Genomic DNA, 60,948 nt, shown 5'->3' with positions numbered 1-60,948 from the left:
TCCGTGCCTCGGGTGGCAGGGTGGGGTCGGCAAGGGTTAATCCACAAACCAAACAGAACAAACCCAAACCTTCTTACCATGGTCTGCACAACGTAGCAACGACAAATATTGTAAAACTCATACGAAACTGTAGTAAAGAAAACCGATAAATGAAGTGGGTTCGATTTTTGTAGAAAGTATGTGTATGGCTTTATTACTAAACCGTATCAAAAAAAGTTTCCTAAAGGGGATTTCAGTCAGCTGAGCAAACACATACTTTTATTTACAACAACTTGTATTCCATGCCATACGTATCGTCAGTCACCCCACGGTGGTCGGGTTGGAACGAAGGATGTAAAGCACTAAATGCAACATGGCTACAAATGCGTCGAATCTTTGTACTCGATATCAGCGTTAGCGGAAGGCCCACGTTTTGCAAACGTTGCATAGTCGGAATGTTACCCGAATTGCAGTTGGGGTTTTTGCTAGATCCGCCGCGAAACCTTCTAAATAATATCACCAAACTTCTAGGATAATCAAAACAGTGGAAAAACACAAAAAAAATAACGTAAGTTTTGGAATGATACTCAGAGCCGTTCAACAAAAATATTAACTAGCACCTGTCCGCGAAAGCCCTTAACAGAACAGACTTAATTCTAACATTCAGACTACGGTGGAGGACACTTGTTTGCCAACGCGCCACCGTTCTAAACAAAGTAGTGTCATACTTGTCCCATCGATCTCCGAGCAAACATGGCATGGCTTCTAAAAGGTGATTAGAGAAAAGGCTAAACTGGGTCTATGCAACCTTTTTTTAACAGCATACGAAACGTAACGGTAAAGGGTAATTAAATCAGATGGGAAATTACATCAAAACAAGTGACAAACTTGACATAACTTGATCAGCACATGGGAGCACTTTAGTAGAACTTCTCGATAATGTCCTTGTTCGCTTCCACCACCACATTACGTTTAATCTTCAACGTAGGGCCTGTAGAATAGAGGAAAGATGGTAAAATTAAAATTCTAAACGTACGATAACGCGAGGCCAATATTTCGTTACCCAGCTCTCCACCCGGAACGGAAAAGTCTTTTTTAAGTAGAGCGAATTTTTGAATTTTTTGCGCATTCGAAGCGGCTTTCAGGTTCGCACGATCAATTCCTGCCTGGATGGCTTTGAGAACCTACAAAAAAAGCGAATGAAAAACAAATATGTAACGAAATGCACTTTGCTTGCCAAACTGTCCCGGAAGAGACAACTAACCTTCGGGCATGGGCCGGCTGCGTGAATTTCACTAAGTGTGCTGTACTCGGCGCCCAACTCCTTCAGCGCGGCGATCGTTTCCGGTGTCAGCTCATCCTTCGGTTCCCCGGTGTCCAGGTCCATATGCGTCTTCAGTGTGATCAGCATCGTGAGGAACTTGCGTTTATCACCAACCAGGAACGCGTTGCTTACGTACGGAAGCTCATTCTTAACGAGATTCTCCACGTTGACCGGTGGAATGTTTTCACCACCGGCCGTGATAATCAGTTCCTATCGAATTAGAAGCAGAACATTAAATCGGGATCACACATAGTACTGACGCGTATGGCGTACCTTGATGCGGCCAGTAATGTAAATGAAACCGGCCTCGTCAATGTAGCCCACATCACCGGAATGGAACCATCCGTCCTCGTCGATAGCATCGTGGGTTTTGCCCTCTTCCCCGATGTAGCCCATCAGCACGTGACGTCCCCGCATACAGATCTCGCCATGGCCCCGCTCGTCCTGTTGATCAATCTTCGTCTCGCGACCACCGAGCTGTTTGCCGATCGTATCGAAGTTGTAACTATCCGGAGCGGTCAACGAATGTGCCCCGGACGTTTCCGACAGCCCGAACGCTTCGTTGATCGGCAAGTCCAGGCTCATGAAGTACTTCTTAGTCTCACGGTCCATCGGAGCGGCCGCCGTGGCCAGTGTAACGCAGCGCGTCAGTCCCAGCGCGTCCTTTACCTTCGACAGCAGATAGTTCCGTACCAAGCGATACTGCCACGTGTTGGTGGGTTTTCTGCGCGTACAGAGCACCGGAATGGAGATTGGTAAAAACGTAACTACACACCAACAGTCAGCCAAACGTACCCTTCCATCGTGTCGAGATGGTGCTGCAGCGCAACGCTTTTGGCCCACCCGGCGATCAGCTTCCGGGCGGAGCTGCTTTGCGCACCAACCGCCAGCATCTTCTCCTGAATCTTCTCGTAAACCCGCGGCACTCCCAACATGCGAGTGGGTTTGGCCTCCTGCAGCGTGCTCAGCAGCGTACCCTTCATGGCGTCCTTGTCGGCGAAGTAAACGGTGCAGGCGAACTGAAGGGTCAAGAATATGTCCACCATCTGGGCGGCCACGTGACTGAGCGGAAGGAACGACACCAGCACTTCCTCGGCGTGCCGGATCTGATGAAGTCGCTTGCCGATCGTGTACGAGTCCCAGGTGAGACTGTCGTGACTCAGCATCACACCCTTCGGATTACCGACCGTTCCGGACTGCCGGGGAGAGCGTGGGGAAAAAGAGCGAGATCACTGTAATGGAATTAGAATCACCATCTGGCGAAATGTTTCTTACCGTGTACACCAGACAGCAGCACTGATTGATGGCAATATTGGCTAAGCGATTGTTGAACTCTTCCTCGACGTCTCCGACATCCATCTCCTCCAGTTCCGACCACTACGGAGCAGCACGGATGTTAGTGGGATTCCCATCGATCACCGGTGATTATCGGCGGCGGTAGCATGTAGAAGGGAGATATTATATGGAAAGTATTAAACCCATTTTGTCACGCCTCTTATTGAGACATAAAGTTTACGTCCCAGCTTCAACATGAAGCAGAGAAACGTGAACGCCCCAGCCGTCGTATCATTTGCCTTCATCACACGTCCCACCAAATGATGGCGATGATTGTAATGCAAATGACAAAAACCATAACAATTGTCCCCGGACCGTTGGGATGCTGTGGTCAAAAGCTCGAAACTTCAACCCGTTCGCTGGGTACCAATACAGCGAAATAAAATGAGCGGCAGTATTTTCATTAAACGAATTGAATAAATTGCGTGAAAACCTTTTGCCGGCCCCACCGAGGGATTCGCCTTGGGAGGAACCCGAACCCAACATCGAATCGACGGCGAAAAATCAACGAAACGCAAAGCTAAAAACCGGAAAGAAGTCGGCCCACAGTTATTGGTCGTTGGACTGCAGTCAGGTCACGAACTGGTACGAATTCATTCCGCGTTCCGTGACGGCGTGACGATTCCCGCTCGAGTGAGCTCCGACAGTGTCTGCGTGGTGTCCTACTGCTGCTAGCTGTGGTTCTGCAACTATTGCGAACTATGCGAATTGAGGTCGGGACTAGGACAAAGGAACACGTGGTCCATTTCCGGCGGTTGACGGCCAGCCTACGCGGGTTGAATGAAACTACGGAACGGACCGTTTTCGCACGGACACCCTACTTCCGGTCGTAAGTCTATAAACTGCTTCGACGAATTCAGTCAACGAATGGACCACTCCTTATAACGTTCCGTCACAACACTCGCCGAGATTCAGCTGCTGTCTGGACCGGCCTCTAAAAAGACACAAGAAGCTGGGCGAGGACTGGATAAATGTGGCCACCACCAAGTCGTGCAAGTCGTTCGTAGAAAGCAACCGGCCAACCGGCTGGACGATACAGTGCAATAAATCAAACTTATCAACCGTCGAGCTGAGCTGCGGGATGCGGCGAAAGTAATATTCCTCAAAGACAAGCGCTCCGTAAGGATACTTTAGTTAGTGGCCCAAGTACACTTGTTGTCCGTTCGGTCGGCCAGCAGAGCGTCATGGTAACCGTAATTTCATCGGAGCAGTCCGGCAACGGTGCGATACGCCACTCAAGCGAATATCAATCATGTGCAAAGAAAAATTGACTATTTGTAGCCGCGTCGTTGCCTGGCAACGGCGTGCCCGGGAGGGTTTTGGGCGGACCGCGTGCAGACGTCGGGACGAAATGTGAACTTGATTGGATTGCCACGGCCACAGTACACCCACTTGAACCGTGCGTCTCCATCTCGGAGGGCGGAAACGAAGACGGAATCGAAGCGACAAGTACGTGTGGAGTTTCTGCAATGCCAACACCGGGAACAACGGGCCGCACTGTGTCTGCTGCTACTGCTGCTATGAATCGCTAACAATTTGCCTGCCAGTGCTCTCGCTCGGGGCCCCGGAAGCAGGGCGGAACCATGCCATCGGGATGCGATGATTTATTTTGCACGATTATTTATGATATACTATAAGCGCTTTGTGGGAATTTCCCGAAAAACCAGTTCCGCGCGCTCCTAAACGGATTCTTGGTCGCCCGGGTTCGCCCGGGTCGCAGTAAACCCAACCGCCAGAAAGCGGCGTGAAAATGTATGAAAAATGTCACAAACGTAGCCGGAGCCGGGAGTCGTGAGGACATTTTTTTTTTCTCGGTTTTTCGCCAACAAAACGGGCACACGGAGTTCGTACTTTAACACTGTAACCGTTACGATGATGATGGCGGCGATGTTGTTGTTGCTGGTCCTGGTGATGATGATGATGCTGCGTGCCATCGAACAATATCGACCTCCGCAGCCCGATGCCAAGCGGCAAAGGTGTTCGTGGCAGGAAGCGGATGGAACCCTTGGAACCCACCCACCCGACGGCATCCCACGGAGTGTCGGAGTGTGCGGAGCATAATGTTACGTGTACCTTTTTTTATTATTTCATATCCCGAACCTAGGAGCGTGTGTAAGGAAAACTTTACACCGCAGGAATTTGTTGCTTCTTCTTTTCACCCGGCTGGGGCCAGAGGTCTGTGAACCGGGTGTACCGGTTTACCGGCATGACGCCATGTCGATGGCACTGCGGATAGTAAAAATGCGTCAACATCGCACAGTAGCAGCTGTTATCATCGTTAATGTTGTGACCTGCAGCTGCCATTTCGTTACCACCCACCGGGTGTCGGTGGGGCAGACAAAAACCGGAACCATCATAAATGGCCCATGAATGGCTGCCTCCCCCAGTACCGTGTCTAGCGGCAGATGTTGCCACCAGCCTTCGGTTAAACCAGTTTGCTTAGGTCATGTCGCGTGATTAATGATGCTGTGCTTTTATTGGTCCCCCCGTGTGTCGCAATCTTCGGCATCGTGGACCTACAAACTAATTGTTGCTCGATTTCCGTCAATATGCATATCGTGGCCCCGTGGCCAGCCCACTATCTGCCCTTATGGATAACATTGTTGCATCGAACGGGCCTGTTAGTTTATTTACATGCAACGACAGCGAACGCACAACAGAAGGTAACGAAGCAGAAGGTAATTCCTGACTAATAGCTGGCCACAATAGGACCGTGAAGGTGCCAAAACCAAAACACGAAAGTGCCGATCAGTTTAGAACTCCGGTCCATTTCGGAGATCCTTCGCAAAGCTACCGTTGGCAGCCTGCCTAGTTTTGCAGTGTCAACGCTTAGCTTTCGCGTGCTTTCTGACAGATCTCTTTTACTAATTCTAAAGACAGGAAATCTAACCCCCATCGTGTGAACAGCACGTGGCAATTTGCAAATTAATGCTCCGCAGCCTTCGGTACGGGCTGAATGAACCGCCGGTACAGCACAGGTCTGAAAAACTGGTTGTCTGACTGGCGACGGGCCCATGCACTATGGCAAAAAAGGTGATTTCAATGCTTAAGGATTTTAGTTGAATGTCCTTAAAATTAGTCAACTATGACTAGTTTTTGCCACTTGCGTTACGTAGATTCCGAGAATTGATCTTTCGTTTGTACGGTCTTCAAACGATAATGTACCTTTATTGTACATCATGGTAATAGATTTGTCTTTGATTAGAAAAAAATGAATGATACAAAAAAACTGAGCTTTTGCCGGGAATTAGTATAGAATTCTAGACTCGTAAGGGTCAAAAGCCACGCATAAAGATATACACATAGTTTATGGAAGAAGTGACGGAATTGGCAAAGAAAATGACGTGAAAAAGCCACTGATGAGGCCTAACTTTGTTAGGATGCTTAGGACGTTAGGAAGTAGACAATATCGATATGAGCTTGGATTATTTACATATTTACATGCATAAGATTACATCATAAGATTTCCATCCTAATTTCCTTATTTGCAGATCATTATCGATTAGCTATGATATTCGAGCAGTTGTCATGCTTATTACATAACTTCGTCCTTTCAAAAATCTTAAATTATTGAAAAATGGCTAATTTAATATTCCCAATCGCGTGTATTAGAGGTCACATGCAAATGCAAATCGAGGGTCGCAAACCACATGCAAATCAAACAAACAAGTTTAGGAAAATCCGTAGATTCTTGCCTGCCTGCCCCATACCAATTCCCCATAGTGGCCATTGTTTCAGAGTTTTTTTTTTCTTCGATCCTATTCCGATTCTGGAGTCCGATCGAAGCGTGTCGGGCCTTGTTGACTTTTCAACTATTTCTAAAGATATCGTTCATCGCTCAGCACAGTCTTAACTCCCACTTTCGCATTTTGCAACTCGACCGTCTCAAGCTTTCGCTGATAATTTCCTTATGTTTCTAATTGAATTGAAAGCTGCCTGTTGAATGTCTAGCTATAATTCTGTCTAGTTCCAATTCAACCTTAAAAACAATGCGTTACGCGACGTTGAAACACTGCCTCAAATTTGGCGTTTTCGCTGCGTTTAACGTTCACCTCGTTCGTTTTCCGTGTCGGCTGACTATCGGAGAACGTGGGCCGCCTCGCCGAGGCGTGTAAAAGGCAGTGAATAATTTTTCTGACCCATTTCCGTGGCCTGTCACGCAGCAGCCGCCACCGAGTCATCAACACCTATCTACGAAATCCGACACGGCCGAAATGTTTACCACGAAATTCCGTCCTGCCGTGCCGGCCGACCCCACCACGACGAAAACAGCTTCACAGGGTGCACCAAACGGAACACAACAATCAAGAAATAAAAGATGAAACGGGAAACTACCCCCTGAAATGGGGACGGCGACACCGTCGCCTTTCCGAGGAACGCGTACGGGTGGGAAAACGGTGTCATTTGGTCACACCTGGGTGATGAAAAATTTAAATGAAAAAAATGCAAATAAGGACCCAGAAACCCATGAAGCCCAAAGAATAGGGTTGCTGGTAAGGACGAAACAATTCCTTCGCGTTGCCCAATCGTTTGAAAGGTTGGAAAATGAGCATTTAAAAACAGAGTCCAATTGGACCGTTGGACCACAAAATTTGTTAAAAATACTGAATAAAATTTTAAAAAATGTAACAAATACAGACTCCTTGAACCTCTTCAACCTCTGTAAAAAGGGCAATGTGACATGCAATAATTGGCAACTTATGCCCACTAAATGCTGTCCATTACTGTCCACGCGTTACCACAAAGAACCGCACCGGATAGTGGCGAACAACATGTGCCCAACAACCCCTCAAGCGTGCCAGTGTAAGGGCCGATAGCCCGAACTGAAACCGCGGGTCCACTGCAATGTACCAAATAAAAACTGCCAACTGGCGTCGCTGCGGGTACTAGCTGGTGGCACTTACGCGATAGTAACCGTCCTGCCGTTGGACGTATGGTGCGTACGGTGCCCTCGTTTGAATGACGGTCTTCAGATTCGGTAAATTCTGGCGGATCGAGTAAATTTTCTCCATTTGCTTCGCATCGTCCACCACGACGATCTGGGCCCGGGAGCTCTCCAGGACGTGCTGCACTGCTTCTGCCGTGTTCGTCGTATACACGCCGGTGATGATGCCCCTGAAATTGGCAACGCAACATAAGCGCAATGCCCAGGCCTTGCGACTTGTACAGGACCGCCCGCACCAACTTACCCAGAATGGATCGCCGACAGTTCCGACACGAACCACTCGGGGCTGTTGAAAGCCAGCACCGCGACCGTGTGGTGCGGTTCCAGCCCGAGCTTAATAAACACCTTCGACATATGGTGGACACGCTCACGGTACTCGCGGTACGTGATGGTTTGCCACTTTTTCTGCGCATCCTGGTACATCATGGCCGGGTGGTCGGGATGGTCGCGCACAGTGTGGTTCATCAGTTCCGGCACAGAGATGGGATCGCGCGCCGCAAGACCCTCCTTGGCGAGGCGCAGCTTCACCGGGACGGCCGGATCTGTGCTAATGTAGCTGTCGGCAGGTAGCACGCGGCCAATCTTGGCGCTAGGCGCCGATCCTCCTGTCGGCGCTCCGGCCGGTTTGCCATTTGCACTTTCGCTAGACATTCTGAAGCCGTACCGGGCTCAGATGAGCACTGGACCACCTGTTTGCACGTTGGATTTCTGGCTGTTTAAAAGAAACAGAAATTTCATTTAATAAAAACGCAATTTCATTTAATTAATTCAATGTACTGATCAACGGTAAAGAACTGTTTCAATACTTTGAACTCAAATAGGGTAGATTAAGCGACAACAAGTTTCAATCGAAATTTGCCTCTTTTGTAGTGTTACTTCTCAGAGACCTCAACAGGAGTTCAGTAGCTGAAATTTATTTAATGCTTCATATTTTCATGGAACAATAAATTTCATTAGTATTTTGGATGAAAACTTTGGGCTACACGTTCAAGTTATTGAAACTAAACATTAAGTCGTTCTTGTGCCAAATAATTGGGGAAGATTCACCCAGCTGGCATTGTCTATGGAATTGAGTGTATGGGTGATCACATTTACTTTAATTATTCATTTATTTTCCGCATACAACTCGTTGGTGTTTGCCTATACATGGATTTACTTCATATTAGACAAATGTTCAACAATAATTTCCCATGTATAAGCCGATCCTTTTTAGCCAATGCTTATGCAGTACTACTTGAGGGTAAGAACCACACAGTGTCACATCCTCAGCCGTGTCCCATTTCGTCCAAGCTCAGCTAACGAGCGCTCGTGTCTAGAGCCAAGTTTCGTATATTCACCACGAAAAGAAGCTTCAGTGTTTAACGACCCATGACGCAACTGGCTGCATGGTTGATTGATAACATGTAATCAGAATCAGCGCATCTGGCCGCGCTCAGTGCAGCACGCGATATGCAACAGTGCCTGCAGGGTCATAAATTTGGAGCATCAGATCATATGGCCCATGGCCCCCGTTGCAGGGTCACACACGGCTACTTGAAAGTTCCGTCATTGCGATACTTTATCTGAGCCCCCGAACGTGGGCGAAGCACGAAAGGCTGGTCGGCGGGCACGGGAAACGAAAGGCTGATGGAAGACACCCTCGTTACCCGTTTCCGGAACGACTCAATACTTCACACGAAAACTGTGGCACGACAACAACGATGACGCTGACGACGACGATGGTGCATACGCTAGCGCCTGAGCGGCACGTACCCAAGACTAATAGTTTGTTGCGGCTCTCGGCTGTGGAAGGCTATCTTTGCCCGATGCGCCCGATTCAGTGTAGTCCACCCACTCACAGCGTTCCTTCGGGGACCGACAGACAGTTCCGAAAAACTATCGCCCGTTATTGCCCGTGGTCTGGAGTGATCAGCCTCAAGCCCGCTTTTTTGGGACCCTGCTTTAGATGATAAAACAGGATAAAATGCAGCATATGCAAGCAGAAGAGCAGGTCGCTCCGCCACCCACAACGTCGCATACAGCCAAAAACGGCGAACCAGTCAGTCCGAGCAGATTGTATAATCGTAAAATCCCTATTTATGAGCACCAACAGATTCCGCAGGAACCGCATGTATCTCGGGCGCGGACTGGAGAGAGTTCGCAAACTTTCGCCCTTCCCGCCGACCAACCCGCGGCACGGGCATGATCTGCCGAACCAACAGCTGGGGTTGCTTTGCAGCTCCGTTGGGATAACCGTTTTTGGCATGATACAACCATCACCATGGTTAAGGACCACCATGGTTAAGGTTGCAGGGGCGCATAAAAAGGGCAACCGAAACGATGTTTGCCGATCGCACTCTGCAGCACAGCCTGGGCTTCTCGAGGCGATAGATGGCGTTGCAGAGTAGAGTGCGGCCAAAGTAATCCGCATACCACATCTGTTTCCCATGACGTCCGCGTCCCGGTTCCCGAGGATGGCTGAAGAGAAATTTCTTTGCCCGGTTCCTTGGTGTAATCCATTTTGTATGAAGCAGTTTAGTCGGCTTTTTTTCCCAGTGCAGAGAAAGGAACAAAAAACGATACCATACTGTCCCCCTGACTGCCAACTCGTGCCTGTACAGCGGTTTCATAATCACCGATCATTGGCCAGCAACATATTTCGACCAAAGCAATTAAAACTAGCCCAAGCCGAATTTTCGGTGACATTGGGAGGATACTAAAATTGGAACGAAATTGAGAAAGACGGTGTGATAATTGCTAAGTGTCTAGTTGTAAATACTATGGATGTAAAAAGGAATATGATACAAAGTAATGTAAAATACTGGTCCCGGTGGTGCAAATATCTCAATTGAAACTGTCTGCTTTCGGTGATTACGATTCGTCAAACTGGCGAAAAAATCACCCCCAATGACGTCCGTTTCAGGGCATGATAACGTAATCAGCTGACACCTTACACTGCACAAAATTGAAATGGAAAGCGTTAATTCAGAATTAATTTATTGATTTGTTGCGCCAATGAAGGCGCTATCGTTCTCTCACGGAAGATCAGCAGTACCGCAGTGGTCGGGAGCAGCCTGGGCTTTATGAAGGGAGGGTTACCAACGGATAGGCGGAAGGGAAACACACATAATTTCACGTTCAGCCAATTAACGATGCAATTTGAGCGAAGCCTTCACTGTGTGACAATCACGATAATGCGATAAGCGCAACGAAGGGACGGTGAAAATATTCGCACCACTTTCGATAAATCGAAGGCCTACCGTAACCGGCCGGGGCTGGTCATGCACCAAAGGCTCAATTGGAGATAAAGTCCAACCGAAATGGATAGCATTATTTGGCAACGGACCTGAAATTAAACATTTTATTATACATTTGCGTCACAGCGCGAATGACCGGAAAGTACAAGCAACCGGCAACAAGTAAACATTCAATCATCCATCATCAGGCACATTAAATTTGCCTTTTTTATCACTGACCACAGACGATGGTAGGCGCATTGGCCGTCGACACACTTCCGCAAAGATAATAGTAATCCCCCTCAGTAAACCTTGAGCCTTGTTTTAAGCCGGTATTGAGTTATAAAACGGAGGGTCAGAAACGAACGTACGTTCAGGCACAGGGCGATTGTCTTAACATGAAAAGTATTTACACGAGCACTTTCGATAATTCTGAAAATATTTCACATATCCCATTAAAACAAAGAATTAATCAGCAACGAGTATTTTGATACTCATGTCAATAGCACCAGTTGCTGATCCCAACGGAATGCAACAAATCTTGATCTGATTGGGGAAAACCTGGCAAGCAGCGAAATTGCAATCAGAAACAGCATGACTTGCCAAAAACGCAACATACGACACCCCGGCCCGTGCCGATATAATGTAGAAATCCACCATCGATAGCCCATCATAATCTGCCGGCCGAAATCCACTAACCCGATAAGTGGTCGGTTTGGTCGTTACCTTTCCGCAAATCGGCGTGATCGGCGACCGAAACACAACCTGTTGGTTTCGGTAAAAAAATCGTTAAGCAGGGAAAACGAACGATATTTGGGAACGCATAACGCATAACTGGGTGTCAACGCATGTGCTGATAACGCAATCAACAACCTTTTGAGGTTATCAGGTGGTCCGGGCACGTAATTCTCATTCTAGTTTGTTGTTGTTTCGTTTTTGCGTTTGTATTATACTCCACATTGCCACATGTACTATTTTTGGGTTCTCAACAATTCCCCGAATGAAGAGCACCACTTAAAATTAAGTCCAGTAGCTTTGAACCGCAACCAGAGAATGTTCAGTGAAAGACAAAATTGTAAATCTCTTGATCGTCACTTTATACTATCGTTATCAATATAACGCCACCAGATGCACTTTGCCATTTGAGCTCCACTATCAGTGCGATGAACTTTGATCTGAGGATCAGACCATCGAGCGAGATGAAAGTTACGTAACGAAAAAACAGAGGAATACATTTCACTTGCGGCATCTACACATACAACCACAGCAGCAAACCAATCAATTCAACTCGTTAAAACACGCGTGGCGCTAATAATATTAATGAGTGCAAAACTATATGTTTGAAATGAGAACCGGTGTGCGACTGTTAGTAGTAATTGTGATAACAAATCGTCAACCTACCGAGACTCTCAAACTGCCTTCTACTAATGACGGGCAGCTTCCAGCTAAGACCGAGGTACTTCGCAAGGCAACTCTACTGGGAAATTGAGCTAGTTTCCGTTTAGAAAACCAAATCAATCCTAAATGAGTCCAATAAAGGCACGAGCCGGTTCGGCACTCCACAAACACACACCGTCACACACGAGCCAGCTCAGCTGCACGCCTCCGAACGCCACGATACCTTGTAGAGAACTGAGCGTTTAATACGGTTCGATTGCAGCACGAAAAGCAAATCACGATCACGACCCCGGCAAGCGAGGCATGTTCCGGCACCCAGCCGGAATAGAAGTACCTCGAAGCCCTCCCCTCGAATGGGCTAATCTAATCACCAATTGGTGGGCCCTCCGAAACCATTTCCTGATAACGCAAGGCGGCGCTGCCAGTGCATCGCCATCAGAGTTCACATCACTAACCGGAGTACGGAGCGGTGTTCATGTTGATCCTTTTCCTCGTAGCCCGGAGATGGATCGAATCCCTGACAAACCGGACCGTGATCGAGACAACGACCCTCGCTGGAAAGCTAGAGGTTCGATTGCAGTAAGTCTGTCGCCGTACCTGGACTACATACAATCCGGGCGATAGCCAGTCGGAACAGCTGAGTTCGTTGAAAACTAATCCAAGATGTAAATAACTCAACCTGTTACAGCCATACATTACTAATAGACACTCTAAAACGGACGCGGATTACGCTCGCTGATTTAAAAAAAACCGGAACTCCACGGCTGTTTGCTAACCTCGTGCATTTCGCACACATTTATACTTGAAATTCTGCTAGTCATTAAAAAGGTAAACAAAAACCAAAACACACATTTAAAACTTAGTGCGGAGCGAGTGGGTTCAATTAAGTGGCTATTTTTAATCGAGGTCACCTTCAACGGATTTGTCGGAAAGTCTCGGATTCGTTTCATAATATTCCACTAAAAATATTGTATGCAGCCGTAATCTCTCTGTCGATAGGCGCTAAGCCAGAGACGAACCCGAACTGATTGATAAGACAGTATTAAAAGTAGAATGCATCAGCAACTCGATCGAAGGGTTATGATGATCCTGTTGCTGTCGGAGAATGATATCAAAGTTACTTTTCCAAAAAGACTCCACACACGCCACTACACTTCCATACGCGAGCCGGATTCTCGCGGAGAGCTTAACTAATCACTTTCCACTTCCCGGGTTATCAGGAGTACAAGTGGCAAGGGCTAATCGAAACGGCCGCTCCATAACTCAATCCATCGGACGACTGCTTTGACACTTGGAGAAATAATCCTTATCACTTTCGTAGTGAGTCGTACAAGTTAAACCTAAGCAATTACTAAAAAACCGAAAACTATCTAGCGCTATCACTCGTTCGAAGGCTCGGTGTCGGGACCACCGAAAGAAGCTATCGAAGCCAATCGCGACCAGCTTGTAGATAATGAGCGTACCCAGATAATAAATCATAACCTCTGTATCAACTACGCATGCACCTCAGCGTCAAGTAAAAGATAATTCTAATCAGCAGCGCTCTGGGCGCTCGTCCCTTTCGTCCGTCGCCTGTCAATAACGTAACCAATGGCGGGTAGAATTTATGACGATGCCCTTCAACAAACACTATTTTTTTATCGTTTCGTTTATAAGGAGAAGAAATCGTTTATTAACTGGTACGATGGAACTTTATGGGATTCTCAGTGAAATGGCATACGCACTAAATACTTCTCCTAGGTTCTAAATGCTATTCCAAGTGCTAGAAAAAGGTGCACGTTGCAAAGGCAACTCCAGCCGGAAAAAGATGTAAAACTATTACTTAATCCATGTCCATTACCCAGTCTTCATTCGAAGAAAATGAAAGGATTTCGATTAAGGCCATCCCTGCTCATACCTTAGGAGAATGGGGCGCCGTGGGCGCCGATAGCGCTTGCGCACATGGCCTGCGACGGATACTTTCATCTTAGTTCCGATCATTCCAGCTGACGTTAATTTCTGCACCAATAAGAAATTCACCGTGTTAAGGGCCAGCAAGAGTTCCGTATCCAAATATGCATTACGATCAGCTGAAAGTTGAACTAAGAATGAAGGTCATCTGTTCCAGCTCATCGTTTGTCGTTGACGCCGATTTCACGACGCTACACTCATCAGCCTTCATATCCATCGCTGTTTGTGGCATAGTACAGAAAATGCATTGGTTCTCTAAAATCCCAATATTGTAAGGCTAATTCTCAAGGGTTAATTTTTTCGGTTGCATTATTTATCATATTTTTTACGATGAAAAACGGATTTTATTTAAGATTTTGAATGAAAATTCAAAGTTAAATTAGTTCCTCTCGTAGTAAATAGGTTCCTCTCGTAGTAAACAAGTAAAGCCACACATCACTCCTACGCTACCCCGCGAAATTATAACACATTTCGAATTTGTTAAGCCACCGGCGAACAATTGAATAAACGAAATGAAACACATGATTGGAATGAGGTCTTGCAACCCAAACAGCGACCACCAAAACCCATAACCTGCCCTAATACATGCGTTTGCTAAGACCAATGCGCGGTCCGAACTGGGGCAAGAATCGCTCGACAAGCGGGCCACCAAGGCACCGAAAACTGCTGACCAAGCGTTAAGGGTTCAATGCGAGAGAACAACTAGGAAGCGACAAATTTCCCTTACTGGGGGGTCATACGGAGCGTAAATCGGAGCGTAAAAACGCCAGATCGTTTGCGCTTCGTGTGGCAGGTTTAAAATATAAAACCGAGATGTTAAACGTGTTTACATTCGTGTTTTTGATCCGAGAAGATAGAAATCGAATAGGTTAGTTGATTTCAGAATATTGTTTTCTGTTTTTTTAGATATTGATACTGTACCAGAAAATAATAACTTACATTATCCCCTCTTTGTAAACAAAGCGTTTGCAAACGGTTTTTACGTGTCCGCTGATGCATAAACGTTTTTACATAAGCGCAAGAAATTTGGCATTTATCCGAAATGTCACATCGAGTGTTTGCGCTCCGTGTGGCGCTCCCCAGATAGGTGAAGAACATGTTATGTTACTAGTGATTATAGAGATATTGATCTGCAATAGTTGCCATTCATCTGAAAATAATCGGAATGATTTTGCCTCTCCGTGACAGGGTTTTCTTTGCATTTGCGTAGAAACACAGGTTAAGAACAAATTGTAAACCACTATTTAAACTGCGGACAACTGGTAAATAAATGGAAAATATGAATTCAGATCTGGAGCTTGAAGACTCTGTTCATTTACAACATTACACTACCTAAAAACAATCTGTTCATTTTAAGCAACGTAGATTAGTAACATTGTGACCCTCATTGAATTCCGCATTGCCATCTGTAGGTGATCTTGATCTTTCTGGCGAGTGCAAAGGTCGAAAGAGATTAGCGGTCCAATATTTTCTAACCCAACGGTTTCCTTATCACTCCACGTGAAACCGGACCTCACGCGGCATACTGCGACACGTAGAGACCACGAGCCAGACGCTCTGAAGGGCATCTACAATGTTACTGAATTACGATGAAGCAATTATACGTGCGTTGACCGCGATTCACAAGACATAACTGAATTAACCCGAACGGCATTGCCAGTTAAAAAGGAATACATGAGTACATGAAATCTGCATGTCCTAATTATTAACAGCAATCTCACCGTCCGTCACCATCAGGTGCATTAATTTTTTAAAAACAGCCCGACAGTCGTACTGCGTTTGGTCTTCTGCTTATCGCCACGAAACAATGAGTATTGTCTTATCGGGCTGTTGTAGGCTCGTCTTGTTATCTTTTACGAGACGAGTTTTCAGTCTCCTGATGGCGTGATGCCGTGAAAAACAAACTTCAAACCAACCACAGGCATGCGATGAAGAATTTCGTGCTCGGACTGCAACGAATTAGTTGGGAGGTCAATGTATACGTAAGAACTACACGTACGTATGCTGTTTATGCAAATCAATTGCATAACTCTAGATCCGAGTCATACGAGCCAGTTCGGAACAGAGGGACACATCTGTTTAAACATCTGAAACGGCTGAATCTAAGCATGTCGTCTAAACTCAGCAATGTCGCAAGAAATTGCTTGTACCAAGCGATCCTAAAAATATCACATTTATCGCAGTGATAATAATTCAAAACACGCGATCAGCTAAAGCAACAGCTCATACGAAGGCTAAAGAAATGGTGTTAGAAGGTGGTTTGGCAAAACGCCACAATTTTCACGCTTCACCGTGCTACACACCAAACAAATCCATCGAAAACCCAAGCAGAAAGGTAAAAATAGTTGAACATTCATTCCGTTTACTAATGCGCGGGATAAGCAAAAACACGTTGTTGCTCAGGTTTGCCCATTGTTTGTCTAGGCCTTGAGCTTTGAACCTCTTCAGATATTGATTAAACCGAAACGGAACGTGTTGTCAGCCAAACACTGGGCACTCGGACACGCACTTCAACAACTGCTTTGCAGCTTAAGATATTCCATCAAACTTGGCCCTCAAAAGAGCGGAGTACAAAATTGAGAAACACGCGCAATACACATGTTTAATCGTGTGCCTGCGAGAAACGCGATCCGACCGGCACCAAAAATTGGTCCGTACTCACGCACACACCGCTGCGTGATGCTGCACGAACCTCGACCGCGGCGGAAACTCGAGCCTCGCGCGGCCTTTACAGAACGCATGTTAAATGGTAATAAAAAATTCTAAATGCACGTAGTTTTGCTTTTTTCCGAACGATTTAAACAGTCGTTGGGTCACTCCGATCGTCGAACCCGTTCTGGTCATTTGCTCGCAGAGCAATCACTCATACCTCTAAATTAAACGGCACAGACCCAGATCTTCGTGTGGCCTTCGAGATTAGCGGCACACCGGTGGCGACGGATCAAGGTAATCCAAACGGGCACTTGAAGCTAACGGATGGATTTTTTCACAGACGGAAAGACATCTCGACAGAACTGTTTTCTAAGCACTCGCGCACGATTAAAGTAACACCGATTCTGCTTAACACACAAACACGTGCACAACGAGGCAGCGGGACGAATAGTAACTTTCGGAGATTTTCGGACCAACAGCTGACTGTTGCGGACTACCGCGCACGACTACGCGGCGATCGTGGACACCCGAATGCTGGGACCGTTAAGCCTTTTTCGATCACACTCACTAATCGTCCGTTTGTCGTCATCGCCTTCTCTGCTACACATTGCCGCACCACTCATCCCTTCGCTGCCGTAATTGGGCGCTTCGGTGTCCGCAAACACTCGCCGCGGTACACAGCGCACGCAAAAAAAAGACAAGTCACTACTGAGCCACGAGCTTCGCTCATTAGAAGCCAGCTGCGGTGCCCAGGTCTGCAATTACAAAGGGCCCATTGTTACTCGCAGCCTACTAGGCGCCGCCCGACTGCGCACTCAAACACGGCATCGCGAAATATTGTCGAACAAATGTTGCTGCCGCGCAGCAGCGTCAGCATGGCGGACCATTTTGAACTGTGCCATGTTGTGTCTTGCTACCGTTGTGCGGGGACACTAATCACGTTTATCAAGATCGGCCGCGAAAACGCTCCACTCACGCACTGCAACAGTGCAACTAAAATGCATGTGCAACTCAGCCAGCCGATTGCGATTATTGGCAAACCACCTTCCATGACCCCCGCAGTCACCGCTGACCTTTTCTGGTTGAGACACACACGTCGTTCGACCCGTTCTTTTTGTCCCGTTCCTCGTTACGCTGGTTTTCAAGTTTCGCTTTATTTAGCGGCGATTTACAAAAACTGCCCATTAGGCAAATTAATGTTTCAACATCCAATCGACGGGGTTTTAATCGACATTTTTTGGGTAGAAATAAGGTGACGGAGAAGTTCCAGACGAGCCGAAGTGAAACACATTAGTATCAAAAATGATCCGACCGTTCTTGGTAGTTTGTTTGCAGAGTACTCGTTCCTGTGAGATCCTAAGCTTCTGATTGTACAAGATTGCGGTCTACAAATAAATTAACATTGAATAACACTAATTACACCCCTACTCCCGTTTTATTGCCGTAAAGAGTAAGTATCACGATTCGTAACAAATGAGCATTCCTTTTCGGGTTTATTTTCCACATATTGTTCAGTACAATCTCACATTCCCGTTACCGTGTTCACTCTTCATTTGTGTGAATATTTTGCGTATCAAAGGTGCCAGTACTAAGCCCATCTTGGTTTCCGGTTTCTTGACCCGGCATAGCGATTAACGCACTCCACGAAAAAGGATGTAATTCTTAGGTCACGATGCTCTGTCAAGGATCCACCAACTCATTCCACGCCAAGCGCGCCGCCCGTTAAAAGGATACCTTAGACAAGGATAGATTAGCACTGCAGTGAAGGGGCTCAACTACTCTAGTCAGACCTTACAATCTCTTTTCCTTCCGTAATCTCCCTTTAACCACTTTAACGACATTTTTGCATTCTCTTCCACTGTCTTTCGATCTCTCCTTGTATTCGTCATTCGTTCTTTCGGAGCTTGCTACACTTGGCCATGTTGGAGGCTGCTCGAGATGTTCTCCCTCGCTATCTGACCACACCCTTAAGCCATCTTGTTAATAATGGCAGCTTGCACGGAACCGATCTGGTTGGACCACTTTTCAATGGCGCTGTCACGTTCACCACTGCGCGCCTCTTTGTTCAGCTCCAGCACCTGGTTCACTTGATCAATCCGACCTTGAATGGTACTAGTGAATGGATAGAAAAGATTAGGACCTACACAATACGCAGATGGTGATCAATACTTACTTATCCAGAATGCAGGAAACGAGCAAACTTTCCACTTCCGCCGGATCGATGTTGAGCTCGTTGGAGATAAACGGGATGGTGATCTTCGTGTACGGGCGTATCAATTTGATCAGCACCTGCGTGCGAATGTTGCGCAGGAGATCTTCGATATGCTCCCGAATGAACTGGTCCGCCATGATGTTGTTACGGTTGTTGCGCAAAATCGACTCAAACTCCATGATGTCGTTATTCTGGTACGCCGTCACCAGGTTCGTCATGGCGAGAATTTCCGGATCGTTCTTGTACGGTTTCGCTTCCTGCGAGTCGAATGGGTTAATGCCGGATCTCATCAGCATATTTGCGAGCACCAAATACTTAAGGCAGGTGGTACGCCGAGAAGAGCCTGATTCGTCGTAGTTCTTGAACGCCTCGAAAAAGTCCGTGTGCGCCTTCTCGAACTCGTCCTCGCGCAAGTGCATTTTGCCGCCACACTCGCGTATGACGCCCATAATCAGCGGGTGCGGGATAGCTGATTTGATGTGCAGCGACTGTTCGTACAGCGCCTTCAGCTTCTTATTGTTCTTTTGAACTGTGTACATCTGAATCTCGAGAGCGTAGATTTCGAGAAGCTGCGTCCCCTTCTTCAGATCGTCCTCACCGTCGTCTGTCTGGCAGGATTGGTGTAGCTGTTTCAAGATTCGCTGCAGCTTCGCGAAATCATTACGATCAAAGTACAGCTTGCCCAGCTTGGTGTTGGTTTTGAACCACAGTCGATCATTCTTCGCATCTTTCAGCGCTTCTAGTGTTGTTTCATAAAAATTTTGAAGCAATTCCATCTGCGCACGAAAAAGTAACTGATTTAATAAAACATCTTACGACCAGCACTTCGAAAGCACCTACATTCCTAGATGTCGAAATGTAATCCAGTATCGAGTTGATTGATTTTTCCGAGTGGTTCCGGGTAACTGCACTCTTTATGTAGGTTAGTAACTGTTTGTAACGAGACATCATCTCCGGGTAGTTCTGCAGCTTAAAGTTCAGTTTGATCATCTGCTTTAGTGCCTTAAAGCCCCATTCGCCCTTCTCGCCATTTTCCAAGTCCAGCACCTTCTGGAAGGATTTCAACGCCTCTTGCGGTGCCTCTTCTTTCAGTGCTTTGCTATTGTAGTACTGGTTTTCGAGATCGACATCCGGTTCCGAATTGCTGTCTTCCGAATATTCCTGAAAGGAAAAATAGCACATATCCCTTTCCATGTTGACATTTCACCAGGAGCAAACTCAAAATGCCGGCGGTCTTCGAGACTATCGCGTGTCTCGTCTGCTTCATCGGAAGGCACAGATTCCGTTTCCATCATGGGCTACTAGAATATCGTACCGCCAAATAAACCGAAAGTTGCACTGCAAATAACTTACCAATCCATAATCATCATCATCGTCGTCACACATGAAATCATCGTCGATATCCGACATAGCGACGATTGTATTCCTCTTTTCGCAGTTCCTAACCACTAGCTTAATCTTTGGCCCTCGTAAACCAATCTACGACCAACCCAACGCAAAATATAGAGCACAAGCAGCCAAGTCTGCCGAAATTTCGCGATTCCCAACCTTCGGGCGAAAGAATAGCAAAGAATCGCGTTCGTTTTCAGCGGGAGATGTCACCGGTGACAGCGAGAATCATGCTTTGACAACTAAGTGCCGTGACCGGAAAAAAATGCTCCGACAAATTTATTCATGAAGGTTTATTTATTCACAAACAACTAGTTTCTACAGCGCGAAAAATATTGAATCACTGTTCCTACATTTGTGGGAACAGCTAAATAAATCATCAGTATCAGTGCGTAGTGTTTTGCCTAAGCAATGATATTTTGTCACTGTCCTACCCCGCGTGTATTATTTTGTCTGTCCGACAAAGCCGCGAACGTCATCTTTTTACAAAATTTGTCAACAAATGTTTTGTGTTGTTTTCGTTCCCGAATTCATGTACCAAAAACATTCGTACACCGTCTAAAAATGTCCCACGTTCACGACCCCGAATTGCAAGCAAAAGTAAAGAAAAGTAAGCAGACTTCTATATTCACTGCCAGCTACCTCATTCCCCAACGTTACAACTGCTTCTTGTAATTACAGCCACCGAGAAAATATCCGAAAACATGCACATAATAGCCAACGAACCGAGTCTTGCGTTTTATCGCATCCAGGAGCACGTACGGAAAGTTATCCCGCTGATTGTGGACCGTCGGGCGGAAGTTGTTCAACTGCAGCACGATCTGCAGGGCAAATGCTACGACATGGAGTACGCCATAAGGTAGATTCACGTCATTATCTTCACAGCACAGAATCACAGAATCACTTCATTATCTTTGCTTATTCTCTTTTGCAAGTGCGGTGAAGGAAATAGAAACAGCGGATGAGTCTTTAAAAAATGTACAAGAGCTGCTGAAGAATGCCATATTTCTGAAACAACAACTAAAGTACGTAGAATCGAGGCGCCCGAAAAAGGATAGCAACAGTTCGGTGTACAAACGGCTTTCGGCACACATTACGCTAGATTTACCCGATCTCACCGATCTATCCGGAGTGGTGCGCGAAACTACTAACCGCGTAGAACATATGATGTCTCAAGCACGCAACTCAAACAGCAACATCCACAACAATACCACCGGAACCACGAATGTTGCGACCAGTGGACCGCAGGAATTGCAAAGATCGTACACCACACTCCACTGATGAGAAGTCGTTTGACTATTCCATTCGGAATGCTGTTCAGTTCCATTTATTTATCAAGCTGTGATTGTTCGTTCTTAGCATAAGCTCCATTACTCATTAAAACACGAATTATAATTATGTTCAAATGAAGCATTACAATCATTTATTCATCTCTATTTGAGGGTTAACGTAGCAAATTACTCGTACTTAATTTTCTTCAGCTGCTTCCGATCGCTTATGTGCGTAATCTTCAAGTTGTCACGCTTGTTCTTGTTGAAGTCCTTGAAATGTCCCATGCCACGATTGCCCGCTCGTCGTTCGGAGCTAATGCTTTTGAAACTTTTGCCGAAGTCTACGTAGGGTGGTTGCGTGAAGCCAAAGTTTTTCGCCACCTGTACCAGGTCCATGTTACCAAGATTAAACACATCCTTCATGTGGTGTCCTTCATACGATCGCACGTACGACTTGAACGCTAGTTTGCCCGACTGATTGAGGAAATAGTTCTTCGAAAGCAAATTTTCCAACTGCAGCTGAATGTCGGCAATCTTGTTCCAGGAAAACTCGAACTCGTTCAACGGTACTTTCGCTTGCTTTAAATACTTGAGAAAGCCAAGCTCCTGTGGCCGTAAAATCAGTAGCGCGTGGCCACACAAATTTTCGCCTCGAGCTGTGCGACCGACACGGTGAATGTACTCCTTCGTATCGTTTGGTGGATCGTACTGGACAATCCAGTCAACAGCCGGTATGTCCAAGCCGCGGGCAGCTACGTCCGTGCAAAGCAAAATTCCGGATTCTGCGTTGCAGAACTGGAAAAACACCGAAGTACGCTTCGCCTGCTTTTGCTTACCCTATCAAGGAATAGAAGAGAAAAGTGGATGCGTCAAGATATAGTCTAATCCTAACTACAGCGACTACCGTTTCTTACATGAATCGATTGAACCGGAAGATCGATGTAGTTGAACAGCTCGTGATGGAACTTCACAGAAAGACAGGATGAGAAGAAAACCATAACCTTCTTCTTGCGGTTTTTCTTCAGGAAAGTAAAAAGAACGAGCAGCCGCTTCTCGGAGGGGCACACAATGTAGCCCTGCTCCAGGCCAGTGACGGTAGCTTCGGTCTTGTGATCATCCACCCCGACATAAATCGGTTCCGATTTGAGGGCTAAACGCCCCAGCTCATCCATACGAGAGGATTGCGTGGCCGAGAAGAGTAGTGTTTGACGTTTTTCTAATGGGAAGATAAACGATTGTTGAAATTGGGCGAATTCTACTTGCCACAGTGCTTCCACAAATACTTACTCGGCAAAATGCTTATGATTTGCTTTAAATCCTCCTCGAATCCAATCTCCAAAATTCGATCACACTCGTCGATGATCAAGCACTGCAAGTTCTTGAACAGAAAGTTTGGCGTGGATTTCAGATGATCAAGCAGCCGACCCGGTGTGGCCACAATAATGTTTAACCCTTTCCCGAGCTTCTCGTTCTCAGTATGTCGACTGGCACCACCCATCAGAAGCCCGTAAGTCTGATGGTGATGTGCCATCAACTCTTTCAACACACCAAATATCTGCATTGCAAGTTCTCGCGTTGGTGAGATAATGATGGCGCCGGCACCGTTACGTGGTTTAAAACGTAACTTGTGGATCAACTCGACGACCGGAATGAGAAAAGCTAACGTTTTGCCGCTGCCTGTTTTGGCGGACCCGACAAGATCCCTTCCCTCCAGTAACGGTGGAATCGCCTTGGCTTGGATTTCGGTCATCTTCGTGAAGCCCATCTCCGCAATCGCTCGCAGTGTATTGTCCGAGACTTTACCCTCCAGCGATGTGAACTCTTGATTTCCGAGCAGAACTTCGTACGCTGTGCTCGACATTGGCATTTGTTGCTCCATTGTACCCTCCGTCTGATCCTCGTTGTCGGAATCATCGAGACCGTCCTCATTATCTTCATCCTCATCGTCACTATCCTTAGGACGCTTAACTCCTAAGACCAAATGATACACCTTCCGATAATCTCTAGCGTCCTTTGCAAACTTCATCGGTCAGGCTTACCTCGACCCACCACCACAGGTTGATCTTCCGGTACTTGCTCGGCACGTTTCACCTTCTTTTTCTGGGTACGTTTTCCCGCACCAGTTCGAGACTCCTCCAATTCGTAGTTCTCTTCTAACCCTTCCACCGACACTGGAAAATTGAATCAAAACCAAAAGTAGCATAAATGAGACACGCGTTAAAGAAATGTACCTGCCACAACTGCAACTGCATCAAGCATCAAGAGGTCCCATTCGCGCACTTACCTTGACCCTTTTTCACGCTTCCATTCACGATAGGCGAAGGTTTTACTTTAGTTTTCTTTCCCATCGTGAGAAACAAATCAATTCACAGAACAAATCAATTAACAATGAGTGAAAAGTAGGAAATTTCTCGGTTCTAGAAACTACACTATGCCGTACACGTGCGATTGTGTTGATTCATGTTTGACAGAAACAAAACCTGAAATTAGACATTTACGTTTTGACGTTTAAGGAAGGTTTAAAAAAAAGTTGAACGTTTGTCTTTATGTTTCTTCATAAAATAAATGTATTGTGAAAGTTAATTTTTTTTCATATGCTTTATTCAATATTCATTAATTACGGCTAACGGCAAACATGTAAATAAATAGTAATGCTTCGCGTTCTCCAAATATATTTCGTTTGGCGAACCGAGTAATTCGTTTGAACACAGACCACTAGGCACCTTCGTAGAATCGCGTGATCAGTTGCATTGTAAACAAATGTTGACCACCACATAACTGAGACTGCACTAACTATGTATTCATTTACATTTCTTCATTAAAATGCTAATCGGGCTGAATTTAACGAAACTACGTTGCTCGTTCATTGCGATAAAAGTGATTTCTTGCGGACAACGATACAAGTTTGATAAGCAGCCATGTCCATGTTCAACAGGTTTCTAGCAGGTGCGTTAATCATATCATATGATAAAAACTCTTGTGATAAGACGTTTTTTATTTTCATAGCGCCATGCAACCGCAGGATACTTTTCCGGCAGTTCAGCATTGTGGAGCTTTCCAGCGAGCATCGAGACCTTCAACAAAAATGCCGTCAGTTTAGTGATCGCGAACTGAAACCGGCGGCTAGCAGTATCGATCGCACCGGAATGTTTCCCGCCCAGCACATTGCCAAACTGGCCGAAATGGGGTTAATGCGTGTCACTGTAAGCCCCTCTTACGGCGGTTCTGGCATGGACATGCTTGCACTTTCGCTAGTCGTCGAAGAACTTTCGCGCGGATGCGGAAGCACGGGTGCAATTGTGTCCATCCATAACAGTCTTTACGCCAATCTGTTGGATCGTCTTGGATCCGACGATCAACGAGAGCGGTTTTTCAACAAATATTCCACGCAAACAATAGGCGCTTTTGCTCTTAGCGAGTCCGAGGCGGGCTCGGATGTTGCGGCAATGACAACACGCGCCACGCAGACATCCGATTGTAGTTGGCTACTGAATGGCACCAAAGCCTGGGTCACGTCGGGTGTGCAAGCGGTAGCCGGAATAGTTTTCGCCACCGTCGATCCGACGCAAAAGTACAAAGGAATTACCGCTTTTTTGGTGGACTTTGACGAAGGTAAGTTGAAAGGACTGACTCGCGGACGGCCTGAAGATAAGCTGGGAATACGAGGTTCCTCCACCTGTAACCTTCAGATGGAAAACGTAAGAGTTTCAGACCGCGATGTGCTTGGTGCGGTGGGTAGCGGAATGCGTATTGCAATGGAGCAATTGGACCGAGCTCGCATCGGTGTAGCCTCGCATGCGGTCGGTATTGGCCAAGCGGCATTAGAAGCGGCCGTAGCATACGCAAAGCAGCGGAAAGCTTTCGGTGGAACGCTAGTCGATTTGCCTGCTGTGCGAACGAGAATCGCCGAAATGGCCACACGGATTGAAGTCGCTCGCTTGTTAGTTAGAAAGGCGGCCGCAGAGGTGGACCGAGGGCAACGGGCAACAAAGTCTTGCTCCATGGCCAAATGGGTAGCTGGGGAGACGGCCACGTTTGCTGCGCATTGCGGACAGCAAATTATGGGTGGGATGGGATGCGTTAAGGATCTGCCAGCGGAACGATTTTATCGGGACGCTCGTATTACAGAAATTATGGGGGGAGTTACCGATGTTCAAAAAACGATTGTTGCGGATGCAATCATTAAGGAACTTTAGTGATAATTCAGAAACGAGGTAACGAAATAACTTTGCGAATGGGTATATAGGAAACATAATTTGATTATGTTCACAAAATAAGTGTTATTACGGCTGACGGTGAAAACCTTAAAGGTAACAGTCATACTTTCTAGGCTTTTTTACAATAAAAATATTTACACCAGAAATACATCATTCCATATCTACTAACTTTGACGAACCATGCAACACGTTTATAGTTGATATTTTTCGTCGATCTACCTTCTTTCCCTTAAAAATTATCTGAAAATCATCTTTCAAGTAGCTTTACGTTTTGTAATTGAGTTCAATTTTTTTAATTTGAATTATTGCTTCAGTAATATTTATCGTAGTTTATGTTTATGTACGTATTGAAACATCTGTTTTAACGCATCCCATATTGTCTAGTGGTTAGGATATCCGGCTCTCACCCGGAAGGCCCGGGTTCGATTCCCGGTATGGGAAATAATCTTTTATTTTTCTGCAAATCTCCTTTTTGTCAACTTTAGGCGTTGTCATTAAATTTAGTTTCGTAAAGTAAAAAGTTTAGTAAGTTTAGTAAAAAATCATAATACTAGACACCCGAATTATTTTACCAGCAAGATTCGAATAACTTTATTGTGGTGCTTTAAATGCAAATAAAAACCACATTCGCAGAAACAGTGTAAGCGTTCCGAAACAGACAGTACAGATAAAACGCAATCCGAAGTTAACAATGCATTTTAAAAAGAAAACATTGCGGTCATTCAATGTAATCGTACAGGTCTTTTGGAAGCCAATCTCGGCACTACTTGGCAGACGATTCCTGCTGCTCGAAGCGTGGATATTTCGCATCTATCTGAGCCCAGCTGGTGCGTCCAATAGCTAGATCGCGAACGGTGTCAGCTACTTCGTCCAACTGAAACAAAGTTCAAAGTTAGCACGCATTTCGTGAATATGTTAACGTTGGCCACTTACCGAAATCCGAACTTGCTTCATCGAATCACGCTCCCGAAGTGTAACGGAGTGCGGTTCCTTCAGTGTATCGAAATCGATCGTTATGCCATACGGGACAGCGAGTTCGTCCGTGCGAGCGTAGCGCCGACCGATCGATCCGCTGGAATCGTCCACTTTGTGTGAAACATCGACGGAAGTTAGGGCCATCGCTGAAGATGTACGGAAATAGTAATTATTAAGTGTGTTCCTATCAACAGAAACGGTAGTTTTTTCGAATCAACCTACAGATCTTTTTAACAAACGGTGCAAATTCTGAATTGTTGCTAAGAGGCAGTACCGAACATTTTAGTGGCGCCACAACCGGGGGTAGCGAAAAGAAGCTCCGTTGCTCGTCCCCTTCGCGCATCCGGAAACTATGCTCCAACAGAGAATACATGATGCGTCCAATACCAAACGATGGCTCAATGACGCTCGGAGTGATTTCTTCCACGTGCACTGTTTTCGCGATCGTCTTGACAGCGACCAGGTCGCCGGTTAGCTTCACATCGGCGCCATTCACGCTCAAGACATGTTCTCCGGAAGAGGCAAGACTCGTTCCCATAGTATGGACCTCCTGAAGACTGAGTTTAGCCAGTGCATCGGTGATGCTCTTTGCTTCCTTCTTGAACGCCTTTCCGATGGCCGCCTTGTTCAGCACTACCTCCGTCACTTCGACCGTCTTCGGCGCCGGCAGCTTCTTTTCAGCCACCAGCTTTACACCGGTAGCCTGCGTGTGCTGTGTCAAATCGTAAGCGGACCGATCGGCACACCCGACGCACTCGATCCATCCGTAGCTAGTTAGGCACTCGGCATCCCAGCAGTCACACGCATAATGCGCCATCTCGTTGCTCATATGCTGCCGGAACCGGAGACGATCGGGCAGAATACCGATCCGGTGCATAAACTGCTGAATGCGTGCCATAAAGTAGCCGAGTGTTTCATTCGCTACCAGTCCAGTGGCCACCGCGTCACCGATGCGCACTGGTTCCGCACTCTTTCCGTCCATCTGGTTGCAAGCCGAATAGAGCGTCATGACCGTATCGGCCACGTTTTCAAACTTCGGGTGATTCTTCGCCTGAGGGTCGCAGAAATGCTCGATCTCGCACATTGTAAACTCGCGCACTCGTATCAGCCCTGAACGGGGCGAGATTTCATTTCGAAAACTGTTGCCAATCTGCGCCGCAGCAAACGGTAGCCGTCCCTGATTGAACTCGAGCAATCGTTTAAAGTTTACGAAAATACCCTGCGCCGTTTCTGGGCGTAAGAAGCCCTTCACCAGTCCAGTGGGACCGATCTGCGTACCGAACATCAGGTTAAACTCGATCGGTTCCGTTAACTCGTTGCCGGTGATCGGTGACTTCATGTCGTACTTTCGCAGAATCGCCGCCATTTCAGGCTCCGTCATTCCGTCCAGTTTGATGACAATATCGGCACACTCCTCTTTCAACTGCGCGCTGGCATCCTTTCCGGCGGCGAGCTTTTCGAGATGGTTCTTAATTAAATGGTCCAACCGGAAACATTCCCCAGTTTTCATGTCCTTTGTCATAAGATCGGCGAAGCGGTCCACGTGCCCGGAAGCTTTCAGGACTGGCTCCGGAGTCAAGATGGAGCAATCCACTTCGAGCATCTGCTCCTCGAGTACGAAAAACTGGCGCCACAGGTTGATCATATTGGACTTTAGGGCGCAGCCCATCGGTCCGAAATCGTACTGTCCCGTGATACCACCGTAGATGGAGAAACTTTGGTCGTAAAAGAAGCGCCGCTTTAGCAAATCCTCCATCCGAGCGCGATCGAAGCTGGCCACCTGCGGCACGAGACTAAGCTCGCGATCTTCCAGCACCTTTTTTCGCGCCTTCAGTTCATTGACCGCCTTTTTCAGGTCGATTTCGGGTGCACCATCGGCCTTTAACTTCCGAACCAAGTCGCCCTACGGGGAAAAGAGAATGTGGTCATTTCTGCGACACATCGAATTGTGTCGTGTTGCTGTACCTGTTCCTTAACTGCTTCCCGCAACGGGGCCAGCACGGCTTCAATCTTCGGGTCGGCCATCTCTAGTAACTGAAATCGGAGTCGCACGTCACGGTGCTTCTTTTGGGAGCCCCAATTGAATGGCTTTCTCGCTGGAACACTGCTGTGCTGTCGCCGATGGCGCAATCGATCTGTCACCGAATGGTTTGGGGCTTTCGGATGATGAAATGAGGATAACTTTTGCACCAGCGCACTGGCAAAACAACGAACGGTCTGGCAGGGAACAAGGGCGGCACTCGGCGTTCCTCGGCACGATCCGCCACGCACTAGTCTACTGAGGGAATAGCAAAAAAGCTGAGTGGACATTAAGGATAATCCGCCACCGCTCGTCGGAATGATCGTCACCAGCTAAAGGAGTGGGTCGAAAGTCTGGACGGCTACGAATTAGTTAAGCTACGATTTCACATTTACCGGTACGTTCCTGAACAGCTACGCCAGCAGAACGTGTTTTCGCGACGTTTTTGACAGTTAATGAAAGTGAGTGAGAAGTGAGTTAAATGTCTCGCAAAGAGCAAATGGTTTTGAGAGCAAAGTTTTGACAGCGATACTGGGGCGCCAGACGAAGCGCAAATCAGACCGCAAAAGAGTCATTTCTTTTGCGCTTCGTGTGGCCCCAGCTTAAGGAAAATGTGTAACGGATTCTTGTTGCAGCCTAGAGACCTTCCACCTAACTGCCCGGCTAGCTCAGTCGGTAGAGCATGAGACTCTTAATCTCAGGGTCGTGGGTTCGAGCCCCACGTTGGGCGTCTCAAACAGTATTTTGCTTGTACCGAAACATAGTTTTAAGATTTGGAGCTAGTGTTTTGACGGAAACATTTTACTCCTTTTTCGAAACTAATAACATTCTTATGCGCATGATCTTTGGCACGGTGGGCGTTGGGATTCGACCATTGAGCTATATTTACCACTTTCCCGCTCTTGAGAGCTCTATTAGCACTTCGCTCTATTGATCAGTCGATCAGCAACATTTCTCGTCGACGGCGCCCAAAAGTGTGTGCTGTGAATTGCTGCGAAGATGAATCAACTGTGACAATCAAAATGATGGCGAAAGCAAAGAAGTGTTGGACAATGCCCGCGAGACGAAGAAACACGAAATCGATCTGGTTGATCGTAATATCTAATTAATGTAATTATTGAAAGCAATAAAATGTGACGAGGAATCACATTCCGGCCCCTCCGGCTCCAGCCCTTGGCACAGAGACCTGTGCCGGTTGCGGGCACCAGCTGGTTCTTCGGTAACGAGAGCAAAATTTAAAACATTTTTTTTCTGTTACAAAAACGCAGCTTTTCAGGACGGTTCAATTTATTGATCTGATTCAGGCTGTTACGGCATGAGAATTTGTCAATTTGTCTTCTCACCGCTATGCTTCCTACTGTGATTCTTTAGCTCACGTATCGTCGCGAACCTTTTTGGACACTGCGGACACTGTTGATCCTTGTTGTGAATTTTCGTATGTTGATTCAGGTTGTCTTTCGTATGAAACGCCTTGTCACAGACCTCACACTGGAATGGCTTCTCACCGGTGTGCGTCCTTATGTGAATCTTTAGATGATGTATACTCGCCAGCCTTTTTGGACACTGCGGACACTGTTGATCTTTGTTGTGAATTTTCAAATGGGCAGACAAGTTGCGTGCCGTATGGAACGCTCTGCCACAGCTCTCACACTGGAATGGCTTCTCACCAGTGTGTGTCCTTACGTGATTCTTTAGCTCACGTATCGTCGCGAACCTTTTTGGACACTGCGGACACTGAAGCTCCTTGCTGTGAATTTTCGTATGTTGATTCAGGTTATATTTCATACGAAACGCCTTGTCACAGACCTCACACTGGAATGGCTTCTCACCGGTGTGTGTCCTTCTGTGATTCTTTCGTTCACATGCCCTCGCGAACCTTTGTGGACACTGCGGACACTGAAGGAGTTGATCCTTGTTGTGATTTTTTATATGCTTTCCCAAAGTGCTTTTCGCGTGAAACGTTTTGTCACAGATTTTACACTGGAATGGCCTCTCACCTGTGTGCGTCTTTATGTGATTCTTTAGTTGAGTTAATTGTGCGCACCTTTTTGGACACTGCGGACACTGATATTGTCGATCCTTGTTGTGAATTTTCGAATGGGTAGACAAGTAGTGTCCCGTATAGAACGTTCTGCCACAGACCTCACACAGGAATGGCTTCTCACCGGTGTGCGTCCTTATGTGATACTTCAGTTCAAAAGACCTAGTGAACTTTTGTGGACACTGTGGACACTGATGATGTTGATCCTTGTTGTGAATTTTCGTATGTCGATTCAGGTTATCTTTCGTATGAAACGCCTTGTCACACACTTTACACTGGAATGGCTTCTCAGCGGTGTGCGTCCTTATATGATTTTTTAGTTCACGTGTCCTCGCGAACCTTTGTGGACACTGAGGACACTGTTGATCCTTGTTATGAATGTGCATATGTTTTTGCAGGAGGGTTTTGGCATGGAACGCTTTGTCACATATTTCACACTGAAATGACTTCTTCCTGGCGTGAGTGCGGAGATGAGTTTTTGATTGGAGTTTTGGAGATTGGAGTTTTTGTTTGATTCTATGGAAATCAGTATTAATTTTTGAATCATGCTTTGGCGACTTTGGGGACTCTACTACGGTGATATCTTGCCGGGGACTTCGGTGTTCATTCGACGGCAACAGTTGCTGCTCGTCAACTGTCGAGAAAGATGTGTAACAAGTATATCCTGAATCTTCCTCAGCATTACGTTCCAGTTGAATCGATGTAGATCCGTCGGCGCCATGCGTGATACAAGATTTGTTTTGATCCGAAACCGAAATAGAGTCGTCATGACTCGTAATGGGCTTCCTTGCCATAGAAGCTTCTTCTTGAAACTTACAGTTGAAATCGGAAGGATCCGTTTTGAGAATATTATGTTCATGTTTCAGATCTGCATCCGATGGTTGTTCTTGCTCGGTCATTGGTTCACGTTTTAAAAGTGCTTCCAGCGATTCTTCCTCCGCCTCGAACAAATCGTCATGATGATAATAATCGTATGTGCCGCTTATTTGTTGTGAATTAGAATCCATTCGATTCGACTGCCAATCCTTCTTTGAATGTTCCGCGGCAATCTCAGTTTTCACCGACACCGATTCTACGCCATCGGTTCGATGTATGTTCTGATGTTCTGCAGCGGTAAAATGCGTTGTGTCCACTACTTCGCGAAATCGTTCGACTTTTAGATTTTTTAGAACGCATAGGCAGCGAAACTTATCCAAAGAATCCAAGCGCGATTTGCAAGCCGAACACAAGAACGATGGAAATTTGGCCAATAGCTTCATCTGTAGAAAGATGCGGTCTATATAAATGTCGTTTCATAAAAGCAGGAGAAAATTATATTTAAGAAGGACATATTACCTCAAAATTAGTGTAGGTAAGTATTTTTTGCAAAAGATATGCGCCTCGATCATCGGAAGTAATCGGCTCCAAAGCGCCATCAGTTGATAGGCACATTCGGCATATGGGCCAGTTTCTAGAAAGAAATGTGCTATTTTACATGTTTATTCTGGCTTACCATCAACTTACTCGGCTGAAAATGAAGGCTTAGAAGTCTTTTTTCTCATTTCGACTGAAACAGTTTATTACAGAGGAAAGCAAATTTGTTGTGATTGTTTACCAAACAAGTTTTTGACAGCTGACCAAGCGGCAGTTTTTGACAGCTGCTAATGATGCTGTGAGTAGAAGTTTGAAATTGCTGGAACTTAAGGGCCAAACACACCCTTTCCACGCTTTCAAAAACATTTTCCTATAACTCCGCTTCGTTTAATTTTGTTAACGTTTTTTTCGCATCACAACGAACAAATCGACGCCAGCTTGCATTTCTCAACACTGATAAACTTCTTACTTCAAAGGGTCACGAAGATCTATTGTTACAAGGATAAGACAACCTTGCCACCACTACTGACCATATCCATAAATTTCCAAGCATTTCAACCATAACCTACAGCTCGGTTGACGCAAACTTTAATCGTCACTAAATTGTATAAACATTCCGCCAAAACCTTGGTTTTCGAAACACCCGCTTGGTTAATATAGCAAACCAAAACTAAAGTCGCATTCTTTTAAAACAATTTAGTATTAGCCTTCAGCATTGGACACGATTCCAAGAATTGATTGGCCGGTTTTTGGAAAGCGCTGATGTAATGGTTTTTAAATGCAAGCAACATAGTTTAACCATCATGTCCATTTATTTTGAGGTCACATACTTAAAACCGAACTTAAAATGGTTTCGTTTCGCTCGAAAAAGAACAACAATACGAAGCGAACTATTTTGTCTGATCTGGTCTGTCTGTCTGGTCCGAAATATGATGATGATCTGCAATAATCAATGATGGAAACGGTAGGAGGCTTTTAATCATTTTTTGTGGTTCTTCAACTGCTGCAAGTGACCACCCAGCGCCAATACACTCATTGGTAGTGCCGACGCATAATCCTAACCAAATCACCATAGAAATCGTACGTCGTCCGGCGGAATCGCTGAGAACCGAGGGTGCAAAGTACATCGAACGAAATTTAGTAAACATGCCGAAAAAGTTTACTAAACAAAATAGAGAATATTTATAAACAACACTTTTCGAGCCGTATCAAGCCTCGGAACGGCCTGGGACTGAGGCAAGGGCGTGCGAAGAAAATGTGATGATGGCCCATGCTAGTTGAACATAATTTTCGTCGATACGGATGGCGTTGACAGTTTGGTTCTTTTCCGTGGGCACGTGCTTCGTGCAATAAGCCGAGAAGCTCAGTGATCGATGATCGTCGGCTTTGCAAACCTCTTATAAATTCGCTTCCGATAGTCAGCAGCAAAAAAATGTTGGATTTTTTCCAAGAACGTTGGCACCAAACCGTTTTGTCTTCGACATCAAAATGCACAATCCAAGTTTTGGTCTTGGACAGCTATTTATGTTTTTATTTCTTTCCTTGGCTGTTTAGGCTAAACAAAAAACACACTACCAACCGGTAGTAGTAGCAGGATGCTCGACAAGATCGCTAATCTTCTTCTAACACCTTAGGGCGTGTTTTGCGTTTCTGCGACATTGGTGACTTCCGCTCGGGTTCGGTATTAAGTGAAATACTGTTTCCACATTCAAAACAACACCGGCTTCAGACCAGCGGTTGATTCCGCGGCGTTGGATAGACAAATGTTGTGCCGGGCCCGACCCGGCGACTGGTGAAGTATATTTTTAATGCTTGCGGTTTTCGGCGGACAGGGGATTTGCTAGCCTCCTAAGACATGTATGCATTTGAGAAATCGAGAAAACTCCGGGAAACACTTTCTCTACTCACTCAAACACCCCTGATTAATAAGACAAATTAAACAGAATCGTTTGGTCAACTTTTTATATGTTCAAAATCATAGTATAACGCTGTCGAAAACTATGGAATCGTGCAGCACAATCGAGGACGAACAGGACGACGAACGCACCACGAACACTAAATCATGGCGCCGCCCATGGGTGATAGTCCCTGTGGGTGTTAATGAGCCACACCCTGACCAGTGTGGCCAGTGTTTACAAACATGCTCTTATTTATATCGAAATTTTGATTTTATTGTGCAAAGAACACAACAAGCGCTAGGCTAGCGGTCAGCCCTGTTGGCCCTGTCCGCGGAGTTCACTGCGGTTCGAACTGGCCATTAGTTATCTTAGCTTTAAGATGTATAATGTGTCGCTAATGGCATCCTTTTTGAATCGTTTTCTTTTCAACGAACAGTGCCAAGGTGTTAGTTTAAGAAGAGTTTGTAGGTTTTCGCGAATTTAGCGATGGATGCAAATCGCAATACCTCACATCCGACCTCGGGACACGTGCGCTGATCGCCGTGACAGCTTCCAGCGAAATTCACTTTATCGGCGCCCGGCTCCCAGTGCATCGACTGCCTGATAACGGACGCTCTTATCAGATCGGATTTTTCCCTCTCACGCTACTACGCCTTATCGCAAACTCCTTAAGCATCGGTTGAACATCCGTGATCGGTCCGTAATTAATGGCGTGTTTATAGTTTTTCTAGTCTGCCCAAACCGCCCCTGTGGCACCAAGCAATACCAGTGCGATTAGTATCAAAAGGAGTATGTTTTTGCAGCAACAGGAACTGGTGCCGTTTGCCAATGTTTTTGCAAAACAGATTCTAAGTGCCGATTGCGGTGCATACACACGGTTCAAGGAACATCCCGCCGTTGGCCGCCAGTGCCAACGGTCCACTCGAGGGTTGTTGGGTGGTCGTACCGTTTTCCTGATTCAAATCGTCCCTACCCTTGGCCACGTTGTCGTTGGCTGAACTGTTTACGATTTGGTTCCATTCACTTATGTTCTGCCATCCTTCAAATCTTGTGCTACACTTGGCATGAATATGCAAAGTTTTCTGCCCTTTCTAAGACGAGCAGTTCTCTTTGGGTAACAGCGTTTAAATGATTATTAAATATTAGAAATCAATGCATTACCACCTGTTATATAACATCGGAGGCACTGGCTGACTAAGAAAGGTTCAAGAAATGCATCGAAGTTCTTTTCCCCCTCGCTGGAACTCCTCGATAGAAACGATTCAGGGAGTGTAACAAAATTGTTACATTTTAGACCCTTTGGTTGGCTTTCACTATTTGATGTTAGTAGTGTTGAATTACCATTTCTCTTATCAGAGCATCATTGTGAGTCTGTGTGTTGCATATCTAGTGTGCATGACGAGCAATCAGTCAAGTCCTTTGGTGGTGACGACCACTACTTATGGTGTAGTGGAAGGTTATCAGGGATCGAGGTCCGTGTTCGTCGTCATCGTCGTGGTCGATCGAGTTGTCGGTCAAGATCACGTGGTTTTCGTTTGCTCACTACGTTGGGCCATCTCTGCAGCGCAATTTATTTACTATTGTTTATTCTATCAAATAGCTTTTGTATCTTACGCGAACTTTTCTCATTCATTACGAGGAATCCGTTGAAACAATACTTTTTGAAATGAACGTACTGTAAAGAAGCAAATGAGTGAAACTGTTAACAAATCAGAAAAGAAACAGAATTATTATTGAAAGGCTGAACTTGGGTTTTTGTATTACAAACAAATTTTACAGTAAGTTCATCGTTAATGTTTAGATCAATTGTTACAATTGTAATATGTTAAAGAATGGCGTCCATGGCAGAAGAATTCTAGTATGCTGTTGGATGTTGAACTGACAACAACATATTTTCAAAAACCTCCCAGTGTATCTTCAACTTAACCCTACAGTGAAGGCGTCACTTGTGAGAGGTTTACCGCCAGCACAGGTTTTCCCGAAAAGCCACTACCAACCCCTAATTCGTTAGTCTCACTATCGTCCATTCGCTCAAAGCAGGACCAAAATAAATAACATGCATTTATGAAAACACATGTTCGCAGCCGTTAACGCCTGTCGTCACTGGGCAGCCGTACCGCAACCTGGCGCACTGTGAGAAAATGAGGGTGCGGTGGCAATCTTTGCCGGAAAACTTCCCGGCACTCTTTCCGACTTCCGCAGAAGGGATCCATTTCGAGGGATCGTTTCCCCCGAGTGTTGCTGGGGGCGCTGTTGGGTTTTCCCGGGTTTTCTCGCCCGATCTTGGCCTCATATTTCAATGAAGCTTTTCTCTAATAAAGGGCTAAGGAGAGCTAATGATCTACGGCACGAGCTGTCTCAAGTCTACCCTGGTCCCACTGAAATTTATGAAAAGTGTCGCACCAAATGAACCGGAAAAATGCACCAAAAAGGGAGCGACCGATGCTGGGCTGGGCTGTGGAAGCCTAATTTGTTTATTTTGCTCCGCTCCGCGAGCAAAAATACCAAACAACTTAAATGTTATTAAATATCTGTCGTTTTACCATCAATCATCGTGCGCGCCAGGGCACGGAACCGCTTAAATGCACCGGAATTTTTCGGTATCGGATGTAGACAGCCGCCGAACCAGCATCACGAGAGGTGCAACGTGAGCTGCAATCGCTATTGACGTGATTATGGAAAATAGGGAACACACGGGCATGACTAATGGGTGCACATGCCAGCCGGTTTTCGGGAAACGGCCACCTTCCATCCGGGCCGGCGCGATTAGTAGAACGCTCACTAGTAGGAGGGATCCCATGATTGGGGGTGGGCCCTTTCCGACAGTGTGTCGTTGGGAAATAGATATCAACGCACTCAAAACATCGTTTTTAAAAACGACTACCGTGTCGTGTGTGCCATCGTAATTCATAGCTCTTGCATCTGGAACGAGTGCTGGCAGTTTTGAATTTCTAAGAAGGGAAGTAAATTACGAGCAACCGGAGCATCGAGATCCAGGATCCAGAATTTTCATAAGCTGCAATCAATTGGGCCAAGTCAATGCTTATCATATTGGGCGAGATCTGATAAGGTACTATTACGAACAGTACCACACAACTTGAGAGGCTGTTGCTTTTAACCAGCTAAACGCTCGGCGCTGCACCGGAAGGCAGCGTGGCCGAGCGGTCTAAGGCGCTGGTTTTAGGCACCAGTCAGAAATGGCGTGGGTTCGAATCCCACCGCTGTCAGAGGTTTTTTGGAAAATTATGTTTTTGTTTCAATGTTTTACACTTTCTTTCTTCTTTGTTTAATTGTGTTCAGTAGAGCATTCATTTAAACACTGAAACGGAAATCAATGCTTCCATTTTCTCAGCACTCAACGGTCCAGCTGCAGCAGCTAACGTCTTCATCACCAGCTAGAAGCGTGTGTTTGTGTGTGCGCGTAATTTGATCCCCGCGTTCGGAATCGGTTCGCGCATAAATCATGACTTAAGCATGTTTCGAGCAAACATCTTCGCACTTGCATTACGGTCGTACCCCGTTCTTCGCACCACGCCGCCAAAGCTTCCCATTTGTCGGTGTCCAATTGCTGCACGCTGCTGCCTTGGCTTGGCTGCCGTCGCATAAATATGCTCTCCGCCATCGGCTTCTGTGTGGCGGGCGTGGTGTCAATTGGCCGTCCCCTCGCCCAACCCTTCCACTGCGCCCACAGGCGAATGCAGTGCGCCCTAAAGTCACGATCAAAAGTGCTTAAAGTGCAATTTTTCTTCTCCACAAGACGAGAAGTCGCCAGAGAAGTCCCCTTTCAAAGGTTCTCGGTTCGCTTGGACTATACTTGCGTCGGCAACTGTCAGCGCAATACGATACGCAAGCGATACTTGCCCGCAGCATCCGTGCTGGGCGATCGAGCAGCTCGCCTCGGTTGGTCGGCGCGAAAATTATGACAAAATCTGCCAACGACAGCACGGCTCAGACTGTGGCTCCCTATAGTGATTAATAATCATTTCGTCGGAAATTAATCGCTCGCCGCGGCCTCGAATCACACACACACCCAAACAAACACATCCCATTAACGCCCGAATCGGATTTGATCCGTCGAACCAAGACCCGGCCATGCACAACTATTTAAAGCACACAACTCCCGGCACTTACTCATACCAGATTTTGAAAAATGAATTAACCTATTAAATACACTTTACACAATATATTATTATGTGTTTATTGATTCGAACCGTAGTTGTCGCTTTCTTCGCTTACGATTGTTTCTACGATAATTACTCTAACCAATAATGCCTCTTTTCCCAAATGCGTCTTGCGTTTGCAATTTTGGACGGAAATTTCCATCTGTTCATCGTTACCTAATATGCTGCATCTTGTTCCTGCCCGCAACGCCAATCCCTAAGCCTCTACGAAGAAAACGCTTGAAAACGATACAGAAAAATAAATCTACATCGATTTTTACAATAAATTACAATACTCTAGCAGAGAAAATGAAACTTTGGTAGGACTTAGCTATACGCCCTGCGGTTACTGTATGAAAAAAAAGAAAACATCTTCAACAAACCCTTCTGGGCCATCACAGACCCAGAATGGGAAGGACTTTGTGGGTCACTTAAACCTGAAACAAAACTAGTCGGCAACACCTCATTCTACGCTATGGTTGAGAAAAATTAAATCGAATTGCACAGCTTAAATTAACCTACAGGAGAACCGAACCAATTGAAACATTACCCAATGTTTCCACCGTTGCGCTGCTGTTGGATCACACTTTAGAAGCTCCCGGCAGCCGTATCCTGCGGCAGCCAGTGCCGGCGGTAGGCCAATGGCCACAAACCACGCACCAGACTTGCACCAGAACCACCTCCTTTGGCCGGTAGGCCAACGGCGGCCGCGAGCGGGTGTCGTAGACCGGAACGGATGCCACAGGCGTTGCCCACTAGGCGTTAGGTCTGGGGCAGATACGACTTTTGGTAGTTCTGCTGCGTGGAGCTAACGTTCATCTGATTCGATGGTTCGTCTTTGACCACAGGAAGCGGCACTGGCAATGGGAAGATTCGGGGACAACATGTACTAAGAGATCGGATAGCTGTACGTCAGAGCACACTTACGGGTGGCGTCCCAGTAAGGGTAGTGGGGCTCAAACCGACGAGCGCAGGGTGGTGTAGTGCTGCCGGATACGGCAAAGGTATCTGCACATCGGAAAGGAATAAACACAAAGTTGTTAGGTTAAGATGTCTCCAAGTAGAGGGCTTCTGGACTTACCCAAATTGTTCGACAGCTGGCCGTAGGTGTTGATGGTCACCGGCTGTTGGAGCTGCGGAAAGTTGTACTATCGATAAAAGAAGGTTGACAAGCGGATCGTCTTCAGTGCTGGCCGCACAGACAGTATCTAACTCACCGGCGTGGAGTAGGAGTAGTTGGTCCGGCTGGAGCAGGACGTGTAACTGCTCAGCTGTGTCGTCGGCATCCAGGGGGCGCTATTGGTGCGGGAGAAAAGAAACGACACACGATCGCGATCAGTGACCGGAAGATCAGACACGTGCGCGCGCCACTACTAACCCAGCATCGTAGCGCGGATACGTCTGGTAGGGGTTCTGGGCAAAGACGGGCCGATGACCGAAGTTGCCGGGGTTGGTCACGTACGAGTCGCCGAACATCTTCGAGTAGTGTCCGGTCCGGTACGGGCGCTTCATCCGTCGACGACGCTTGTAATTCCCGTTCTCGAACATGTCCTCGTGCTGTGGATCGAGCGTCCAGTAGTTACCCTTACGCTCGCCGCCACCCTCTCGGGGAATCTTCACGAAACACTCGTTCAGGCTCAGATTGTGGCGGATCGAGTTTTGCCAGCCCTTCTTGTTCTTCTCGTAGTACGGGAACCTCGAGGTGATGTAACCGTAGATCTCACTCAGTGTCGCACGCTTCATTTGAGAGCTCTACAGGAAGAACCGTAGATACAGTAGAAGGCGGTAGGTAAGGAACGTAAACAGACCAACTCCTCTAACTGGCTTGAGTCATTGCCTTCGGGCGTAGTATATTTACTAATTACTAGTTCCCAAACTAGACTGCTATCAGAAGCACCCAGATGTGTAACCTTACACCAGAGACCCAACCGCGCTTCAATTTTTCTCCCAGAAACTCGAACACAGAAGTTCCAGTCTTTGGTTGATCTGTCGGGACAAGTGTTCGTATGATCCCGTTCCATTTATCAGCAACAATAGAGCACAATCCGTTATAAATTGCTTCTTAAGATATGGATAATATAATTGAGACACACGGAGACCGTGTGCGTCAGAGTCGCTTCGTCACTCGACCCGGGACATAGGGACATAAAATATGAGATTTGTTGCAATGGAACGCATTTCCGAGCATCCGTATTCTGGGCCGTTGAAACGGAGGGAAAAGATGGCTTCCAACGCCTTCAGACAGTGGGATGATAAATATAAACGAAGGTACGTTAATAATCGTGCTCATTTTCACTGGCACTACGTCACGCACGCCCCGGCGGAGGTTCTACGTTCGGAGACTGGGGCCTAGCTGCGCGGATTAAAGTACGATTCATAAGCTGCGTACCCATCCGAAAAGCGGCCAGAACCAGTGAAAAATGATGGTTATGGACTGCGCGATAGATGGCTGACACTTACGTCTTACGAAAGACGTCGAAGACATATGGCCATCGGGCTACACCGTCACGTCGGAAGTCCGACTTCAAAGGCTGCAGCGAAACTGCAATGTGCAGCCAAACGGGGGACCAATTATCAATCATAGAATGGTCTCCTGTTTTTGCGGCTACCTTCACCCGGTAATGTACGGTTGTCAGAACTCGATTTGTCATGACTACGTCACCCATGTTTCACACAAGCAGCAAATTACTTAATTCAGCTTATTTATCTACTCGTCCCAATAAATTGTCCGTCAGATTGAGTTTTGGGCCCGTATTGTTTGGAGGGACAATTTTGTCCCTTCATCTTCCCCCGAAAAAGATTCCTCCACGTTCTTACTAACCTGTATTGCCATCGTTATCAGGGCCACATAGCTGTAAGGAGGTTTCACGTTTGAGGTCCGGCTTCCGGTGGGGCTCGTGGTGGAGCTACAATCGTACGTGGAGAGACTGCACCGTTGGGTGAAGTTAGTGGCGTTGTCCATCAAAGGATTCTCCAACAGAGGAGGACGAGCTGTCGATGCTTACCTGTTGCTAGTATTCGTGGTACCGTTGGCCGCCGAGTTCGTCCCTTCATTGGTGGTGGATGAGTTGGCATTGTTACCTGTGTTACTGCCATTACTTTGATTCTGATTGGGAGTGTGACTGTTGTTGTTGTTGCTACTGTTGGATGTGCTACTGTTCGATGGGGCAAGTCCGGTGCGTAGTTCGTCCGGCAGGATGCTGTTGCTCGGCAGATCGTCCGGCACTTGCGCCGACGGTTTGGAGGAGAGCGAGAGCGTGCCAATGTTGTGGTGAAGGTGCGACTGTTGTTGCTGGGGTTGATGATGCGAATGGTGTTGCTGTTGCTGCTGCTGCTGTTGCTGCTGTTGCTGCTGCTGGTCCGGTGAGCTTCCGGTATCGTCATGTAGTCGCTCGATCACGGTCGGGAGCTGGTGCATGGAGGAGGGCGAAGAAGATTTCACCTGGTCGTAGGTCGGCAGTGATACAGCCAGCGGGTGATAGATGTCTGAAATCAGTGCTTCATTAGCCGGGGGTTCGCCTAGAACTTATGGGGTTAGGAGGACCGAACACTTCTAGTAGGTAACGGAGCCATGTCAAGGGTGTTATCAATGCCTCAGTGGTGTTGTAACACACTGAAAAGGAATGGCTGCCTCCGTCGTCATTACTGCTGCGTTCCCGGAGGCCGTGCGCTATTTTGCCTGCCTTTCATACAAAATCATACCCACATTTGGCCCACAGAGAGTGCAGTTGCATTCCCCGACCCGATCGACGCGGCTTTTACGCAATGGTCAGATTTTCTTCCGAGGACCAAGCGCAAGCCTCATCTTGCGTCGACAGAGCGACTGATAAGCCGTGGAGGTTACGGAGGGTCAGCGCGAGCTGATACCATCATTTTCCTCGCACGACCCGCAGCATTCCGTGTCGATGTCTGCCTGGGTGTCCGGAGCTCCCCGAGTTTCAATGGCAATTCGAACGAACGATCGACCGATCGACAGCTTATCGGAGGAAGCTGTACTCCCTGGCAGCAACTACTCCGTCCGGGCATGTTAAGCTTTCTAACCTCAACGCGAAGGCCCGATGCTCGACTGCCCGACAAACCTACTTTTGAGCAAGAGTTGCCAATGCGGTTGCGATAGAGGTGAATATGCAACGAACGAACTGAGCATCTCGGGCAAAAAACGCACCATAAGATAGTTGTTGATAGGTCATTAGGCCCTGCCTTAAAGGTGAACTTGCAGCCGCAAATACGTACCTAGATGACTTAGCCCGTTAAAGTTCTCCTGCTTGATCTTGGTCGGCATGCTGATGATATTCTGAAAAGAGGAACACACCTCGCGTCAGTGAAGAATTTTTTTATAATTTCAACAAAAAAAAGCCTACGAATTTTTCGAGAGGACATTAGGTGACGCCATCGTGAGAAATGATTGCACTGCTGCACTTCGTGAGCCCGTGTCAAGGACCTGGCGTCGTGCACTGCTGGGGTGTGTGAAATACGTGTGAAATGGAAACAAATTCTTCGCCTCGAGACAATCAGATTCAAATAAAAGTCCTCCCGCGGTGTGCGGGATAGTAAAAAGTAAAACCGCAGCACTGAGCCAGCCGAGGGTTTTTGCGCAATTTAATGGCGGATCGTAAATCACTCTCTGGCTCAGGAGCTGTTGTACCTCGCGAATCGGTGCTTCGGTCGGTGCAAAGATGGTCCTCACACTCTCCGGCGCTAAGGATGTCTTCACCCTCCCGTAACCAGCTACTGTTTTTAATGCGAAACGGACTTATTCTAGGATTTTTTTCTTCCCGCCTATCAATGCCCTTCGTCACAGGGTGGCGTACGATCCTCGGAGACCTTTCGCCGATAGGTCAAGCTCCCCTTCAAGACAGTGAAGACGAAGATTTGTTCGGTTTCGTGTTTACGTGATTACGTGACGTTTGCAAATCACTGCCAACCCCCCCGGGTGGGGCGCAAGTGCAATGCAAGTGCGCAGAATGCAACGGAAGAGCAAACGCAGCGGTCAGTTGCAACGCGTGCACTCTGTGGTAGTAACCGAGAGGGGCCAAGAATCGCTGGGGCGACGTGATACGGTCCGTGGGTTGGAAAAAGGGCTCGCAAAGCACGCTCCTTTGCGGAAGTGAAACCGTGCTCTGCTACGCAAACCCCCCGGGCTTCTCGATGCGTTCCGGGAATCCAGTCCGGGACCGTGTGGTTTTCCATCGAAAGGAAAGTTTTACTGGCGATTCGCTCGGTTTTCAATGTTTATCCATTTCGGAAAACCGAAGCTTATCGTCGTAAATCTCGTTAAATCACCTGTCAAACCCCGTGGGGCCCGTGCGGAGCGTGAACAACAATACAAACGTGTTTTAGTTTAAATTCTATTAAATGGTAATTTTACAATGCTAACAAAATGAATCTTCACAATGCTCAGCGATTCTCGTAGACAGATATTAGCAAGTTTATCCGGTTGCTACTTCCATTCTCTTTTCTATTCGAGATCAACTTTTTTAATTTATCATGACATGTGCTAAAATTATATCCGCATGATGTTTATGAACTATTGGTGAGCACCAAAGACAATACGAACTAACTACTATTGATCAGCTTTAGCTGTAAACCCTATCGTTGTTAAGAGTAGAAATACAATCTAACAAATATTTTATTTTTCTTTTCTTTATTCTGAAAGAGCTATGCTGAAAACCGTAAAAATTTTATTAAAAAAAAATAAAAGTAGACGAATCTCAGATGTCTGTATATAATGGGCTTTCCTCGCATTTTGCAGGTATTAAATGTTTATTCAAAAAAGAATTATAAGTAGACATACGAGTAATTCTATGAAGATTACTCAAAGGAAAATAAATTGATACTCATACTAAAACATAGCTTTTTAAATGTAATTCAACATGAATATCCTACAACATTACTTCTCACCCACATTGCACAACAAATTCTTTCGATAGTCGAACAAGAAAAGAGATGCATTCGAGTGCATTCTCGCGTCAACAACGAAAAATCGCCCCGTTGATAAACCGTTGGTGCAGAGGGTAAACAATTATTTTGCAATTAAAAATTAGCACACTTATTTTGGGGTACATTTTGTCAGTCTCGCTCGCCAGACGCGGGATGGTCGTTGATGCACGGAAATTTCCTTGAACCATTTTCAGCTTCTCAACTCAACCACGGGCCACGAGCTACGCGAACGCGAACTTTATGGCTTTTTACTTTTCAAACATTTTTTTACAAGCTGTCATCGCTGTGACGCTGAAGTGAGGGAATGCAGTTTATTTTGTAGGCAATTTTGGCGTATCCCGTTGGCGAGACGGCGAGAAGGTCAAGTCGGATCCTGAGACTGATAAGCGGCCGTATCTTCGATCTACGGTGCTCGTAAAACGGACCCACGACAACAATCTGCGTAAGTGAGTGACTGAAGTGATGCGGCTGCGCAAAATCGGATGCGCACATGGGTGAAGAAATTCCGAGCCCATGTGGCACGGGGCACTGAAATTGTAAGACGATGTGCATTTGATGCCACTATCAGGGGGGCATACGTCTTGACCCGCTAGACCACCGGCAGTGTTCTCAAATCGTTGCATAAAATATCACACCAAGTTTAGTTAGTGCGACAATCGCCATATCATATTCAATGCTGGCCACCAAGCGGCTTCCTTTTTCTGTCACTTCAGTAATTCGACGAAAGACATGGCGTTAGTGTTTTTTTTACTGAACTTTAACCACCTTGAAAAGTGTCGACGTTAGTGATGCGGATCCGTGTGAAATATGGCTCTGGATACCTTTCTTGCTATGGCTGCCATAAACATGGTTTCTTCTCCGCCAAAAAGACACCCATGCTGGCCGTTTCACTCGCTTCCGACAAGGTGTTTTTGCAACATGAGGACTAACCGTTCCCTCAATCAAGTCTCGCGGGCTTGATGAATTGGTTCAGTGTTCGAGCAATAAGAAGCGGGCGCAGTTTTTTGGCGACTCGAGGACAGCCGCCTCCCAAAAGAAATAATAATAATGTGACATTTCTGCACGCAGCGTTCTGGGTGATTTCTTTCACTTTCTGAAGCGAGTGAGACTTATTTATCTTCGCCGTTCGCCGGGCGATCTCTGACTCGATCCTCAAATCGCGTCCGTCAATACCGCACCGTGCCGTGACCCACCGGATGAAGATTTGATCCATTAGCCCCGTGATTAATGGTGTCCTCATTTTTTCCCCCCCTCTCTGCCTGCCCCGGGCGTTCTGCTTCTGCCGTGGCCTCGTTTTAAAAACATCCGACCGAAGGATTTTCGATAACGATTTTCGGCCCGATTTCATCGCCCATAGGCATCTATTTCTAGTGCTGAATGGCGGCGCCGCTCGAGTGGGAGTTCCGTTTGGTTGAATAATACCTGGCAGACTTTTCACCCCAAAAATGCTGGGCAAACTGGGGCTTCAGGGTTCGGTGAACCGTGTTTTGTCGACTAGAAAACAAAAAGTTCAGTGTAAACCCATTCCGATGCGCCAACGTTTCGGCAACACTTTGACAAGCCCTCTCGTCATAAGTTATGTAGCTAACCGCGCTGTTGAACCGTTGCACGGTGCAACTAAAGCAAAATATTTACATTTGTTTCAGTCAAATAATTTAGATTGATAACGGCAACGGGCGGCAACGGTCGCCTGGCGGAGTTTGTTGATAATGGATGGCGTCAGGAATTGGCTGCTTTTCCACTAAAACCACGGCACGGCTTTTCTTTCGATTGTTGCCGCGTGCGTCCACCTGTGCGTGAATCCGTGTCCTCCTAAACCGCGCGTCCGTTCACGAACGCTTCCGGTAGTGGGTATGGGTATGTTGGGAAGGTGACGAGTTGGCCACTCGACCTCCCAACTTTTATTGCCATTTTGTTGTACAATTTCTAATTTAAGAGAGCAAAATACCACCATAAATCTTAGCCCTGTGCAGCAATATTGAGCCGAAGTCTCCCGTGGGCGAGTTGATAGTGGTTTTGTGTTTCAAATATTTCTTGTTTAGCATAGTTGACATTTCGGACCACAGGACTGTGTTTCACTGTGTAAATTTATATTTTTATTGTTGTATTTTTCCTTCGTGTTGCGTAGCGCCATTAAAGCTTTGTCGTTAGACGGTGTTCAATTTGTAGTTTACATTTACAACGAGCCCGAAATTGCTGCGCCGTCTGACCACAAGTTTCTAAATCATCTTCCTGCATTTACGATCATTCGCCGGTTCTTGTTTATTTTAGCTAACTGACGGCCCAATCTGTTATCGCAACGAGTGAGTGTTTAAGAATGCGTTTTCATCCGTTTGCCGTTGACACAAGGGTTTGATTAGGTAATTTAATGCAACCCAACGGTCGGTACGGCGTATTTTCTCGGAAACGGGGGCTGTTTCTTCACTCAAATAAAATGCATTTGTTACGCAAATAGAATTTGCGCCTAAATTAATATTGCAATTTCCTTCGCATTACTGCGCACACTTCACGGGTTGGCCTCTTTTCTGCGCCATTTCACAATTCCACATCAAACGATCATTTCACACTTTAGCCAATTCCGTTCACTTCTTATCGTATGTTTTGCCTTTTTTTGTTGTTGAACTCGCAACAAATCGATCCTCTCCACGAGAGCAGATCTAGATCACTGATAACCCGCGCAGACGGCAGTTTCGGCTGCCGGGGCCCGTGGCCAATCGTGAAAAGAGAGACGCCAGAGTGGAACGCCAGACTCCGAGACCGTCGTTATGCTCGCGATCGATTAAAACACCATCACCGGGCGAATGAGCGTGACCGGAAGGAAACACTTTCATTCTGCTCCTACTTGGTGCGCCCGTTGAACGCGTGAAATTGGAGACACTTCGAAGGCCCTTAACGCAGACGACATACGCAGATCGTTGGTCGCAGCTGCAACCCAACAGACCGGGCCGGGACGAACGATCTTAAACGGTCCGAGAGATCTTGAACTCTTCGGCCCCGAAGGTCTGCCGATAAATTCTCGAACCCGACGAAAAGCCTACACACAGACACACACCGCAGAGCAAACCATTCCAGGGATTTATCTACAGGACCCCCAGCGATAATCCTGCCGTGACAGGCGCGAACCGACAGAGGGCACCGTCCGGCGGTCGGAGACTACCGTCGGAGATGGAAACTGTCAGCACGCGTAGCGCAGGGACTTGTTTCTTTTCCTTTTCCAATCCCGCCTCCTGGCCTGGCGGTGGGATGTTTATGATTCATGTGCCCGCGCTTAAAAATAACAAACAATTGTCGCCCAAGGAATGGCAATCCCGCTTTGACAACCCGGCGTAATGGACGAGGAAGAAAGCGCCCCAGAAGACGACAGGTTCCTTTCCCGAAAAGAATGTTGCCCGTGGTCCGAGGAGCAGTAAATGAACTTGATAACTGGAAAAAGATCATCAAAAACCTCAAGCAACAAGCCGTTGGCCGGTTGCCGATTAATGAGAAAGACACGTAACCGAAAGCGATTCCTTCTGCGTAAACAACATCGAGCTACATGACATTCCTATTAAAGTGTTATTAATTTTTCGAATTCTTGCAGGTCTTCTTGCGCGTTTCAAGCGCGTTCGTGCGTGGAAATTTCCCACCTTCTATATTGCCATTTTCTCACTTCCGCTGCTTGCCGTCACTTCCACCGGGTCCAACCGGGTCGAATGAGTTACGATGGCAGGCGGATTGGAAGGTGATAATTTTATGACACACACTATGAGGTTTTATGATGCGCCTCCGAATCCGGAGCCAGAAGATGGCATGATTCCGTGTTTTAATACTATTTAATTTGTTGAAAATTAACGACAAGCCGATCGTATTTCCGTCATCGTTATGGCGGAGCACCAACGGGACTACTACAGCACAGGCCTTTGAATGGGCACAAAAATTACGTACGTCACTGGGGAAATACGGCTAGAGAAGAGGAATTTCATGGTTGGTAAAGGCGCCGGTTAAAACTCATTGATTTACGGACGCTATTAAGAAGGATGGCCGTATTGAATGACACGCCAGTAATTTCATAATGGGAATGAGATAAACAGTGATTGCTTTACAGTTTGTTGTAAATGTTTTGTGAGTGTTGAACAACAAACGCTAAGAATGAAATGCTTCATTGAAATTCCATATTTCAACATTGGTCTACAAGAGCTAGTGAACTAGGTCTAGATTTTACATATCTAAACTGTTTTCTTGGAACTTATTTCACGTCACTTCGAATTTATTAATCACATCACAAAGCAAACTCAGTACAACGGCTATTTCCGTGCTTCTTTGGCTATCTTGTAATCCCATATTTTATATGTAGAACAATTGTTATCAAAACTATAACATAAAAAATGGTTGAACGAAGTGAGTCGCTTGATGATGAACCTTTTTGTTTAATGTAGCGATGTGCCCCAAACATCCTCTCGATCGATCACGAAACCATGATCATGCTCATCATGATTGAACTCGCTACATCATGCGACCAGGTTGTAAGACAAGGTTGAAAGAAAATATTATCACTTCATATTTTACGACACACAATTATGTTCCCAATCATCTCCGGCGCCCGTCCAGACCTATTTTGTGCCGTGATTGTTGATTGTGCGTGCCGATGCTTGAGTGTGTGCAGAGAAGGTTTAGAGTGGTCTGGGTCCTCCGACAACACCCGAGCTGCCAACGAGCTTGTCGCTTGTCCAGCGAACCACGGAAAATGACACTTTCGTCGCACGAGGGCGGCACAGAACAGGGTTTTCCCGGCGGGAAAACGGAACGGTGCTTAGGTGCATCTATTTTTACTGTGTAGGTGGCTGGCTGGCTGGTCAGGCGACTTCCACTCTCGAGGTTTTCGGCTGCTTGTCTTCCGTTTTTCCGTTTCTGCTTCCTCCGAAAGTGATAGTATTTGTTCTCGTTTTTGTAATTGAAATATTCGGAACAGCTGGGCAGCCCGCGTGTCCGCCGGCCCTTTCCGTGGTGTGGCGGTGTGGTGTCGAAGTGGTGAACCATGGCGTGAAAAGGATACACGCTTAAGACGATATTCTTTTTCGTCAGTCACCATTTGCTGTGCCGCTCACTCTTTCGGCGACTCAGGGCCGGGACCGAAGGAAGGCGAAAATAAATGGCAGTCTAGTGTTTCTATCACTCCGCTCACGCACCGGTATTCACACAAGCGGAGGGCGCTTGATTGAGCTGCAACTGATGGTGCGTGCGTCTTCCGTATTTGTGTTCGGTCAATTTTTCACCAACCATTCGCCGGGTGCCGTTCCGGAAGGGCCGCTTGAGGCTCCTTCCGATCCCGTCCCGGGAAACTCCTGTTGTCCGCGATCATCAACAGAAGATCAGCGGCGGCGCGATCGCTGCGCATCCGGCTCCGGCCCAGGAACGCCGCTGACAGCGGACTAATAGCTGTCTTTTGACTCATTTACATTGTGTCACCAACGCCTTTCCGCCTGCTTCACGGCACTGCCCTTTTGGAGCTCGATCAGCCGCGTGTAATGGGCGCGAGAACAACGTCGCCCCGGTGTGTTAATTTTAGCTGCTGCGATTTATCAAAGATCCAACAACGAAAATAATTGGAGGCCAATGGAGCGCATTCGATTCACTATTTTTTGGACGCTTTCTACCGTTTGAAGGAGCTCTTCAAAATAGTTGAAAAACTATTGGAATGTCAATACCAGCATGTAATCATGTTCAATAGTACAACACTGATGGATGCAGTTTTGCCATTGGTTATGTGTAGTGAGAGCTATCTGTCCCCCCGGACACATAAATTAAATAACAACATATTTGTAACGCCCAACTATCAAAAGCATAAATCCTGTCAACACAAATAGTACGTAAACGGTTTTAGCAAATGAAGCACAATGAAATTGCAAATATTTTGGTCTTTAATTCAAAATGGAAGTACTATATACTATGGAAGTGCAAAATGGAAGTAAATGGTAAATACTACAACGCGCCTGTGTCAGACGAAAGAGACAACAGATGCTTATTCGAGCTTGTGTGAGACACGGTCGGCTGTCACGCGGGAGACCGGGGTTCGATTCCCCGTCGGGGAGGATGAACTTTTTTGCTTATTTTCCCACGCCCTTTTTTTTTGTTCATGTCAAATTTAGATGTCATAATCTGTTTACTGTTCTGTAGAACCACACAACCGATGTTACCATAAAACGGTCCTTGTAAACGGTTGTAAAACGTTTTACCAAACACGTGTTTGGAATTAAACCTGCACGCGAATGTGTTCCAACGGCTCTCACGCCGAACACATTTGTCAAGGGATGGAACCGAATCGACGGTCGTAAACTGTGTCCCCAATTTACTGACCCACTGGTTGCGTGTGCCGTGCTTTAATAGCCTTTCTTTTCACCCCAAAGGAAAAACCTATTACTCCCATGCGTGGTGTCACCGCACTGCAGTCACGGCGAAGGTTCGAAGAAAATTTATTGTAGTTCTGTTGGGTTAGGCGTCGCAAAACGCCACTTAAAACCGCGCTCGGTGTGTAAATCATTTCGTAACCTTTATTTACTCCCATCAGCTCCCGTTTTCGAATGTTCATTCTCTGAACCGTTTAATAGCTGGTTCCCATTAACGTTTTAACAAACCGATGTTGCTTCCAATTTGCCCAAACCAGGCAGGTGCACCAGTTGAACGTCGATATCGTTCGATACCCAATCAAATTAATCACACACAACCTCGGGTGATCCTGCTATCAAATACCTCAAGCTGACTTAGTGGTACCATGTGGATAATGGCGCTACGATTTCGCTTTGTCAATAAAGCCAAAGTTCATTCGGTTAATTTTCGAAGCGATATCATAATTTTCCTGCCATAATCTGTCAACCCGTGGCAAGGCACACCAAACCGGTATGCTTTATGCAGCGAGTGGCGCCATTCGGAGAACAAACCCGAAATCCCCTTGTGACCACTGGCTAGAGTTTTCAGGAAAAAAATCATGAAGTAGCCAACGCTAGGGGACAGGAAGGATCATGGCTTTGGGGTCCCCCGCCGGAGGTGAATCCAATATTTATAGGATAGGTTACCCAATGACATTGTTTTGAAAAGCACACCACGGACCCGGGGCACTTGGGTGGCACATGAATAACAAAAACGAAAACCCGGCACCCAAAACCCATAATGCCAAATCCGCGATTCCTAATAAATTTCTCAGTTTTCCCGTGACGGCCACCTGTAGCCGCCGCCACAAGCTGGTGTCTCTCGTGCCGAGCATAAGTGTGCGCTCCGATCCGACTGTGGTCGCCAGCCAGGTTTTCCCGCCCAGTATGCTACACCGAGGATGGCACGTCAACGTTTAAATACTGTCGACTTGTACCATACTTTACCAACCCCCACGGAAAGCCACGGAGTGTCACGAGAAAAATCCGCCAACCAGCTTAGGGTGAACAAATAAACTGGCCCCTCTGTGTGTTTCTAGGTGGTGGAGGTCCAAAAAAGCCATTCCACATCCTCCGCAGCACAGATTGTCCCTGAAGCGGCCGAGGCGAAACGGTGAAACGCGTGACACGCATCTTAAATTCACGCCAACGGCAACGGCACGCACGCACGCGGCCCGTATTGTTGTCTGATGGGAATTAATGATGTAATTTAGATGACGTTATTTTTATACATCTTAAATGACGCTCCCTCCGGCCTGGCCTGTTCCCCGGTTCGCTCCTCCGGGCAAGGCTGGATTCTAGAGCACTTCTCGGCATTGTTCGGAAAAACCAGGAGTCGCCTCTGGGTTGGGACCCAAGCAAGTTTTGCAGGCAGCGACGTCCACTTGCCACACAGAGTGCCGCCTCGGTAAATGATGAGATTGAAGCGAAATGAATTTTCCGCTCAATCGAGCTCCCCGGTCGGCCCCTTTTTCCTGTGGCCATGGAAAACGCCGGTGTCCGATTTCATTCGCGCGCGCGCCACGCGCTTTCTCTGGCCAAGGAAAGGTTGCCTCGCAACACCCCCACGCGGTGTATCCTTGCCAGCGGGCATAGTATGAAATGTACACTTGTCATAGGCGAGGTCATAGGCTTTGAACGGGCAAATTATAGCGATCCCTTAACGAGTTAATAATGAGAATGTGAAAATATGCACTTGAAGCCTTCCACGCAATACTTCCTGATGCTTCTGAGTCAATCGCTTGATATGTTCCAAATTGCAACAAAATATTTAAACCTTAATATTTGTGTAACCTTAACACTGCACCGGGCTCCGGTAATTATGTCTCACAACAATCAATCCGTGAGCTCCCGATGCTGCGGTCCGCTAGGAGTAGCTCAAGTAAATAATAACAACTTACAACCGAAGTCTTCAGACGAAGGCGAAAGAGAGTAGTCGGTCAAACGACGTTGGGGTTTTCGTTTTTGTTTGCAAATTTCGAAGTTTGTTTGTTATGAGTTCCAAAGTGAACACAAATTAAACCAAATAAATAAACATTCGAAAATTTATATAATAAAATCAAGATGCTGGCGAGGGAAAAAAACCTACGACTCCCCCCAGATGCGCTGAGGTCACGGGAAACAAAACATACCAGCTGAGGGACACAAAAAATAAGACACAGCAGCGAGTCAAGAGATCGGGTGAAGCGTGCCACACGGATGCTGCCCACAACGGTAATGTTAGTGGTGCGCGATCTTTAAAAACACATTACAGAAGTAACGAACCACTAGAGCGCAGTTTATTAGGGCTTCTGTCACCAAAAATGCTAGAAGTAAGTTGACAACACGTTGCGTTCGTAATTTTCTTTTCTATCTTTCTTGAAAACTTTTATTCGTCATGTATGAAGATAGCAAAAATAATTTAGTCCAATGAAATACAAACTGCCAACATTATGTTCATTCATCAATTTGCAAAATCAAGTGCGAAAAGGGATTTTTTCACAAACTAGAAGTTCTATTGAAACAAAAAATAACAAAATTGTTCATGGCATAGGAAATTGTAAGGAACTTACCATCGGAGGCCACTTTGTGTCGTACTGCATGGGCCCGTCCGGGGGAGCCATGTCGCTGCTGGCGGTCGTCGCCAACACTGTGGAAAAAACGGGAAAAACCAAAGGCGTATAAATTTGTTACTCAATTACAAAACAGATACGATTTTTGGGAAATGTTTTACGGCACACCGGTAACGGTTTCATGGAAGGTTTTGCGCAAAAACAGAGAAAAACACTGACAGCCTTGCCCCCGAGCTTCACACATCCTTCGCAAGGAACCGAACATCGCTCCGGGCGAAGGATCCGCCTTTTAGCAAGGGATGGATTTTTCGGAAATCTGATATTTTCCCATCAACGGGTCGCGCAGGTTAATGATAGCCACCGACGCTTCTCGCTTGATTTCTCGGAGCCGTTAGCAACACATTAGCGTACGGTTGGTTCTGAGTAGGACAATTCTGGGGACTGCGACAGTGAGGTCCTTTAGTGAAAAATGCGTTAGCAACGACACCGACAGACTGCTCGAAACCATCAAATGGATGCTATAAGCGACAACGGTCCCGGATCCTTCTCGGTTTCGAATTAAAACCCCGAGGCCATTCAGGGGGGCTAAGGGCCAGAAACTTGATAAGGTTTACTACGTGGGACTAACTGGCTGTTAGCAGGTAACTTCCAGTACGCAGCTTAAACAAGCACACAAATTGGATCCATTTGCAATTTGAAAAACATCTTTTAAAACGTTTTGGGTATGAATTGATTCAAACAGTATTTTAAATATGTCGAGTATCGTGTTACTAGAAGAATGTCACGTTTTGGAATTTTCATCTTGTTGGTCTCGATAAGTGAATTATGCAATAAGTTAACTCCAAATACTTATTCAACATTTTTCCCCAGAACTCCTCGTGCAAAATGTATGATTCATCAAAATTTTCTCCTATTTGAAATAACAATTCGTTCCATTCGTTCCGTTGGCAGATCGCCCAAAAACTCTACTTCGTTGTGTTCCCTTCATTATGGCCAGCATGATTAGCAATCTCTTGACGAAAACTGGTCAGCGGCCACCGGGTCGACAGGCGATTTCGGTCGAATCCTGGCCACCCGGAGCCTGCGCCACGCGTCGATACGATGCATTATCAGGGACCCTTCAGCAACTTTTGAGGTTCTTGACTGCCCGTTTTTAGTTGATGTTTTTTTATGATTATGTCTCGTCATATTCGGCGTTCTTTTTTTTTGTAGGACAACCGACATCCGACTCTTCAGTCAAAGGTTATTCAACAGATTCTCAGTAACAGGTTCAGGTTCTATCAGCACATACCCTTATCGTACCCCAAGCTACAATAAAGTTGTTTTCCAACTGACAACAGCATAAAAAACTCAATCGGACAGCGCCTATATATTTGAACAACATTGGGTAATTGATATTTGTTTGTGAGAAACATGAAAGTGTTACCAATAAAATTGATTAAAGCTGCTGATACTTCCAACGCACTGAAACATGCATTTCATATGAATCTTCTGCTTCTTTCGTGACAACATTTTTAGAAAACTTTCTACGAGCTCGAACAATTATGCGACAAAAATACAACTTCGGCACAGGTGTTCCTATCAGGTGTTGTGTAAGTTCTGAACACCGTAGGTGCCTCCGATAATGCAGTCGTGGTCACGTGTCGAATGGTTGTTCTGGGTCCGTTAAGTCAGGCGCCAGAGAGGCCAGCCAGCCTTTTCCGCGATGCGATGCACTAGGCGCATCAGGTGCATTTGGTTGGCTGCAAAAGTGCAATAGTATTGTGACTAGCGTACGTTTGCTGGACAAAGCATACCCGCCCGAAGTGCATCCAAGAACTGCAGTGCTGCACACGGGATAGGAAGGTGAATCACGTACTACGTGTGAAACTGTGGTCAATACGGGTGATAACACTCGGAAGAGTTCTTAAGAAACAGAGATAACACGCACATGCAACGCAGAAAAAGCTGTTACTTTGTGGTGTTGGTCGATGCAAGTCCGAACCAATGTTCGCCAACATCGAATCCACCAAAGTTCGCTGAATTTTACATTATCTGTGATGGAATTATGAATTATCTCAATCTATGCTTCTGTGAACAATAACGTTGACTGTGGAAGATCGCCTTTAAACAAGCTGATCGACAAATAACCTATGGTGATTTCTTGTCTAGAGATCATTTCTTGTCTACTACAACAAAGCAAGGTGCGGGTACGATCAAAGCCTTTGGTACTCACTGTAGTCGATTTCGCTGCCGATTAGTATCGCGGAAATTTTTAATCAATTTTTCCACACGTCGCCGTCGAAGAATTGGTGCCAACACCACAGCTCACCCAGCAACTACGATACGGAACACGTGTTGTCGCGGTATATCCTGCGCGCCCGGCACTAATGAGATCGCACTATCGTAGTATTTCTTTCGCAGATCGAATTGCGCACTGAACACTATTAATTTTGTTTAAACTGCAGCGTGATAATCGATAACCCTCCGATGCGTGGTGACGGAACGGAAATGGGTTTTTATCATTAGCTTGCGATTAAGTTTACCTCAAGCCAAACATTGCCCGATAGCACGAAATATTTTGGTGCACCTTCAATAAATTAAGATCCACAAATATTGCGCTCAAAGATGATGCACGACGCACACTCGTTTGCACTTTTTCCGCCCGGTACGGAAAGCTGTTTGTAAATTATTTTTGTTTGGACCGTCACTTGAAAAACACACGCCCTTTAAAAGTGTATATATTGTTGAAGCAATTTTAAACTCCTACGAGCACCTTTGCTGATTTAACAGAAACACGATCGATGCCACGAATGTTTACTCTAAACGAACTCTGCCAGCGTACTAACTGGCGGACGAGTTTCCTTTTCCGCTTTTACCGACTCGACGTTCGACGGCTGACTGACCCGAAACCGTTCACAGCGTGAGAGAGCTTCCGAATGAACCGCTCCATACTGAGCCGGACCCTTCTCACGTTGGCAGAGTGAGTGAATTTCGTTGCGTTGCGATTGCATTGTAAGCGAGTGCGGATTGCGGAGTGTAAACTTATTTAATGTCGAAAATTCTGCATACGATATAGAACGGTTCAGAGGTTTATCAACCACTATCTGCCAAAAGGTAAACCCCCCACAACGTAATCTTTAACGCGAGAAAATCGGCTCACTTCACTTCACGACGAAATCATCAGACGATGAACCTAATGCGCATGCGTTTCTGCGCGAGTCCTTTGCGCGATCATAACATTGGTTTACTGGTGAGGATCGGTCTGTCGATCACAATGCAGGTTGCTATTTTATCATATCTTGGACTGCCTCATCTTGGGCTTTCGAAAGACCTAACGCTGGCAAAAGCCCAAAACTAGGAAGTTGTTTTGCTTAACTTAAGAACGCCATCGAATTCGTAAACCTTTGGCCAACAAAAGGGCCGGACGGGGGCCGACGTAGTTTGGCACCGTCGCGCAAAAAAACTGTCGTTGTGGCTGTTTCGGGGGACGCCAACCACTTGGGTACGTCCTGTGCGGCAAACCAGTACCAACTACGGGTGTAAGTTGTTGACACATAGCTATGCTAGATTAACGCATAAGTAGCTAGATTTTACCCCACGCTGCATTAAGCGCTGTGCCGAAAGTGGGTTACCAGCTTTTAATTTTTGCAACTTCAACCCATTCCCACACACCGCTCGTGGTCGGCCAGCGGCTGTGCTGCTTGGGGTGGGCCTCAACCCAACGACCCAACGAATGGTTCCAGCCGGGACCACACGTGCACCGAGGCATGAGGAAGCAACAGCAGTGGAGTGGCGAATAGTTCCATAACTTCTCACCTACAATTTTGGATTGCTTTAAATAAAATCATCTCATTCAATGAGGGCGTCATCCAAACAAACTTTTGTCTAAGTTTTTGTAAAACACTTCAAACGTTGTTCATGTAGAGTAAATTAACCAAAAAATTGAGCATAATGAACGATCCTTGAACTGTTCGAAAGAATCACAATGTAAAATTAGGCCCTGTTAGTGCTAACAGTAAAACTTTTAATACCATAGAGCTAAATAAAATAAAGTAAACTTTTCACAACAAAAAGTCGCTGTGAGGGGGCACCCGGGTTTGAACCGGGGACCTCTCGATCTGCAGTCGAATGCTCTACCACTGAGCTATACCCCCATAAAGCGTCTCGTGGGATACAACACTTCTGGTTGTTGCCGTGATCGTAACCGATCGTAACAACGATCGGTAAAATCAACTAAAACTCATCTGCAAAATTTTCCCGTTTTGTGCAGAACGGAAAATAGTTTCGAAATTTCCACCTGATCTTTATTCGTTATTGTCGTTGTTTATGTGAATGCTTTTATCACATTACAATGTTAGGAAAGATCTTAACATTTTATCGAAATAAGCTACCGAACTCACCGTATATGTTAAACTTTACATACTATTAGCACAATTATAATAAAATATACTAAAATACACATGTACTCAAATACAACAAGTAGTAAACTAGTAGCAAATACTAAAGTAAAATGCACATCTATCGACCATCGTTGATCCCTGAGAAATCCTTTCGATTATTTCAATTATGATAAAAACGATTGGTTTTAATAGAGTAAAGTTAAGATAAGCGAGGGGGAGTGTGGAGCTGTGGTGTGGTTGGTTACAATCGCCCAAGAATATACAGAGACTAGTAAAACTTTTTATCATTCAAAACGATATGGTTTCGGAGGCAGTTTCTACCGGGGTTTGAACTAGGTTCGCAGGATTCTGAGTCCTGAGTGCGAACCGGATATCGAAGGATACGATCGTAACGCTTTTGTGAGACGATGTTTCCCTGAAGCGGTGCAACTACTGAAACAGGTGTCGTAGCGCTAGTGTTGCGAAAATCAAACATTTCTTAAGCTGGAGGTGCCGGCGCTTTGCAGAATTGACCTACAAATCCATTGACATACTTGCCTACATTGCCAATAAAGGTAAAACAATAAAAAGAAAAATAATTTGCAGCACTGGGTGGCTATGGGCTTTCGTACCTTACGACTGTTTCGATCGGATTGTTGAGGTGGTTCATTTACAAAACAGAACTTCTTCTGGGACAATGTCTATGTCAGCAAAAGCAGTGGCGCTTCGTGTTGCTGAACTAATTGAGGTATCGGCATAAACTTCTGTGGTTGTAGTTTGTTGCTTCGCTGAAAAATGTACTTACTTAAACTTTTGTTAAGTTAAGATAAGTTGTTAAGTTAAGTTAATTTTGTTAAGATAATATGCAATATGTATACCTGTAAGTATATGATACACTTAGATACAAATTTTTTGAGAACAGTTACAGATTTCCAATTATTAATGATGGACATTCTAGTAATTCCGTAAGTTCGGTGACTACTGGTTTTTTAAGGTTAAACGAAATTATCACTCGCAGCTAACTTTAGTTAATTACTAAGAACACAGCAGTTTCTAACAAAGAGGGGTTTTAGCAACGGAATTTTTTTCTACACAAACTTTCTACCCTTTTGTCTATTCTATGACAGTCTTATGCGTTTTTAAAAAATGAATTGAATCCTTCAATGAACGTATTTCACTACCGTTTTTAGGCTTTGGGCCATCTAAAGCAAAGAAAACGAGTAGATGTAGTTTCTCATGTTCGTACGGACAACCTCGTTTGCGCACAATCCACATTTTGGAAAAACATTTGGCAACAGTTTGTGTTGAAAACCATAACGTTTATTAAATTTTGAGAGCATTTCAAGGCTGCACAGACTGTGCGTTTAAAAACTTACTCTTGTAAAGGCCTTCTAGTGTTGCTGCCGGTCATACGTTTTGCAAGTTATGATTTTTGTGTGGTGGAATTTAGTATTTTCTTTGTTTGTGAAAACCGTTCCCAATGTCTTTGAGAGCTTGAGCTTGAGTTAAACCCATTTCACTACACGAAATTAAACAAACCTCGGTGTAGACCTAGGAAAACGTGCTTGGTGACAGGATGAAGGCGGTTCAGTGTCAATTAAGTTTAAACGTTAAAGTGTTTCAAAAGTATTCTTTTTGGTTCTTAAAATTATGGAAAGGAATGCAAACTATAAACATTTAATGCTTTATAATTATTAAAACATTTTAAATAAAATACATTATTTTTGTGCCTAACTTCAAATGTACCCTTGCCTCTACTACTGCGTGATCGTTATGTTATCGTGTGACAGCAAAGGGGGGAAAACATCAACAGGCGTGAGAAATTACTAAGTACATTTCTCAAGCTCTTTATGTTTTCGAGTTTAAAATGTTTATAGAGTTGTCTATTGAGAAATTTATTGTTTAGTTCAACATAACTCCACACGACGAGAAATAATATTTTCCTGTTGTGTTGTGTTCGTTGAAAAATATTAGTATGTTTTAATTACCTCTCTTACTGTTTAATTTGAACCTAGACAGCTTCTGATGCAGTATTTCTTGCAAATGATGGCAGCTGAATAACTAGCAAACGACCACGATTTTGTCAATAATTATACATTGTGAAGAGATATTTTAAAAAGTTCTCATTGAGATGTATTTTAGTTGACATTGATTTTTATTAGACTTGGGCGTTGGTTATTTTTTGTTTCATTTTTATTAATAATTGCTATCAGTGAAGATTGAAAAAGTCTATACTGCTGAAAGATGTACAATGCTGCTAATAATCGAAACACGATGCTGCACTAGCATCTCTTCGTCGGCGATTATTGGGAGCAACGTGTGTGGTGATGTATAATCTTCAGTCTAAACATAGCGTCCGAACACAAGCCGACGAACACAAGCGTGTTGTCCGAGAAGCAACAAAATTCGATGGAAATGAAGTTGAAACCTTGAACATGTTCGTAGTTTAAAAGATTCCTGACCACCCAGAACACGTTTTGTAATGGGCAGCTTCTCCAGCACTCTTTTATTGCGCTTGCAATTGTATTGAAAAGCCTCGTACATCTCGAGGTTTCGTTTCGACTTGGTTTCGAGTTTCCACGCCAAACGATGCTGGAAAATGGGGTTATTGTAGCGTATGTATTCGAAGTAAATAGGCGCAAGTAAATGGCTTCCCAGAGAACTGCTGAAAGCGCAATCGCGCCGCCTGTGCAGTCATTGGATAAAGTGTGTTGAGTTTCCATTTCCATTTTTTGCTACACGAAAAACGCAAGCGATCTTCGTCAAGTCACATGAACAAAATATCATTTTCCGGAAAGAGCAAAAGATAACAGATATTTTTAATGAACATGACACTAGAATAGTCGCGACGATCAATGAAAATGTATTTAGAATATCCTATTCTGCTTGGAAGATTGAAGATTATTTATCAAAATAACCCGGTTAAATGGGAATATAATCTCGATTTATCATCGAATTAATTCACTCACTACAATTTTCTTATTTTGCCATTCTGATTTCTCGCTAGCCCCGCCCCCAAAGTAGGCGGGGTGAATGAGAAAGTATGGGTGAGAAGTGAAGTGAGAAAATGAATTCTATGATTATTCGTTCATCATTTGAAAAACACAAGAAACAACAACAACATATATTGAAAAATTGAACTTGTTTATTTGTTCCTTAAAATATTGCTCGTTTACATATGCTTGAAAAATATGGTTCGATCGATCGATGTTCTTCGACATTGATTGATGTTGCAGATACATACAATATTCCTTAAATATGGGAATTCTGTTGCTGCCAACATTTTGTTTTTCTTTACAATTTGATACTAAACTAACGAATGATCAGCTACAACTGTTGAATTTGGGTTTGGTCTAAAAA

At 45.8% G+C, this 60,948-nt stretch overlaps 8 protein-coding genes and 4 non-coding genes across 14 annotated transcripts; 5 read left to right on the top strand and 7 right to left on the bottom strand.

The window, feature by feature from the left end:
• Window positions 1-230: 230 nt before the first annotated feature.
• Window positions 231-17,555, bottom strand: LOC131212037 (very long-chain-fatty-acid--CoA ligase bubblegum). Its single transcript, XM_058205758.1, has 9 exons — window positions 17,016-17,555; window positions 7,828-8,295; window positions 7,543-7,753; window positions 2,579-2,680; window positions 2,099-2,499; window positions 1,577-2,027; window positions 1,244-1,513; window positions 1,043-1,163; window positions 231-970 (listed from the first exon to the last, which is right to left on the bottom strand). The coding sequence occupies exons 2-9, from the start codon at window positions 8,232-8,234 to the stop codon at window positions 900-902; spliced, it is 2,034 nt and encodes a 677-aa protein (XP_058061741.1). The 5' UTR covers window positions 8,235-8,295; window positions 17,016-17,555; the 3' UTR covers window positions 231-899.
• Window positions 17,556-18,262: 707 nt separating this feature from the next.
• LOC131208647 (COP9 signalosome complex subunit 2) lies at window positions 18,263-20,582 on the bottom strand. The gene is made up of 4 exons (XM_058201456.1): window positions 20,364-20,582; window positions 19,851-20,171; window positions 18,972-19,786; window positions 18,263-18,910 (listed from the first exon to the last, which is right to left on the bottom strand). The coding sequence occupies exons 1-4, from the start codon at window positions 20,418-20,420 to the stop codon at window positions 18,766-18,768; spliced, it is 1,338 nt and encodes a 445-aa protein (XP_058057439.1). The 5' UTR covers window positions 20,421-20,582; the 3' UTR covers window positions 18,263-18,765.
• A 312-nt stretch (window positions 20,583-20,894) lies between these two features.
• LOC131208566 (BLOC-1-related complex subunit 8 homolog) lies at window positions 20,895-21,799 on the top strand. The gene is made up of 3 exons (XM_058201357.1): window positions 20,895-21,009; window positions 21,081-21,258; window positions 21,335-21,799. Exons 1-3 carry the CDS (start codon window positions 20,964-20,966, stop codon window positions 21,678-21,680), a joined length of 570 nt encoding a protein of 189 aa, XP_058057340.1. The 5' UTR covers window positions 20,895-20,963; the 3' UTR covers window positions 21,681-21,799.
• Window positions 21,800-21,804: 5 nt separating this feature from the next.
• LOC131208565 (probable ATP-dependent RNA helicase pitchoune) lies at window positions 21,805-24,108 on the bottom strand. The gene is made up of 5 exons (XM_058201356.1): window positions 23,955-24,108; window positions 23,710-23,841; window positions 22,958-23,641; window positions 22,585-22,886; window positions 21,805-22,507 (listed from the first exon to the last, which is right to left on the bottom strand). The coding sequence occupies exons 1-5, from the start codon at window positions 24,016-24,018 to the stop codon at window positions 21,857-21,859; spliced, it is 1,833 nt and encodes a 610-aa protein (XP_058057339.1). The 5' UTR covers window positions 24,019-24,108; the 3' UTR covers window positions 21,805-21,856.
• A 336-nt stretch (window positions 24,109-24,444) lies between these two features.
• Window positions 24,445-26,037, top strand: LOC131209966 (short-chain specific acyl-CoA dehydrogenase, mitochondrial-like). The gene is made up of 2 exons (XM_058203143.1): window positions 24,445-24,616; window positions 24,677-26,037. Exons 1-2 carry the CDS (start codon window positions 24,589-24,591, stop codon window positions 25,864-25,866), a joined length of 1,218 nt encoding a protein of 405 aa, XP_058059126.1. The 5' UTR covers window positions 24,445-24,588; the 3' UTR covers window positions 25,867-26,037.
• Window positions 26,038-26,256: 219 nt separating this feature from the next.
• On the top strand, window positions 26,257-26,328 carry Trnae-cuc (transfer RNA glutamic acid (anticodon CUC)). The gene has a single exon. It is a non-coding gene; the product is annotated as a tRNA-Glu (tRNA).
• A 128-nt stretch (window positions 26,329-26,456) lies between these two features.
• LOC131208632 (glycine--tRNA ligase) lies at window positions 26,457-29,329 on the bottom strand. Of its 2 annotated transcripts, XM_058201437.1 has the most exons (5): window positions 29,212-29,329; window positions 28,828-29,137; window positions 27,085-28,765; window positions 26,821-27,008; window positions 26,457-26,761 (listed from the first exon to the last, which is right to left on the bottom strand). In XM_058201437.1, the coding sequence occupies exons 2-5, from the start codon at window positions 28,885-28,887 to the stop codon at window positions 26,651-26,653; spliced, it is 2,040 nt and encodes a 679-aa protein (XP_058057420.1). In that variant the 5' UTR covers window positions 28,888-29,137; window positions 29,212-29,329; the 3' UTR covers window positions 26,457-26,650. The 2 variants fall into 2 exon arrangements, with proteins under 2 accessions (XP_058057420.1, XP_058057419.1); XM_058201436.1 differs by having other exon boundaries at window positions 28,828-29,274.
• Window positions 29,330-29,539: 210 nt separating this feature from the next.
• Window positions 29,540-29,612, top strand: Trnak-cuu (transfer RNA lysine (anticodon CUU)). Its single transcript has one exon. It is a non-coding gene; the product is annotated as a tRNA-Lys (tRNA).
• A 596-nt stretch (window positions 29,613-30,208) lies between these two features.
• On the bottom strand, window positions 30,209-32,510 carry LOC131207696 (zinc finger protein 883-like). Its single transcript, XM_058200323.1, has 3 exons — window positions 32,427-32,510; window positions 32,259-32,373; window positions 30,209-32,182 (listed from the first exon to the last, which is right to left on the bottom strand). Exons 1-3 carry the CDS (start codon window positions 32,462-32,464, stop codon window positions 30,209-30,211), a joined length of 2,127 nt encoding a protein of 708 aa, XP_058056306.1. The 5' UTR covers window positions 32,465-32,510.
• A 4,811-nt stretch (window positions 32,511-37,321) lies between these two features.
• Trnal-uag (transfer RNA leucine (anticodon UAG)) lies at window positions 37,322-37,401 on the top strand. The gene has a single exon. It is a non-coding gene; the product is annotated as a tRNA-Leu (tRNA).
• A 957-nt stretch (window positions 37,402-38,358) lies between these two features.
• Window positions 38,359-56,082, bottom strand: LOC131208769 (forkhead box protein D2-like). Of its 2 annotated transcripts, none has more exons than XM_058201650.1 (10): window positions 55,443-56,082; window positions 53,228-53,304; window positions 42,568-42,628; window positions 41,340-41,820; window positions 41,156-41,261; window positions 39,713-40,086; window positions 39,552-39,630; window positions 39,416-39,482; window positions 39,262-39,342; window positions 38,359-39,191 (listed from the first exon to the last, which is right to left on the bottom strand). In XM_058201650.1, coding segments are annotated over exons 1-10 (1,422 nt in total). In that variant the 5' UTR covers window positions 55,444-56,082; the 3' UTR covers window positions 38,359-39,096. The 2 variants fall into 2 exon arrangements, with proteins under 2 accessions (XP_058057633.1, XP_058057634.1); XM_058201651.1 differs by having other exon boundaries at window positions 39,416-39,467.
• Window positions 56,083-57,291: 1,209 nt separating this feature from the next.
• On the bottom strand, window positions 57,292-57,363 carry Trnac-gca (transfer RNA cysteine (anticodon GCA)). The gene has a single exon. It is a non-coding gene; the product is annotated as a tRNA-Cys (tRNA).
• Window positions 57,364-60,948: the final 3,585 nt, after the last annotated feature.

The sequence above is a fragment of the Anopheles bellator genome, chromosome 2, assembly GCF_943735745.2.
Source record: "Anopheles bellator chromosome 2, idAnoBellAS_SP24_06.2, whole genome shotgun sequence".
Lineage (NCBI taxonomy): Eukaryota > Metazoa > Arthropoda > Insecta > Diptera > Culicidae > Anopheles > Anopheles bellator.
This window is presented reverse-complemented; position numbering and strand designations above follow the sequence as displayed.

What these genes read in the sequence shown, in the direction of transcription:
- LOC131208769 (XM_058201650.1), bottom strand. An exon ending in ACTACTCCTACTCCACGCCG is followed by an intron (nt 39,483 to 39,551) that starts GTGAGTTAGATA and finishes TTTTATCGATAG; the next exon opens with TACAACTTTCCGCAGCTCCA. An exon ending in CCAGCTGTCGAACAATTTGG is followed by an intron (nt 39,343 to 39,415) that starts GTAAGTCCAGAA and finishes TCCGATGTGCAG; the next exon opens with ATACCTTTGCCGTATCCGGC.
- LOC131208647 (XM_058201456.1), bottom strand. Translation starts at nt 20,420, where the DNA reads ATGTCGGATATCGACGATGATTTCATGTGTGACGACGATGATGATGAT. An exon ending in ATGATGATGATTATGGATTG is followed by an intron (nt 20,172 to 20,363) that starts GTAAGTTATTTG and finishes TTTTCCTTTCAG; the next exon opens with GAATATTCGGAAGACAGCAA. An exon ending in ACATTTCGACATCTAGGAAT is followed by an intron (nt 19,787 to 19,850) that starts GTAGGTGCTTTC and finishes TTTCGTGCGCAG; the next exon opens with ATGGAATTGCTTCAAAATTT.
- LOC131208565 (XM_058201356.1), bottom strand. Translation starts at nt 24,018, where the DNA reads ATGGGAAAGAAAACTAAAGTAAAACCTTCGCCTATCGTGAATGGAAGC. An exon ending in ACCTGTGGTGGTGGGTCGAG is followed by an intron (nt 23,642 to 23,709) that starts GTAAGCCTGACC and finishes ATTTGGTCTTAG; the next exon opens with GAGTTAAGCGTCCTAAGGAT. An exon ending in TTCCGGTTCAATCGATTCAT is followed by an intron (nt 22,508 to 22,584) that starts GTAAGAAACGGT and finishes ATTCCTTGATAG; the next exon opens with GGTAAGCAAAAGCAGGCGAA.
- LOC131208632 (XM_058201436.1), bottom strand. Translation starts at nt 29,172, where the DNA reads ATGTCCACTCAGCTTTTTTGCTATTCCCTCAGTAGACTAGTGCGTGGC. An exon ending in GGGAAGCAGTTAAGGAACAG is followed by an intron (nt 28,766 to 28,827) that starts GTACAGCAACAC and finishes TTTTCCCCGTAG; the next exon opens with GGCGACTTGGTTCGGAAGTT. An exon ending in TGAAGCAAGTTCGGATTTCG is followed by an intron (nt 26,762 to 26,820) that starts GTAAGTGGCCAA and finishes ACTTTGTTTCAG; the next exon opens with TTGGACGAAGTAGCTGACAC.
- LOC131209966 (XM_058203143.1), top strand. Translation starts at nt 24,589, where the DNA reads ATGTCCATGTTCAACAGGTTTCTAGCAG. An exon ending in GTTCAACAGGTTTCTAGCAG is followed by an intron (nt 24,617 to 24,676) that starts GTGCGTTAATCA and finishes TTATTTTCATAG; the next exon opens with CGCCATGCAACCGCAGGATA.
- LOC131207696 (XM_058200323.1), bottom strand. Translation starts at nt 32,464, where the DNA reads ATGAGAAAAAAGACTTCTAAGCCTTCATTTTCAGCCGA. An exon ending in AAGCCTTCATTTTCAGCCGA is followed by an intron (nt 32,374 to 32,426) that starts GTAAGTTGATGG and finishes ATTTCTTTCTAG; the next exon opens with AAACTGGCCCATATGCCGAA. An exon ending in TTACCTACACTAATTTTGAG is followed by an intron (nt 32,183 to 32,258) that starts GTAATATGTCCT and finishes ATCTTTCTACAG; the next exon opens with ATGAAGCTATTGGCCAAATT.
- LOC131212037 (XM_058205758.1), bottom strand. Translation starts at nt 8,234, where the DNA reads ATGTCTAGCGAAAGTGCAAATGGCAAACCGGCCGGAGCGCCGACAGGA. An exon ending in GCTGCTGTCTGGTGTACACG is followed by an intron (nt 2,500 to 2,578) that starts GTAAGAAACATT and finishes TCTCCCCGGCAG; the next exon opens with TCCGGAACGGTCGGTAATCC. An exon ending in CGTTCCGGGTGGAGAGCTGG is followed by an intron (nt 971 to 1,042) that starts GTAACGAAATAT and finishes TCTATTCTACAG; the next exon opens with GCCCTACGTTGAAGATTAAA.
- LOC131208566 (XM_058201357.1), top strand. Translation starts at nt 20,964, where the DNA reads ATGTCCCACGTTCACGACCCCGAATTGCAAGCAAAAGTAAAGAAAA. An exon ending in GCAAGCAAAAGTAAAGAAAA is followed by an intron (nt 21,010 to 21,080) that starts GTAAGCAGACTT and finishes TTGTAATTACAG; the next exon opens with CCACCGAGAAAATATCCGAA. An exon ending in GACATGGAGTACGCCATAAG is followed by an intron (nt 21,259 to 21,334) that starts GTAGATTCACGT and finishes CTCTTTTGCAAG; the next exon opens with TGCGGTGAAGGAAATAGAAA.